Raw genomic sequence first — 72089 nt, forward strand, 5'->3', positions numbered from 1 at the left:
TTTGGCGAACTCGTGTTCCCAGTAGTGATTTGCTTTTGTGCTGCCTGAAGTCTATGTGTGGCTATTGTTATTCTTCATCATCATTTGAGGTCTGGACTGGCAATCAGAATAGGCCCTGGCATTTCAGGTACACAGAGGCCCAAATAGCCCCCACCAGCCTAATCAATACTGAAATACTTTTCTGGAAAAAAATACTAGCCTTCCTATATATTTATCTTTTATACCTATTAATAACATTGGGATCAACCATCTTTTTTACCAGCCAGGCTGGTAAAATACCGGCCAGGTGGCAACCCTAATGGCAACTTACAGGTGCTAGGGTTGCCACCTGGCCGGTGTTTTACACTGGCTGGTAAAAATGTTGGTTGATCCCAATGTTATTAATAGGGAAAAAAGATAAATATATAGGAAGGCCGGTATTTTTTTCCAGAAAAGGTGGCAACCCTAACAGCAGCCCCTCTGGCATTTGCCAGAACCCACAGATTGCCACAGGCAGGCCTGGACTGACAATCTGTCAGTTCGGCAATTTCCCGAAGGGCCGCTCCATTTACCTTTGAAATGGGCCGCTTCTGATTTGCGGCGTCTGGGCAGGGGGAGAGAGACTTACAGCATGCACGCTGTGCTTCTCCTTCACACACACCAAGCAGCTGCCTGTTCCTCCTCCCTCCTCCTAAGATCAGTCAGGGAAAGGCAAAGGTGATTGCATACCTCCCAACTGTCCCTTTTTCAGAGGGAGACAGCTCAACTTGAGGTTCCTCATTTGTACTGGAAAGTCCCTCTTTTCTCTGCACTGAACAGCCAGAAAAAGAAACAAAATTTCTAACTTACAAGAAGTCATCTGTAGTATGGGTACTTCAATGTGGTAAACAAATTACTCACCACGTAAGGTAAGTAGACCAGGTGCACTGCCCTGAGCCCTCAGCATAGGGGGTGGACGAACCGAAATGTAAAAAGGAGCAGGCACTCAATGAACGCAGACTTCCAGCAGGCACCAATTCAAAGTGTAAAGATCTTTATTGTGTCCAAAATTTCTAACTTAATTGGCTTTTGGCAGAGAGGCCAGTACAGCTAACAGGTGCAACTAAGATACTTTGTAACAATTTTGAGATAAGAAGATAAGTAATTTTAACAGTTTAGCTAAGGAGAAATATTTTCAAACTTTTATAACCTGCCAAACTTTGTAAAATGAACATGGTAATTACGGGGTGTGGCCACAAAAATGGGTGTGGTCAAAAAAAAATTGCCGCGCTACATGACAAAAAAAATCTTGTCCCTCTTTTTACTTCCAAAATGTTGGGAGGTATGGTGATTGGCCAGCAGACGGGTTGGGAGCTGTCAGAGTTCCGGTGCTGTTTCACAAAGCTCCTAGGAGAGGTAGGGGGGAGGTAGGGGTGTCTGTGTGTGTTTGTGTCTCTCTGTGTCTGTGTGTCTCTGTGTTTGTTTTTCTCTGTGTGTGTGTGTGTGTGTTTGTGTCTCTCTGTGTTTGTGTATCTCTGTGTTTGTGTCTTTTTGTGTGTGTGTGTCTCTGTGTTTGTGTGTCTCTGTGTCTCTCTGTGTTTGTGTGTGTCTCTGTCTGTGTGTTTGTCTCTCTGTCTCTGTTTGTCTCTGTGTCTCTCTGTCTCTGTTTGTCTCTGTGTGTGTGTCTCTCTGTGTGTCTTTTTGTGTATCTCTCTGTGTTTGTGTGTCTCTCTGTGTTTGTGTGTGTCTCTCTGTGTTTGTGTCTTTTTGTGTGTTTGTTGTTGTGTGTGTGTGTCTCTGTGTGTGTGTGTCTCTTCGTGTGTGTGTTTACATGTGGGCTGCTTTGTTTGTTTTTTGCCCGGGCTGCTTTATGCTCCCAGTCCAGCTCTGGCCACAGGTATTGGACATGGGCACAAGGGTGTATCATCTATTAGCTACTGGGCCCAAAGGAAGTATAAACAATTTATATTCTTAAATAGGGAATGAATCTGCCTTTGATTTGATGGGCAGTTGGGTGTGCTATACCTATAGGCCCTTCTCCAAATATCTGTTGGATGAACTAAAAGTGTAGTTACTGAGTTGCTCACATATAGATAATCACAATCATGTTACATAAGAGGTTTTGCAAGGTTTACTGAAAAATAGTTCCAGAATTGTGCCAAGTAAAGACAAAATGATCACTGTTTTATATCACCTCCCAGAGATTGACAAAAGCAGTTGTTTTTACTTGTGAAACAAGTAAGTCCATCAGGCAAAAATACATTGTATACATGATCATTCACAGAAAATTTTTCAGGGTGGGGGGGCAAGGAAGAAAACATTACACAAATTACTTGTACTCATATTTTGGAATCCAAACAAACCTAACAACAGCTTTTCTATAAATAAATAAAGTAGTAACTGTTACACATGTATAGCATTGCCATTCTATAACTGACACACTCCTTGTTTGCCAGGACAGCACTTGGTATTTTGTGCTTTCTTAGCACAATTACTACCCAGCAGTTTATAGAATGTTATTCCCTCTAGAGTCCTAGTTACAGCTGGATACATACAGTGAAGCCTCAATTTTACACCCCCTAATTTTAAATTCTTCTATATTTTATAACATTTTTGTGATCCCACCAAGATATAATGCATAATATATTTCACTGACTCCATTTTCTGGTCCCCTGAAAATGTAAAATGGGGGTTCTACTGTACATAAAGTAGAGTAACAACAGCAGGGAGAGGTTGTGCACAACAACATGTCACTAGCATAGAATCTGTTTATACATTCTATTTCAATCTAGGGGAAAGCAACTTTGTTCCCAAAGTGTCAGATGGGTAAGATGAGATTCATCCAAAAACAAACAATGAGGTGAATACAGGACAGTAGAGGGAAGTGAGGTGCAAAAATATAAATTATAATATTATAGATATAGATCTATACAAATATATAGTGAGGCAGTGGGTTATTAACGATGGAGAGGTGAGTGTTGGGGTTACTCAGCTGAATGAAAACGGAAAGGGTAAAAGGGGACAGTAAATAGAGTGAGGCAAAGGGTTATTAGCGACGGAGAGTGAGTGTGGGGGTAACTCAGCAGAATGAGAAGATAAAGGGTAAAAGAGGGCAGTGAATACTGTGAGGCCATGGATAGGTGGGGGAGCAGCGGGGCAGCGGGACAAGAAAAGTTGCTTTGTCAGGAGGAGATTCTCTACTCTGATTCTCTCATTCCTCACACAGATGAGAAGCAGGAAGCTTATCAAAGAGGGAAGGGGCGAAGCTAAATCCAGACTGCTGCTCTGAGCAGTAGACTAGGCATTGGGATGGTCCATTATTTAAAGGGGTGCTGACCATAAGCCTTTCACAACTTATTGCAGGTTCTTAATGGTAACTTTAAGAAATGCATTAATAAAAAAAAAAGAACAAAACAATATATATATATATATATATATATATATATATATATATATATATACATACATACACACACACACACACACACACACACACACACACACACACACACATATGGAAATATACTTTATTATGAAGTACAAGTCCAGGGGGGCAAGTGCCCCCCCCCCTTGCCCTATCTGTGGGCGCCCATGATTTGTATAAATGTATTATTGGTGAATTCATTTCTAATATTATAATGTGAAAATAACGTTACTAATTGCAATTAAAAACTATTATAATATATAAACAAATCTATAGTTCACTGTCCCAAATGTACCTAATGTTTAGCCATTGTAAAGTACATAATTACATACACTGAAACAAGGTGTCCATAAATCCACATTTTAGATAATCCTTTTTTTGTTAGTCCATTCCATAGGTGTGTAAAGTTAATTTTCAATGTGCTAAACCCACAGCATGATAATCCCTTTTAAGTGTTTAGATCATATACAAAATAATGTGACAAGCATATAGTCTATATATCACCACAAGGTATTTAATAAGTGTTAACCTAATTGTGAATACTCTAGTACTAACTGGCTAGATAATGTACAATAATAGTATGCAAATTTGATGGTATGATGGTCCTTAATACACTCAGAAAATTGTAGTAGTCAAAGGGCCCCTCTAAACAAACAATATGTTATGCACAAGCCTATATATATATATATATATATATATATATATATATATATATATATATATATATATATATATATATATATATATATATATATATATATATATATAGTAGTCTGAAAGCCGGCACTACACGTATACAGGTTAACGTTGCCTGGGTGCAAAAAGCCCAAAAATTGGGTAAAGGAATGAAGAAGCTCGCACTCACAGGGCTTATCAAGTCAAAAAAAGGTGTTTATTTTGGATCAAAAATCAACTGACGTTTCGGCTTGCACTCAAGCCTTTCTCAAAGTGAATATACAAACACTCACCAACCATTTAAACCCAAAAGTGGCGGGAATCTATGTGGGGTGACGTCACAATGACGTTAATGGGGAATTTCCATTGAACATAATCTCATTAATCGATTCCTTCAACGGGGATACCCCCTACATGAACTTCTGGACAGTCGCCGGAGAGCCACGAGCTACACACAGGTTGAACTGCTGGATCCAACTCACAACAATGTCAAAAGACCCAAAGATGAGAGACTCACCTTTCTCACCACATACTCGCCGGCCACCAAATCGTTCACAAAAACGATTCACGATCATTGGTCCATTGTACAGAAAGACCGTACACTCCCACCACTTTTCAAACAACCACCACGGATTGCCTACAAAAGGGGCAGAAATTTAAGGGACCAACTAGTGCACACGGATCCAACACACTGCTACCAACTCCCTACATCCAACACGTGGCTTTCGAATTCCAAACCTGGGTGCTTTAAATGCACGGACTGCACCACCTGCAGACAACTACTGACTGGATCGACGTTCTCCCACCCACATTCAGGGAAGCAGATTGCCATTCGACACAGACTAACTTGTACTTCTAAATACATTATTTACATCATAAAATGCCCCTGTGGGTTGATGTATGTGGGGAAAACAATCACCAACTTTAGGGATAGGATGGCAAACCATAGATCCACTATCAGGGCAGCAATCGGAAAAGGAAGTGGAGACAACCCAGTGGCACAACATTTTGTGGAATGTAAACACACACTGGCTTCCCTAAGAAGTATGATCATTGATTGTGTCCCCATTCCCCCTCGAGGGGGCGATCGTGATAAATTATTATTGCAGACCGAACTCAAATGGATTCACCGTTTGGACACATTGAGCCCCCGCGGGCTCAACGAACTGATCTCTTATGCCCCTTTTTTCTAAAGCTCTGAGTTCAATATGAGGAACTCCGGACAGACATTGGACACATGAAGATTTGATATAGGGATTTCTATCCTCCAGAACTTTACTGGGATACTATACTTTAATTGTATCACACAACTCAGTAGTTACCTGAATTTCCCCCCTCCCAGTTGTTGTTTTAAGCCCCTTACTCCTTGACTCAGGCCGAATACAATTGGTGTTCAATATATGTTTCATGGTTAAATACATTAACTCTGTGCTTTTATCCATAGATCGGTGAGGAGGGGTGTTGCTATGCACCGAAACCTTGGCAACCCCTTACTCCTGCTGCGGAACACAGCGCCACCTACAGCCACTCAATTGAAGCTGCGGTTTAGCTGTGATGTGAATGTGGATATGACCTTAAAGGCACCCCACAACGAACTTCCTGACCCCATACAACCCCAATGAGGACACAGATGTAGCCACACTGCACCCCAGACTAATAGTGCAGACAAATACAAGCATCAGCTATACAATTTGTGAAACCTGGTGTCACCCTGTACATATAGGAGGAGGGTTGCTATGCACTGACTCCATGGCAACCGCATACTCCTGCTATGGAATTTAGAGCCATCTACAGTCGCATCAAGGCGCCTGCGGCATAACTACGATGTAGATGTGGATATGACCCCTAAGGCACCCCATGATGAACCCTTTGACCCGTAGACACAGAGGTTGCCACGCTGCACCTCGGACCAAGAATGCTGACACACGCATGCGGGTCGCTAGGAGAGGATCTCCCAGCAACCCCACTGGCCCTGTGTGAGATCAACAACTGGTGAGCGACCACACACACTGCCACTACAGCCATTGGCTATGGGAGACGAAGCGCAGTAACAAGCGCAGTCTTAACAATAGAGCAGGAGATCGTGGTGAACTCGGACATTGGCTGCACAACTTGAGGTACATGGAGCTGCCAGCGAGATGACCCTCCAGCAGGCGGGTAACCATTAATTTCTTTTTAAGCACCACTGCTAAAATGTTTATTTTACTTGGACTGCTGCTATAAGACTGTACAGTGTAAACGCATATCCGGATGTAAACTGACAACGCACCCGGTTTAATGATTTTTCTATGTAAACTGTTATACATTGTTGCAGACCGGTTACTAATGTTATGCTGCTATTGCAACTAAGTTTATTTTTCCATATCCTTCTTTATAAGTATTTTTTACACTTTGGCTTTGACTTTTTGATATGTTTACCCGTTTTGTTCAATGGAAATTCCCCATTAACGTCATTGTGACGTCACCCCACATAGATTCCCGCCACTTTTGGGTTTAAATGGTTGGTGAGTGTTTGTATATTCACTTTGAGAAAGGCTTGAGTGCAAGCCGAAAAGTCAGTTGATTTTTGATCCAAAATAAACACCTTTTTTTGACTTGATAAGCCCTGTGAGTGCGAGCTTCTTCATTCCTTTATATATATATATATATATATATATTCTACCTATATATATGCTGGAAAAAAATAGTATTCTGCAATAAGCCTTTTCATCTAGATTATACATGAAGATGTTAGTATAGCTGGGTGCCATTCAATTGTAAAAAAAAATAGGGTGTACATATTTTTCCTTTGAATAATAAGTATACAACAGCTCTAATTATATTGAGCAGCTGATAAGTTTCATAAGTAGGGAAAGGCTAGATAACATTATACACCTTATGCACACTTCATACTTACCACTGGGTATAATGGCCTGTGCTACCTGATGGAGCAATCTCAATGCTGTTCCCTTTTCTGTGCTCAGACTGGGGCTGCAAAGCTTATGTAGATAGCGCAATAACTACCACAGCACAAAAACTGCTTAATTTCAGGTACATTTGCAGCATAAGCACACCCTAAAGTGATAATTTACATCCTACTTGCAGCAGGGGTAGTGCTTGCACCTGCTAAAAATATTCCTCCATATCGTCCTCCATGGCATTCCCAATTTGCACCTCATTAAGTTAGATTAACATGGAGGGGGGAATTCCAAAGTGACTCCCCCTGCCTAGCTATCATAAACACAGCAGTGTCGTGAATGCAGGCATTGCTGTATTCATGGATGAAGACGCAGGTCTCTAGAAACGTTACACAATGCATTTCTGAAGTAAATTACCCTTATAATACACAAAAGCCATGAATATCTTGTAAATTATATCCTAATACTACACAAAAGCCATGAATATCTTGTAAATTACATCCTTATAAACGGTGACTATTGATGTCATCAGTTATAAACGGTGAGTAGTGATGTCATTTTTGTCACATGACTCACTAAAACTTGTGTATTATAATAAATAAAATACTCCTTTTTGGAAAATATGAGGATATTAGAAGTAACCTCGGAGTTCCATGACCTGTATAAAAGCACTCGGCATTTGGCCTCATGCTTTTATATGGTCATGGAACTCCTCTGTGAGTTATAATATCCTTTTATTTTACAATAGGGGGTACTTTATTCACTATATAATGAGTGTTCATTCATTTCCATAATAGTAAAGGATATTGTTCATTGCATAGCACTGAACATAGAAATGTGCAAGGTGCATCTAATTGTATGTAGTATGTAGATAGAAAGTAATTGTATATTGCCATAGCATGGCTAGATTTCATGGGGTGTTTACTTTTTAATGTAATTGTTACTTTGATTTTCTTTCTTTTCCATGTTGTTTATGAGACTATATACAGTCAGTGAAAGTAGATACATTGCTGCATAATTGAAGAACACATGAGTAGAAAGAGAAAGCAATATATTCAGTGTGACTGTGTGGTTTCAGGTTTATTAGTAATAGAAAGCCATTAACAATTAGCATGATAGTGGGTGGATTAACTAGTTTTATTCAAGGTATATAATGTCTAGCAACATTTCTCTACCTAATTAATGAGTGCTACTTTTAGTAGATTGAATTTTATTTTTTTTTTAATGACACTTAATTATGGAATGGATGGTGATGTTCCATACACTTGGGATTATCTAAACACTCTCTCTATGGTCATTAATACAAGTTTTAAGTACTAAAGCTTAAAATGATTTACCTTGCAATACCATATTTTACTGAACTTAGTGCACCAGCCTATGTAGCTGTAATGCAGGTAATTCAGGCATTTAAAGTTCTAATCTTATGTAACTGAAGAAGCACAGAGCATGTGCAGTGTACCAGCAAAAAAGGAAGATAGGGAGGTACTAGATCTTTAGAAGCAAAGATCTTAATTGCTAAAGGGTTCTGGTGGCTTTCGGCTTTTTATTTTGCTTCTGGTTCTTTGCAGACTACTGGATCAACTCTCAGAATCCAGTCAGCCAACCTTTAACCAGGGTGAATGTTTTTTTTTCTTATTTATAATTTTGCACTTAGTACAGAAAAAAAAAGAATAAGAAAAGATACAATAATATAATAACTTAACTATGTACTAAAAAGGAAGAAAACTAGGTCATGTAAAATGCAGACCATTGCAATCTAGATAGAAGTCACATATTACAGGATCTAACCATGATTCCTGAATAAACTAAAATGAATAAAGCACCATTGCCTAGAGTGGTGTGACTGGTGAATCAGTGGTGTAACAATAAAAGGGGCAGCCTGGTGAACATGGGGTCCATGAGGGTGTGACCTGCATATTGAAGTCTGTTATTGCAGAGTGAGGGGGATATCAATAGGGTTTACATTAACTTACAGACATCAGTGCTTAATCTTAATGCTGCCTTCTCTGTCAAGAAGCCAGATAACCAAGAAAAATACTCCCACAGAGTCACCCCCTGCTTACTTTAGTGTATATTGAGGAGTAAACAGAGAGTAGGTTTCTAACCAATTGAACACTGACACCAGTCAAACCAACAGGTTGCACTATGTCTCAAGTTAAAAGCAGTGTATTTGTTCATTAAAAACACGAGTGGCTGCGGAGTCAAATGCCTGATGTGTTTTGGGTATAAACCCTTCTTAGTCAAGAAGCTCAGCACATTAGCAACCCAGTCCTCCTAGTCGCCTTCAAAAACACACACTGTGAGAAGATTATAGTTTAGTCCACTTTTGTGGTCAAGGCTCTTGGGCACTTAGCACAAAATAACTGTTATAGGAAAATGTATTTAGAAAGGCAACATATACAAATCAATTAATATTTCCCTCAAACCACCATTTGGCAAGACTTTCTCAGAGATGACCTGGCAGGAAAAAATGCAGGTTCTAACTAACAGGAACTATAAGAATAAGCTCAATTTCAACCTGTAATTCTTATAAGACATTAGTATACTTAAATATTCTTTCTGGGGGATTTCTCAATCCCACCATTATATATTTTTTTTTTTTAGAAACAACTAAAAACCTCCTTCTAGCCAATAACGTGCTCACCCTTTTTAGCCAATGACCTGGGTGTATATACCCCAGGTCCCACGCTCCTGGTTTTGCAACACTCTTCATTCAATACATAAAGGTTTAGGAAAAGCCGCACTCACCAAGGTAGACGAGTGGCCCAGGTGCATCGCCCCGAAGCCGTAGCTGATCTGCATTCGAAACCATAAATGTTGGAAAGCACTCCGCAGTCCCCCCCAGATTAAAAACATTTCAATCCTAATGCGTTTTGTATCAAAGATACGTACCTATGACTACGTATCTTTGATATGAACACGTCAGGATTGAAATGTTTTTAATCTGCTGAAATAAACTTGAATGATTTTACCCTATGAGTGGACTGCGGAGTGCTTGCCAACATTTATGGTTTCTAACAAACAGTAAGCAGTGTGGGAGTAAAACAATTTTTCAGAAAAATATGTTTAACCCTTTATTAGCCAATGTGGCACAACAGTGGCAGCAGGAAAATTGACACTCCCATTGACGTGGTGCCTATGTTTTCACATTCAATTTTACACTAGGGGGAAAATGCTTTGTTTACCCAAGTCTTTCACAAACTCACCAGACTGCTGGCAAGAAAAAGGTTTTTGTTCCACCAATTTACCTTCATCTGATACAGGTTTTTTTTCTCTTGCTCACAAGGGGAATCTACTGACCAGAGTATTTGTCAAGTAGTTGAAAGACATTTCCGTTTCCATCTGTTAAATCCTGTAAAACGTCCTTCCCAGTAAATATATTGCAGAGATGCCCTTATACTCCCAAGGTGAGAGGTGTGTGATAGGAATCTCATTTGCACCTATGAAAACTATAAATAGTAATTAAATAATTTTCAGTATGCATTACTCTGTTTTGAGTATATTGTCCATTTATTAAATGCTCCTCATTCATCCAAACTTTTTTCCCCTTTGGGTCTGTGACATTTATAGTTTAAATGTGCATGGACCTTTAAGTTAATACTGCTGTATTCATTCCTAAATGTGTACAAGTAATTTTATGTGATGGATACATATTGAGGACCATAAAGAGGGCCATATTTCAAAACCCAGCATGTCAATTCTTGAAGTCGAATTTTGGGGGATCACGTGAAATCTGACAGTTCTCAGTTTTGGGGGATCAATAAGATTCTGTGGATTTTGGGGGTGTCAGTTAAGGGTCAAATTAAAAAGGCAGATGTTGATACATTTTGTAAAAATTGTAAAACAGATGAAATGGATAAGAATTACCAGTTAAATCTACCCCTTGGTGTTTTAACTATAGGTGCACAGATTCCCCACAGTAGTTTGTAGCTATGTAATTATTTTACATACTAAATATATCATTTTGGAGTACTTCGTATATCTCAATTTAATTAGAAATGTTACCTACCACCCTGGCAATATTCTATTATTGCACATATGTAGGGGCAGGCTTACAAAAATTCAGACAGGGATTACTAAAATAATAATAATAATAATTGATAGCAATATTCTTTAAAGGAGACATATAGCATAACTGAAAATCCCCCTGTATGCAATAATGAATAATATATTGTGCTGGTTTACTTTGGGCTAAATAAAAATCTTTCAAAAATGGCCCTTTATTGGAGCTCCCTATAAATCTGCAATGGTCCCTGTCAGTTTCATATAAGGGTGGGAGTGTTCTAACCTTTCCTGGCAGAAGCACAGAATGAACTGGATAGTCAATCATAGCCCTGCATTCATACAAGCAAAGACAGGCTTCCGTTCCCTATTAAGTCCAGATAGCTGCAGATTTGTTGGAAAGTATAATACACTGGCACACTTTTTTTTTTTTTTTAAACACAATAGATTTCCTTTAACATGTAACTGCATTTGTTTCTTTTTTTGTTCCATTAGATAGTGATGAATATAACTAATCATTAGGATTTTAATTTAGACTGTCACTTTTATGGATCCCTTTATAGCTCATTATTAAAGGGGTTGTTCACCTTTGTAACAAATTGACAAATCTAACAGTTCACATGAATAGAACAAACTTTTCCATAGAAATAGTTAACAGAAAAAGTACAGTTCAAGAGATATTCACCTGAGAACACACAGACCCTGTGCTGGGAGGGGGTCACTGACCCCCAAAAACACTACAGTGTTCACTTCCTCTTCCTTATATGACATCACACATTGTACTGGCAGCTAACTTAACTCCTATTGGCTATGTCTGCTGTCAATCTGCCACTGCTTCCTGTGCTGGCGTATTTGAGCAGCATTCGGGTACTGAAGAGAAACGGTTACAAGTTTGTGAGAGGGAGGGGGAGTGTGGGCTGTGTGCTGCAGAGACTTCAACTGTGCAGATGGGGGGGGGATCGAGGTGCTTGGGACCTGGAGTTTTACGGATAATGGATCTTTCCATAATTTGGATCTTCATACCTTAAGTCTACTAGAAAATCATGTAAACATTAAATAAACCCAATAGGCTGGTTTTGCTTCCAATAAGGATTAATTATATATAAGTTGGGATCAAGTACAAGGTACTATTTTATTATTACACAGAAAAAATAAATTTTTAAAAATTTTAATTATTGGATTATAATGGATACTATGGGAGATGACACTTGTACTTTCCAGAAATATATTATTTTGGGGGTCCATGTATTTTGTGTATTTACCTCATAAAAAATCATTATTCAGCAGCTGACGTGACTTCCGGGACTATTTGTATGAGCTTGAGGCTTTCCAAATGAGTTGAATTTTTGTGCATAAAGTAAAATATTTTTCTGGTATAAATCCCTAGATCATGAAAAATATAACTTTTTAATGTTTTGGTATATAGAGCTCTAAATCTTGTTCCAGAAGTGGAACACTTAAACAGAGCACAAGAGAGAGAGCACAACATCTTCAAAAAAACCGAACTGCCCTCAACACTGCTCTGCCTGTCACTTAGGGTTGCCAAACACATATAAAAACCACAGCCTTTATGGCTAATTAGCAATACATTTAGATGCATGATACATGGCTGCACAGAAATCAGTTCAGTCTGCAGCATCTAAATGAGTCAGCCATGCAGGCTGTGGATTTCATATGTGTTTGGTTTTAAAAGGGTGCGGTGGCAACCCTACTGTCCCTGCTAGATGTGTAAGTTACATACGTTTCTAAGCAAGTCAGTGCTGGCTTTGTTGCAATTTTGTACAATTATGCTTAATGCCAAAGGTATTAAAAGATAAAAATATAGAAAAGCCAGTATTTATTCCCAGAAAAGGTTGCACCCTTTGGCACTCCATTCAGTTTTAGTCTAGGCAGAAGGAGAGTGCCAGAATTGGGAGAACAATGTTGCTCCTTCCTTTTCTGCAGTATTTGTCTGCATGGTTGTGTGATTGTTTGTTGCAAGGCAGGTATTTTATATGCTGCGTCTGTTAACCTCTGCCATTACAATTGAGTAATCAACCAGTGACCATTCAAATTATGTGACTGGTTACAGTTCACAAGCAACCAATAAATTACTAGGAGGAGGGCAGTATCAACATCCAATAGGAAACAAGTAAGGGCAAAGCCTGGGCATGATGATGTCATCATATAGGAAGTTCTTGGTGTGTCAGGTTCAAAATAGGCCACTCCCATCACTTCAGAAAACTGGTCAGAGAGACAGGAGAAGGACTGAGTTAATAGGTATAAAAATTAGCTTTTACAATGGCATTTCTACTTTTTGTTATGGAAAATGTTTTTTCTAACACAATGAGAGCATTGTTAGTGGTTTCATAAGATTTGTACATTGAAGGTGAACAACCCCTTTAACATTTTATTAGAAAGTTCACCTTTAAATTGACATTTATTGTATGCATAACTTAGATATGTGGGGGGGGGGGGTTGAGATGTGGGCAGTGATGAGTACGTGCCCCCCATATTGCTCTGAACTCACCTGAAGACAAAACACTGTCCATACAGCAGGTCATTTGCATGTGATGTTTTCAGTAATGGTTTCTTTTGTGCCACCATACTTTACAGGTCATTCTTTTGATAAGGTTTGGTTAAGGTTATCCCATACTTACAGACAAGTAAAGTGGTGGTAGCATCATGCTGCTTTTCATCAGCAGGGTCTTGGCATCGCATTAGATCGAAATAGAAAAAATATTACAAAAGAATTTAAAGGACAAGAAAAGTGTGGAAGTCTATTTCTCAATGTTATAGAGCATCCCCACCTGTACTTGATCAGCAAGTTTATTGAGCAAAATTACTCTTGCATCTCCCATAGTGCCCTTTGCAGGTAAGCACTAGAAGTCCTTGGTTGCAGCTAATGACTAACCTAAATATCCTGAAGAGTATATGCAATGCAACAAAATCACTCCCAAACAATGTACAAAGCTGGTATGAAGTTACCCCAAAATACATTAAGCAGTTATATGCTTTAAATATATTAAAATATTGGTAAATATAAAACATCATATAAAAATATCATATAACAATGTCATAAAAAAATAAAAGTTCAAGTCCTTTGAAACAAAAAGATCAGAACACAATTTCCAAATGGGATATGTATTTCAGTAGAGATGATGAATACAATGTACACAAAGTTTATTTCAGTTTCAAGTTAACATCAATATAAAAATAGATTTTAATTGAAACCATTTGTCTATTAAACAATTAGAAAAAATATTAAAAATAAGGTTTGTTCAGATAATGAAGCCCTAGAAAGTTGTACCTAAGAACACTATAAGTTTATGTAGTTCATGTTTTTTATTTATTAAACTCTAAACTCACATTTTGATAAATCTGCCACTTAATTTAATGGCATAGGTTAACTGTTAATCATGTGTAATTTAGTCAGTATTTTTAATCTAAGTAATTAAAGTTCTCAGTGCATTTCTCCAAGAAATTGCAGGTTTAAGATCTGTACTCCAGTGTTAGTGATTAGTGTCATGCAGTATTTAAATAAGCATGGCTAAATACAAGTTTACCTTTTACTTGTCTTGAGCCCCCACCAAGACACCAGCATATGGTCTTTAGAGACCCTATGTAAGTAAAGCATTCAGACTCGTGTTACTTAGTTAAAAATGAGTGAAACAGACTGCCCCCAGTTCAACTAATTACCCTGCCTGGCTTTCGGCAAGTAGCAGATGTTTAATATCGGCCCTGCACATATTAGCTATCTGATCAATTCCTGCAGGTTCTCCAGGGAAACTGTGGGCAGAGTATTGTCTGTGGGGTGCCAATTTGCATAATTTAGTACAGAAGTATGCTGGCATCCATTGTGCATGCATGAAATATGGCATGCAATTCTTAAAAAAACAAACAAAAATTAACAAATTAATAACAGGAAAATATGTGTTTCCAGAGAACTCTCTCTGTTAATCTAATGGATGGGAGAGGAGCTTGAGAGAAAAGACAGAACTATAAAACATGTCATTCCTGTTGTGTTCATATACAGGTATATGTACTATAAATGTTCACTTGCATTGGTAATGAAAAGGCACAGATATAATATTGTGTGTAATACTGAATAATTATTTGTTTAAGCAGCAAAACAAATGCAGATTCAAGGTCCAGTCATACCAAAAAAACACATTTACCACCAAATTACTTCAAGGATCCGATGATGAGACCGTAATTGGCTGCCTTCTGCATTTTTTCTGTACATGGTAAAGTCCACTCATAAAAAAGATTAATGATATGGCAGTAAAGTATCCAGCATAAATTTTAAACTGTAAGAAAGAAAAGTTTTGAATTAATACAGTTCAAGCAATGCAACAGTTTGACAATACCTGTTTTTAAGTGGGGGGTGGCGTTGACAAGGTACATTCTATTGAACACATAAGTATAATCTTGAGCAATTTTGCAATATGTATACAAGCCATTGTTACAAGCTCACGTGTTGCCTGCAAGAAAGAATGCAGAATAGCAATGCAGGGTGCATTTATACTCCCTGCCTTTAATAGGGCACTGCTTAAATTCATGATGCTGTAACCACAATGACTTTTGGTCAGTAGGAGGCAAATGATTGCCGAGTTACATTGCCCACACAATTTGATCAGTACAATCATACTGAGAAAAATCCTTGTGAGAAATCCCTGCACATTGTTCAATATTAAGGTCAGTAACAACCACTGAGCTCTGGGTTCAATAACAACCACTGAGCTCTGGGTTCAATAACAACCACTGAGCTCTGGGTTCAATAACAACCACTGAGCTCTGGGTTCAATAACAACCACTGAGCTCTGGGTTCAATAACAACCACTGAGCTCTGGGTTCAATAACAACCACTGAGCTCTGGGTTCAATAACAACCACTGAGCTCTGGGTTCAATAACAACCACTGAGCTCTGGGTTCAATAACAACCACTGAGCTCTGGGTTCAATAACAACCACTGAGCTCTGGGTTCAATAACAACCACTGAGCTCTGGGTTCAATAACAACCACTGAGCTCTGGGTTCAATAACAACCACTGAGCTCTGGGTTCAATAACAACCACTGAGCTCTGGGTTCAATAACAACCACTGAGCTCTGGGTTCAATAACAACCACTGAGCTCTGGGTTCAATAACAACCACTGAGCTCTGGGTTCAATAACAACCACTGAGCTCTGGGTTCAATAACAACCACTGAGCTCTGGGTTCAATAACAACCACTGAGCTCTGGGTTCAATACAACCACTGAGCAATGGGTTCAATAACAACCACTGAGCTCTGGGTTCAATACAACCACTGAGCAATGGGTTCAATAACAACCACTGAGCAATGGGTTCAATAACAACCACTGAACAATGGGTTCAATAACAACCACTGAGCTTTGGGTTCACATGACCAACTATGTGATTTCATTTAATAAAGAGGTGGTTCACCTTTAAGGTAACTTTTATTATATTATAGAACGGCCAATTTGTGTCGCCGACTCCCTTCTAAAAAAACAAATGCTCTATAAGGCTACAAATGTATTATTATTTTTAATTTTTAATTACTGGTTCAGGCCCTCTCCTATTCATATTCCAGTCTCTTATTTAAATCAATGCATGATTGCTAGGGTTATTTGGACCCTAATTACCAGATTGATTAAGAGGCAAATTTATAAGATGCAAAATAAAAAGCAAAATAACTCAAAAACCTTCAATAATAAAAAAAGAAACAAATTGCCTCACGCTCTACATCATACTAAAAGTTATCTCAAAGGTGAACAATCCCACGTGTAAACTGCAAAAATGCAGTTCCAAATTTTTACCCAATATGCAACGTTGTTATCCAGCATAATTTAAAGCACCACAAAAACTGCCCACAACTACTTACATATGGTGTGTTAAGCTTCTCCAAACTTTGCCTATTTCAAAATTAGAGTTGATGTGGGCATTATAGAGCAAAATATTGTTTGCGCATAATTGAACTAGTGCACCTGGAAGCACAAACACTCAAAGAGTGCCTCTACCGGGGAATGTGGCATGGACAGCAACTATAACTGACTGCATATAGATTAGTGTACGACAAATTAATAGTGTTTGGCAGTCATAGATGAGCACTATTGTCATAAATGCAGAAATATGCATTCTCTTGCATAAATATATTTTGTGAGATTCAAGCAGATATCTTGCAATTAACTATATGCAATATGCAGACTATGGCATTAATATACAAAACTGTAATACTCACTTGTGTAAATATATCCAAGCCAAGGCCAACCGAGTCCACCACTATTAAGGTCAAAAAGGTTTGCAAAAGCAGGGCAATAAATGTATTTACGCCAAAAACAAGTGCATAACACTCCATACTTAGATTTGCGGCAATCTGAAACCTTCACAAATGTTAAAAGGAAAAAACAGGAATATTAACGTAGAAATTAGTAGTTATAAAAGACATCCTAAAACAGTGCTGGTAAACTGTGAATACCTGAGAACTTAGTGTATAAAAAATTAAAAGGGAAAAAGCCCCCTTTGACAGTTATATTAATTTTATTTCACAGCACTTAGACATCATTCACATCAGTCCCTGGCCCAGTGACACTTACAGTAAAGGTCCCTAATCACATTCACACATACTATGGTCAGTTTTATGTTATGAGCTGGATTCACACATGAGACCCAAGGAGCACACTTTTATAAACTGAATGTCAGATATCCTTAAGAGTGTAGTAGTTGTTTACCTTTTTGCTTTACCAGGCAAAGTAAACTATAACTTCAAAATGAATACTTCAACGGGACCTAAACTATGCTGAGCTGCACTGATCAATATTAATAGTCAGTACACAACCTCTTGGTCAGCGACCTGAAGGAGGGCCACATGGGACATAACTTTTGATCTTGATCTGTGTGATAACGATCAAAAGCAAACTTTTACATTAGGCAATAATGTACGCTACATAGCAGATAACAGATAAGCTCTGTCAAAGACAATGGTTTTAGCTTTTACACAGGAAGAGGAGCAGAAGTCGAATACTGCCCATGGCTCTCTACAGAACTGCAGAATTAAAGCCTATATTATAAAATAGGACATAAGTGTTGGATGAATAATTACAAACTTTAAGGGCCATGACAGTCAGGGTGCTTCATCGCTCAGTGGGAAATCTCCTCTCCCAACATTACCTGCCCCAACGCATTTGTTTAAATCTTGGGATGTAAAGCACATCAAATGCAACATTCACACGTAACCTGAAAATGTGGAAGGAGATATTTTTGAGTGATTATTTGGGATCCCCACATGCAGGAGGGGAGATGAAGCACCCTGTCTGTCAGGGTCCTTAATCTACAAAAAAAAAAAAGTATCACTTGATAAACTTTACTGCGGAATGCCATGTTAACGACTGACTACAGCTTGGCAAGCAATTACATAGGATTTAGTTAAATGGACTTGAAAGATAACATCACTTATTTCTTTACTTACGTTGCTATTGTGATTAGAAGCATATAGATACTTCTAAAGAAAACATATGACACATAACAGACCCATATATTTCTAATGGTGTCCATAATGTATACAGTAATAGTAAGGATTACTGAAAAAAAAGCAAGAAGTAATTCTCCCCATGTAGACCATGATGTGTTTATGTATCCAACAGCAAACACTGCAACAGCTCCTGAAATGAAAAAGCACCAATATTAGATTAAATTAGAAAAAGAAGGATATGAAACTATGGTTTTCAAAATTTGGATATAAACTTTAATCCTGAACTTGTCCAACTACAAGGACAGGGGGCAGCACCATATAGTACAGGCTTCCCTGAAATCAACACAATGAGCAGTCAATATATGTTTGATGTATACAGTGTTATACTGGATTCCCTAACCCTGCAGCTATGATCTCTTTTAACTGAAGCAGTTTGTTCAGCAATACCTTCTTATGACAAATCGTCATCTGGGAATTCTCTGCATATTGCATGTTTTTGGTTTTTTTTTAATAATTCTAATACTTGTGAAAAATACAAACTTTCACATAATTGACTAGGTATAAAAGATACGTTGTTGGACTATATATATAATACATGACATGGTTGTGTAACTCTGACCAGTGAGTCTTCTATATACCAGGCAGTGGGCCTGCTCCTGTAACTTTAGATATACCCCCAAAATGTAATAAAAGGCACTAAGTTTGCCCAAGAGCAGTAACTCGTAGCAACCAATAAGATGCATGCTTTTAAACAGGTGACCAGTAAATGCTACCCGCTGATTGGTTGCTATGGGTTACTGCTCCTGGGCAAACAGTGTAATTTATTACATAACCCCCATAGTTAATAAAGTACCCCCTATTGTAAAATATAAGTCACCAAGGAGTTCCACGACCATATAAAAGAATGAGGCCAAAATCCCAGTGCTTTTATACGTGTCATGGAACTCGGAGGTTACTTCTAATATACTCGTTTTTCCCCCCAACATATTTTTCAACAAGGGGTACTTCACAAGTTATCATGTGACAAAATGACATCACTAAACTCAGTTTATAACGGATTACATCACTAAGAGCCGTTTTATAAGGATATCATTTACAGGATATTCATGGCTTTTGTGTATTATATATTGAAAAATGTACCCCCTACTGTACTTAATAAAGATATTAGTCACCGAGGAGTTGTGACCATATAAAAGCAAAGGCCAAGTGCTTTTATATAGGTCACATCCAAGGCAACTACTAATACCTATATAAATTTAGGTAGGGGGTACATTATGCATTATAATCTACATTTTCTCTGTCCAGTGTCTTACGTCCTTTGCTATGTATCTACAGTGTTTTGGCTTTGCTCTATCTGCTACAAAAGGCTGTTTTGCTTTTACCACTCTTGCGGATAAAATTTTTTATCCTGTAGTTATTTTTTTGAGGCAAGTGCTCTCTCTAGTTAATAAACGGTGCATAGCGATGTATGAACTCTCCATTTTTTAAGGATATCATTAACAGTTTGGTCCCTTAGGAAAATTACCAAACTGTAGATTATAAAAGGATAACTGACAAAGAGGTAGTGATTTTTTTCCACTATTCAAGTTTTTTTTGCACCTAAACTCACACAAATTTAAAAATTTGCCATCTATCAGCTGGTGAGGTCATATAGAAGTCAATGGGAGTTGTCCTAGGGTTTTTATCATAAATTCAATTGATTCAAGTTTTTTTGGGATGAACTCGAGCATTCATTTTTTTTCCTCGTCGTTTTTCATTAAATTTTTTGACATTCTGATATTTCCACTATGCTAAAGATTCAAAAGAATATAGCACACATTTTACATATTACACACATTTTCACAATTTGAGTTGACATTCTGTATTGTACAGTATATATCATTAAGGACCTAAAAGTTAAAAGAGAATGAAAACAGATGAGGCATATTGTTCTAGTAACTCTGGGCTTGTGCAACATTCTGCTAAAGGAGCACCTCATGTTATATCGGGTGTGGTTACTGCCACTAACATTTGGTAGCACCAGGGTAACAGATTTCCTTCTCCTATATACTCCAATTTAGAATAAGCTCAATCAACTAAGTTTATGATAAACAATTGGGGAAAAAAAATAACACACATTTCTTGTAAATGTATAAAAAAAAATTTTTAGCCTTTGTACAGAAGGTGTAGCCACATTTTATAAAAGTATTTAGGTTTTGGTTAATTTCTGCTGAGACAGCTTACACAAAGAAAAAAAATGAATACTCACAAAAACCTACCTAGGAGGGTAGAAGCGGCTTCCACACTGCCATTATATATATCAGAATGGGAGGATGGAGCAACTTGTTCCCAGAGACCCTGAGCGTAATTTACCACTTGACAGTATCCACAAGTCGATAAAGCCCACCATGCCGACCAGCACACGAGTGTGCGTGATGAGTAACAGTGTAAGAAATACTTCCGAAATGTCTTCAGGACACTTTGCAAATCATTACTATTCTTTGGAGAACACTAAAAAATTAGAAATGTTATTTTGTTTTGAGCTAATAGTGTTAGACACTATTACTGTTAACAAAAAAAAAACTACATTTAGATTTTTCTTGCATTAAGACGGAATGAAAGTAAATGCATCCTAGCAACTAATCCTATTAAAACATTCCTTAAACTTCTGTAATTGCAGGTTTGCTAAAAAGAAAAAAGTCATTTTCTAGCCACCACAAAGATCTAAAGTTAAGTAGGAGCAATTAAATAGCTGGTTACTGATTTGGAAATCTGCACTTTCTGACAGTGTGCGCTGCCATTTTGCAATATGCTATGCAAGCAACACATTGTGGGTTATTTTGTTCTGTGCAATGTTCATGAAGCATCCGGATTGTTAAATGCCATGAACTAATTTAGGAAATCTACATGAAGCTCACATTTTATCACTGGATGTCTACAAAGACCAGCCTTTCTTTATGCTCAATAAATTAAGGCAGTAGGTCTGGGTCCCTGAATATTATTAAGGGCAATAGCACATTGTATGATTTGTAACCCTGCCTAACCTCCTCTGACGCAGGCTACAAAACATGAAAATAACTTCTCAATGGTGTGAGTGTGAATGGACTGTGGTAAACCATTTGAATTGTATAAGCCATGGAAAATACCATAAAAAATTAAGCACTTGAGACAACACTTTCAGTGTGCCATTGCCCTTGGTGTGAGGTTTGGGGATAAAACCTCTTTACTTTCTAAATAATCCTGGGATCTTAGCATGACAGTCAAAAACAGAGCAATATGGGTGTTGGCACTTATTTGCTGTTCTGCTTATTGTTAGAACTATAACTGATTTGCTGATAGTTATACTAAACGTATATTCGAAATGTATGTGTTTGTTAAAAACAGAAAAGTCTGTTTGCATAGTTAGGATTTCTCAGTTAAGCATGGGCACAAGAAAGAACATAAAATAAATCATTACAATTGAAGGATGTAAAAAATTGTATCAGCACCACAGAACACCATGAGCTGATCAGCAACTTGCCCAAATCTTCACTGTGTACATGAAAAACGTAAAATAGGGGGGGGTCAACTGTATTTGCAGCCCCCCCTTAATTGGTGATTAAACCACTCCCTAGACACCTTTTCTACCCGTGAACAACATTCACATGTAAAAAGGAGTTTGAGGGTAACGCAATCATGAAAAATGTTCCAAGTGGTTCCAAAAAGTGCTGTGATTAGCCATTTGGTGGACTGTCAACCTACCAGGGGCTCTGTTTGGCAGTACACCTGGCTCTTATGCAACTATAACTTGTCGCCAAGCCAATAATTAAAATTGGCACCTGCTTTGAGGCCAGTGGGAGCAACATGTTGCTCACGAGCTACTGGTTGGGATCACTGGTTTAGTCAAAAGACAAATGCCTTGGATGGATATAATAAGTTCAATGTTTAGGTGGGGAAAATGCAACCCTTCATAAATGGTTCATGAGTGCTTCTTTCTAGTCTTTATATGAATTCAGTTTTAGGGAAGTATAAATTAGACACCATTGCACCCAAGATTTATGGAGTATACAAGAAAGTCTAGAATGAATATAGAAAAAATAACAAAGAGAACATATACACCCACCTACCAGATGGCCTACTTGAAGTTCAGGCTGTAGTACTCTAAGACTAATGGGGGTACTAGTCACTGCAGCACAGACAGACTATCATGAATATTTTCAGAATGTAACATGAAAAGTGCTGAATCAAAAGAAATTTATGACAATCAATTTGGTTTATAGGGGTTAGGTGTTCACTACCCCCTTTCCCATAACAAAAACTAAATCATCCTAAAAGAAACAGGAGAATGCTAGTCTTAAGGCAATGTCAGAAAGAGCTATTTTATGACACAAAAAAGGGAAAGTACCTGAATCAGCACTCACAGACCAATGGAATCACCTGAAAAGTCACTGTGCCAACTCGACAGGTCACAGCTTCTTAAAAAGCATATGGGGACTCTTTCAGGCAACTCATTGGAGGTCATTTATCAACAGTGTGCACATTTGCCCATGGGCACTAACCCATGGCAACCAATCAAATTGCTGCATTCATTGTTCTTACAGCTGGCTTCAAAAAGCTAATCACTGATTGGTTGCTATAGGTAACTGCCCATGGGCCAATTTGCCCAGTGTTAATAAATGAGCCCCAGAGTTTGCTAGTATATAGTGGGACATTTTTGGCTACTTAAAAACTTATCACCTAAAGTGCCTTAAAAAATAAATGAAAGCCCCTTTATGAGCCATAAGACGAATGAGTAAAAGTGAGCTGATATAAAGATTGCAAACAAAAATACTATTTACAGGGCATCAATATAGAGACAGTTAAACCCTGATAATACGAGATGTATGAAGGGATGATGTACAAATAAAAACTAGGAGTCAAGAGATAGTTTAAGCAGATAAGAGATAATCAACAGATAAGAAAACCCTTAAGTAGCAATCAGAAATGTATCCAGTTTTAATAATTATATTTAAAGGGTTATGCTGAGTTATGATGTAGAAGGTAATATTCTAAGACAATTTGCAGTTGGTCTTCATTTTTTTATTACTTGTGGTTTTTAATTATTGTACTTTTTGTTCAATAACTGTTTGTTGGCATTTCAGCAGTTATCAGGTTGTTTGGGTTCAAATTATCTTAGCAGCCAGGGAGTAGTTTGAATGAGTGACTGGTATATGAACAGGAAAGGACCTGAATAGAAAAATAAGTAAGGTATTTATTTAGTATACTACTATTTTTTTTTAGTTTAGTATACTAGTAGTATGTACAGTAACATTAATAAAAAATATAGCCTCACCAAGCAATAATATTTAAATCATAGGGTCAGTGATCCTTATCTGAAAGATGAAGATAGTCAGAAGAAGATGGTAATTAACTAAAAAAAACTATAAACATAAAAAAAGAAGACTAACTGAAAATAACATACTAAAAGTTGACTTAAAAGTGAACCACCCCTTTAAAATAATGAGGTTACCGCTCTTAGTACCAAAAAAAAAAAAAAAATCCTCCAAAAGCAAACCACTACAGTATTTACTTTTTTACTTACGTTTTTTACATCTGATTCAGATCTGATTTCAGAATTTAATGCAATTCGAGATTCAATCTCTTCAGCCTCAGTGGTATTTGCCAAAGCATAATCATTACTGTCCACTTGTATTTTGTCTGAAATATACATTTCCTTATCTCCAGGATAAAGCAAGTTTTGGTGAAAGAAAAGACTTTTAGTTGGCATTGGTAAAAAACAAGCAGTTGCAAAAGCAACAGAAACACATGTTAAAGAAATTACATTTAACGAGAACAATGACCAGTTAGCCAACGAAACTAGAAGTTGGCCAACGATGGAACCAACAGTGAAACCAGTTAACGTGGCTGTACGGCAGTAACTGGTAACTTTTTGGTACAAGCTAGGCTCCACCATACTGTAGATGTAAGAGTAGTAAGCCACTTCTGTTGCAGTTGCAATTCCATAGAAGAATTCAAGGAACTGAAGAGCCAGGGTACCTTGAGCATACAGTAGCATGAACCATGAGATTATCAGACTTGCACCTTGCAAAACAATAACTGGCTTGTATCGGAGATAGTCTGTTGCAAGGAATACAGGAAACAGCAATGCCAGGTAAGAATATGTCCAAACAGGGTATATTTCGTTAAACACCTAGAGAGGATGAGAAAAAGTAGAAATGTAAATCTTTACGAATTCTTATTTGATATGGAACATGGAGGAGCATGCCTGGGTGCAGGTAAAACGTGTACAAAATAATACCGCACTCAACAGGCTCAGTTAGAGTAACTGATTTTAATAGACAAACAAAAGAAATTCCAACGTTTTTATCAGATCATAGTGATCTTCCTCAGGGAAAAAACTGAGGAAGATCACCATGATCCAAACTCTGGAATTTCTTTTGCTTATCTATTAAAATCAGTTACTCTAACTGAGCCTGGTGGGGGGGGGCCCAACTAAGATATAATTAATCTTTATTGAAATCAGAACCAGCCTATTGGGTTTTTGATGTTTACATGATTTTCTAATAGACAAGGTATGAAGATCCAAATTACGGAAAGATCCATTACCCGGACAACCCCAGGTCCCGAACATTCAGGATAACAGGTCCCATACATGTATATATATTATATCTATAATTCTTTTTTGAGAATGTTTAAGCAGTAAGCCTTTAAAAATGATTTGCTTAACCAAACTAAAAAGGAAGGAAGTAGCTGTTAAGGCAAAAATTATGGTGAAAGAGAGGATGTGAAAATCACTAAAACAAAAATAAAGTATATTATGTGCACACATAACACAAGATAAGAGTAGAATGCATAATGTTGTTTGACTGGATTCATGGCCTTTTCGTTAATGAATCTGCTCCACTAGGAATCTACAAACCTCTTAGTGAAATATGGATTGCGAGGTCCTTGCACATAGGAGTACCAGTTTTCCAGTAATTAAAATAAATAAAAAATAGAAATGATCTGCAATAGACTGGTGCCACTGTGTACACTACCCCATTGGTGAATGTAATGATAATTCTAGGCTGCACAGTACAGCTGTAAGGCAACAGTATGGCTTGCTTCTTTTGATTAGATATATTAAGATTTAGTCCCCTGTACACACTTGCAACAGTCACTCCCTACTGCATTGAACATTTGATCCAATTACTAATATTTTCTTATATTGTTTTGTCCAATTTCCTATTGGGGGGGGGCATACTTATAGAGAGCAGCAAGTGCCACAATTCTTGCATGTGAATATTAAGGAACAGCTTCTCATGACATTAGTAGCTATATGTTTTCCCTCACCTGGAGACAAGCCTGTGTAAGAAAACGATTAGGACACATGTGCCCTTTAAAGGAATAGTTCAGTGTGAAAATAAAAACTGGGTAAATAGATAGGCTGTGCAAAATAAAAAGTGTTTCTAATATAGTTAGTTAGCCAAAAATGTAATGTATAAAGGCTGGAGTGAACAGATGTCTAATAAAACAGCCAGAATCCAACTTCCTGCTTTTCAGCTCTATAACTCTGAGTTAGTCAGCGACTTGAAGGGGGGGCCACATGGTACATTTCTGTTCAGTGAGTTTGCAATTGATTCTCAGCATTCAGCTCAGATTCAAAAGCAACAGATATGACCCATGTGGCCCCCCCTCAAGTCTTCTTGTGCACCGAGGAGTAAGTTAAATAGTTGGGGGCATTTACCAGGGGTAACAGCTAGGCTGGGCGGGGGGAGCAGGGAGCGGGGGGGGTCTATGTAGGGTATGGGTTTTTTTAATTAAGGGTTTATTTCTCCTTTAAAGAGTCGGCGAACCCCCCCCCCCCAAGCTGTCTGAACTATCTGAAACCAATGGAACAGAAAAAAAGGGTCTGAAGGTGAACAACTCTTTTAAAGGCCTGTTGGGCACCTAAAGTCACACTTATTTTGGTTTCCGAGATAATATATTCAATTATTCAATTTGATATTTGTTTCTCTTCAGTTCCTGAATAACTTCTCAACCATAGATGCATGTAAAATATTGTGAACCAACACAGAGGGGGGTCTATGTAGGGTAGGGTTTTTTTAATTAAGGGTTAAGTTCTCCTTTCACCGAGTGATACATTTAGTTGATACATTTGTTATCTTTAGCCCAGCTGAGCAGAATATACAACTGTTAGAATTGATACAATAGTTGCCAATATTCCACAGATGCTGCTGAAAAATGTACAACTAAATGTAGCAAATTGTAACAGTTCAGAATTCTCCAGGATCACTGAACTGCCTTACTGAAACACCAGCGACAAGAACATTAAACTTACATTATGGAAAAACAATAAAAAATGGAAAGCAACTGAAAAAAAGCCTTTGTTTATAGTGAACAATCTGAAAACAACTAAACTGAAGAAAGTTTGGAAGATGAACACAAGTACATGTCCAGATCTGCTCAGATCAATGCCCAGTTGTTACAAGGCCAAATCCTCAAACAATCTGAACAGATCTGCATATTCTCAGGATTGTTAAGTTTTAGCATGTTATAGAATGGCCAATTTAAGCAAGTTTTCAATTGGTCTTCAATATGTTTTTTGTTTAGTTTTTTTTTTTTTGCCCTGTGATATTTTCCATCTTGTCTGTAAGGCTACAAATGAACAAATCTATTGTTATTGCTACTTTTTATTACTCATTTTTCTATTCAGGCCTCTCCTATTCATATTCCAGTATATTAATCAAATTCATGCATGGTTGCTAGGGTAATTTGGACCCTAGCAACCAGCATTCTGAAATGTCAACTGGAAAACTACTGAATAAAAAGTTAAATAACTCAAAACCACAGATAATAATGAATTAAAACCATTTGCAAATTGAGTAAGAATATCACTACATCAGTGATCCCCAACCAGTGGTTCGTGAGCAACATGTTGTTCTCCAACCCCTTGGCTGTTGCTCCCAGTGGCCTCAAAGCATGTGCTTATTTTTTTGAATTCCAGGCTTCAAGGCAAGTGTTGGTTGCATAAAACTAGTTGTACTACCAAACAGAGTCTCCTCCAGAACTTTTTTCATGCTTGTGTTCCCCCCCCCAACTCTTTTTACAGTTGAATGTGGCTCATTGGTAAAACAGGTTGGGGACCCCTGCTCTGCATCATACTAAGTTAACCCTTTAGTAAAGAAGGAAAGGACTTGTCTTGTGCTTAATTATCACACTGAGGGGCCTATCCATTATGTTGTGTAAAATGAAACTTGCGGAAAAATAAAAACAGTGTTTAAAAAGCTGTGTAAAATAAATGGTGTATTTTATTTTACACCATGGAAAAGCCAGATTTGCCATCGCTATTTTACACTGCTTCAGACCTTTCTGGTGGAAGTTGCTCAAAGAAAACTCGTGGAAAAAATGACATCGTTGTTACACAGCGATGCCTGTCGAATTATTCCACCATTTTTTTCACCACATAATAAATCTGCCCCAAGTCTCCTACTGACGCTTCACTGAACGCTTTCCTAAATGGATTGATAAACTGTCTAAGCACTCTCCTAACTGTTGTTTTATTAGCAGATCCAGAGAAGTGAAACAATTTGCTTCAAATTAATCAAACGTTATGACAAATTGCCATCTGTTTCTGTATAAACACAGTTAGTATGAACTGAAGTGACTGCCTGACCAGGCTTGGACTGGTAATCTGTGGGTTCTGGCAAATGCCAGACGGGCTGCTATAAGGTCCCATAGAAAGTCAGTATGTAGTGGGCTGGTGGGGGCTGTTTGGGCCTCTCTGTACCTGAAATGCCAGGGCCTATTTTAATTCTCAGTCCGGACCTGCGCATGACATCTGAAATGATAGCATGATACACATGCCCAGAGTTGTCAGGTTTCCAGCCAAATTGGGCTACTAATTTAAAGCCCAGGTGGGTTTTGAAAGTACAAACTAGTCAAGGTACGGATTTGGGCTAATTTTTGGGGGTTTGGCTGGTTTGTACTTTGGAAACCAGCCAAATTGTTTTCTTCCCCTAATGTGCCAAGCCTGTATCCCAATGCATGTTGGATAATGCCGTTTTTGTTTAACAATTAGCCAAGCTTAACGTAAGACTACAAAACCCAGCATGCAATGGGACTGACTTGTGTCCCATTTTCCTCAATTTTAGGGCAAAAATCTGTTGGCCACCAAAATGTCCAGAGGTTGACTGGTTTTACCAGTATTTATTAAAATTGTATATGTATTAGGGCCTTACGGGGCTTCTATACCTCCTGGGCTCCCCTTCTGTAGTTACATCTATGATCACAGGCAAATCTATCCCATTTTGATTGATGGAACAATTTGCAAAACAGTGAAAATTTCAAAAAGGTGTATTTTCACATATACTCAGGGCCGGATTTGTGGAGAGGCCACCATGGTCTGGGCCTAGGGCGGCAGGATTTTAGGGGGCAGCCACACCCACATTAGTTCAGAAACACTGGGGCGGTGCAGGGGATATGACAGTTTTTAAAATCTCCTGTGCACCAATCCCCATTGCTCTAGTCCCGATAATGAAAATTTGACGTTGAACGACAGTGGGCCTAGTGTCGCCTGCTGTGTAAATCCGGCCCTGCATATATTCATTTATTTTTTAGACTTTTTTTTCAGGGCATATATTGTGCTATTTTTGGGTTACTTTTGAAGTGCCTCTTGCCTAGTTTTGGGCTGGTTTTATAGCCGAGTTTTGCTGGTTTTGAAAATGAGACCTGGCAACCCTGCACATGCCTACGGCTGCAATACAGAACAGCTCATAATGGTACAATCTGTAGCCTCCAAAACTCCCTGCCTGCACATTGTAAGGAAAGAGGTAAACAGAGTAAAAGTTCTCTTCATTGCAATTACCATCTCTGTGATAGTGGGGGCTTCTGGAATGTACAGCCCAGCACTTTCAGATTACAACGGGGTCCCATTCAGGCAGCTGAAAGGATGAAGCCTAACTACAGATGTGACGTAAGTGGCTGAATAAGTGCTGTATAGGTAGTATGTAGGAGTGTGCACTGGGTGAAGCAATGTAAAGTCGGACAAGTTTTACCCACCTGTCTCTCCGTAAGGTTCTTGTCAGGCCCCAGCAGATAAGGGGTGAGGAAAGGCTCAGACGGTCTGAGATTAGCGAAGAACCCGTATGCACACAGGAGACATGTGGGAAGGAGCCAGGTACCCACTGGTACAAGCCGGCTTTTGCTCTTAGTAGGAGCCCCATTCATCTCCATGGCCACAAAAGCCACTTACAGCAATAAAATATTGATAGACACGCTATACAAGTATTTGTAGAAGAGCCATTTCAGTGCATTTAGTTGTTGCCCGGGTACCAGTGCGCTACACAGAAGCACAACAAAGAGCTGTCTCCTCAGCAAAGTCACACGCACTGAAGTGCTCGTGGTCCATGCTGCTAGGAAGCAGGGGGCGTGTCAACAATCAAATATGAGATCTTTATTAGAAAGGGCAGGTGCAAGGTCAGTCCACACCCCCTCTAAACTCTGCTCGAATTAACCACTTCAGTGGTGCAGAGGAGTGGGCACAGTGCAGGAGAACAGAGACAATTAATAATAATGACTACATTTTCTAATATTTGTCCTTTGTAGTAATAATAATATAAATAAACATGGCCGCATGGGAAGCCATAAATATGATGGTCAGTGAACAGATTTCTGTATCAGCCCTGCAGGCTGGGGGCCACATGTGAATATCATGAAATGCTGGGGACACATATGAATAACGTGAAATGCTGGGGAGCCACACTAGGGTTGCCACCTGTCCGGATTTCAGAAGGGCTGCCTGGGTCAAGAAAATCTGCCCGGTTTTCCAAATATGAAAAACTGGGCTGCATCTCCCTTGATTGACATCTCTCACACCAGCCACAAGATCACTGACCCGCCCCTCTGACATCATGGCTCCATCCCCTGCCTGGATTGTGGACCACGGAAAGGTGGCAACACTAGAACACACATTTTGAAATCATGAAATGCTGGGGGACCACACACCGTGCCTGTCATGAAATGCTGAGGGGGGCACACATTGTAAATATTATGAAATTCGGGGGGGGGGGGGGCACGTGAATATCATATAATGCTGAGGGCCAAATTTGAATATCATAAAATGCTCGGGTCCACATAAAATGCTCATGAAATTTTGGGAGTCAGCACATTGCTAGAAGACAGCAGTATCTTTAAAATTCTGCAAAAGAACAGCCCATGAAAGTGGAAAAGGCCACAGAACAACATATGCTGTCAGATTCACATAATTATAACTGTTGGCCTGTCATGGTATAGGTATTTTCTATGTAGTTAAGGTAACCTAAAGGCAATGACACACAATGAGATTCGTTGCTACCTTAAAATTTGCTACCGTGGATGGCAAATCTTCCTGAGAATTCAATTTTTTTTTTTTGAGGCAATAAATTTTCATTTTCTGTCATTATCCTAAATGGCAAACATGGATTTAGTTTGTTTGTCAGTTTGAATATATAAATAAATGTCCTATATACATCTGATTATCTTTGTTAGTATTTTTTAAGCAGCAGTGCTTGTTCATGTTGTGGCGTGTATAGGGTTGCAAACTATACACGGAATGATAGGTAGTGGATTGGGGTGTATCAACTAGGGGCAAAATGTACAGGGTTATCACACAAAAAAGCAGGGGCATTGTGGCTTAGATCATGCTAAAGCTAAAAAAAACTGGTGAGTTTGGAGGGGAAGATAGGTAGCAGGAAGGACAGAGCCGACGAGCGAGCAGGCATTGGTGGTGGAACAAAACATGATTTCAAATTTACTTGGCGTCCTTTTAACCTTAACTTTTAAAGATTTAAAGTCAATTGGGTTTTCGAAGTAGTAGAGGGGGTGGGGAGGTTCCAAACCTCAACCAGTGCTTGGTTCATCGCTATTCTCTCTGATACTAAAGCTCACAAGAGCCCGTGGATTTGTGGTTTTTTAGGCCTATATAGCTCTTTTCAAAGTCTAGGACTAGATTAACAATCGAGACCACAGTCCCGGGTACTCTGCCTTCTTTGTCTTTGTGGTGTCCTAGGGATAGAAAAAAACTAGGTAGTAGATTTGGGACAACTCCACCTCCTCTTCTTTTCCAATTTGACTTAATTCCTGAACCTGAGCATTGTGTGTTTTTTAATATTTATCCTATTTATTGCGGTCTCTATTTAATTAATTACCTCAACTATAATTTATTGCAAAGCACTATCAAGCACTTTAAATTCTATGAATTATTGTTAAGTCCGGATGAATTTATGTTGATTACTAGTCTTCATTAGTTGTTTAAGCACTTGCACTTTAAAGTTTTTGTAACTCAAAGTGATTGGAGGGGGTTATTATTAATTTTTAGACTAATACACCTTGTTGCAAAAGGATATAAATTAGTGTGAAATAGAATTGATTGTAGCTAAGGTTATATTAGTAGAATTTTTTAACCCCATTATATATAACAGAATGAATTGTATCACATTTATTTAATTAATTTATAATCAATTGGGATTTTAACCAGTTAAATTATAGCACAAGCACTTTCTTTAACTCATACGATTACCACAAAGTAATCAGCAATTTTACACGCAATTGAGATTATAATAATTAGGTAGCTGGAAACTAACTAGAGACTGCTGAGCGAGTTTGAAGCAAGTGGGGTACTTTTTTCTTTCTTTTCAATTCAATTTTTCTTGCAAATTTGTTTGCCAATAGGTATTCGTAGAGAGGAATTTTTTCCTGGTACTGGTCTCTCCGGATAGGAACAAAGCAGTGTCCTGCAAGTCAATGGCTACCTCATTAATCTCAAAGGCTCATGAAGAGAGTAGCGAGATATTAATCATAGCAGAGCAAACAGAAGCAATTGAAATCTATTAAGGTAGTATTTTTTACCTTCTGGGCAGGGCACAAAGTTAGAAGCAAAACATCATATTTTTAGCCAGGTCCCCATACAAGTTATTTGTCTAGGGCCCCCCATGAACACAGGCTTATAGTACCAAAGTTTTTGTACCACACCATTTCTGTGCAGTACACAAATTATCAAATAGTAAGTAGGTAGGCTATGCTAGGAAAAAGTTTGAACTGTATGGATGTGGGTTTTTTGCCCAGTAACAAGTCAGTTGTAGTTCATATAAAAATAAAAATTATTAATGAATGTGCTAAGTCAGTTCATTGGGGGCCAGTGTCATTTACCTTAAGTTTTTTTTTTAGTTCTTTGGGGTCAGTGGAGTTTGCCTTAAAAGGGGACCTGTCTCCCTAAGAAATAATTCCAGATCCTATTTTATGATGTTAGTCAAGCAAAAAAAACGTAACTTACATTATATAAATTATTTAATTTTTGTTTCTGTAGTTTTGGAATTCATAATCAAATCAAGCAGGCCGCTGCCATTTTGCATTTTTGCATTATGTCAAAATCTTGTTTTGGTGCCAAAATGGGGCACCTGATACCCTTGCCCATGTACTGGCTACACAATTGGATGGTGAGGAGGGAGGGGGAATGTGTGGAGTGTAGTGATTTCTAGGGAGTGAAGAATAGAAAGTTAAGTCCAACGCCTTTACTACTCGCCCATCCTGGTCAGTTGTGTGCTTCATCTGACTAGTTAGCAAGCAAGTTTGGAGTCGTGTGCATGGAACTTTAAAACTAGTACCATGAGTGGGGGTTGAACCCACGTGGAAATACATCCAATGGAACTTAAGACCAACGACATCGGCCATCCCGGCGAGTTACGAGCTGTCTTTGGTAACTTAAAAAATTTGGATTCATCTCCCTCAGTTATCAGTACTGGTGGCCGATGATTTGATATTATATTATAGAAAGCAGTTTAACACTAGTCTGTATCCAGCATGGTGAATTTCTCTTATGGGAGGGGGTTCATGAAAAAGCTTTTCTGCAGACTTTGTGCTAAAGTGGGTAATGATGTAAAATTTCCACAGTTGGCATATATGAGCCTTTCAAATTTTTACGAGGAGTGGGGTTTGAACCCAGGTGGACATACATCCATTGGAACTTGAGTCCAATGCCTTAACCACTCAGCAATCCTGGTTGGTCATGTACTTTTGGAGACTAGTTAGCAAGCAATTTTCGAATCGTGTATATGAGACTTTAAAACACGTACCAGGAGTGGGATTCGAACCCACGTGGATATACATCCTTCGGAACTCATGTATAGGAGACTTTAGAACTTACACAAGGAGTGAAGTTCTAACCCAGGAGTATATACATCCATTGGAACTTAAGTCAAATGCTTTAACCACTCGGCCATCCTGGTTGGTTGCAAGCATCATCTGACTAGTTAGCAAGCAAGTTTCGAATCGTGCAGATGAGAATTTAAAACTTGTACCAGGAGTGGGGTTCAAAACCACATGGATATACATCCATTGGATCTTAAAGGAAAACTATACCCCCAAAATGAACACTTAAGCAACAGATAGTTCATATCATATTAAGTGGCATATTAAAGAATCTTACCAAACTGGAATATATATTTAAGTAAATATTGCCCTTTTACATCTCTTGCCTTGAGCCACCATTTCGTAATGGTCTATGTGCTGTCTCAGAGATCACCTGACCAGAAATACTTCAACTCTAACTGTAACAGGAAGAGTTAATTGGCTCATGTGACCTTACATGTATGGTTTGTTGGTATGTTTGTGAGTACAGTGAATCCTAACATGTATGGTTTGTTGGTATGTTTGTGAGTACAGTGAATCCTACGATCCCAGCGGCCCTTATTTTTTAAAATGGCAATTTTCTATTTATGATTACCCAATGGCACATACTACTAGAAAAGTATATTATTATGAAAATGGTTTATTTACATGAAGCAGGATTTTACATATGAGCTGTTTTATGCAATATCTTTTTATAGAGACCTACATTGTTTGGGGGGTATAGTTTTCCTTTAAGTCCAACGCCTTAACCACTCGGCCATCCTGGTGGATTGGCATCATCATCTGACTAGTTAGCAAGCAAGTTTCAAATCGTGTATATGAGACTTTAAAACTAGTACCAGGAGTGGGTTTCAAACCCATGTGGACATACATCCATTGAATCTTAAGTCCAACGCCTTAATGACTCGGCCATCCTGGTGGGTTGTCAGAGTTACCTAACTGGTTAGCAAGCAATTTTCGGAGTCATATATATGAGCCTTTAAGATGTGTATTAGGAGTGGTGGTTCAAACCCACGTGGATATACATCCATTGGAACTTAAGTCCAATGCCTTAACCACTCGGCCATCCTGGTGGATTGTCAGCATCATCTGACTAGTTAGCAGGAAAGTTTTGAATCGTGTATATGAGACTATAAAACTAGTACCAGGAGTGGGGTTCGAACCCACGTGGATATACATCCATAGGAACTTAAGTCCAATGCCTTAACCACTCAGCCATACTGGTGGGTTGTCAGCATCATCTGACTAGTTACAAAGCAAGTTTCGAATCGTGTATATGAGACTTTAAAACTACTACTACCAGGAGTGGGGTTTGAACCCATGTGGATATACATCCATTGAATCTTAAGTCCAACGCCTTAACCACTCGGCCATCCTGGTGGGTTGTCAGCATTACCTGACTGTTAGCAAGCAATTTCAGAGTCATGTATATGAGACTTTAAGATGTGTATCAGGAGGGGGGTTCGAACCCTAGTGGATATACATCGATTGGATCTTAAGTCCTACGCCTTAACAACTCGGCCATCCTTGTGGATCATAAGCATCATCTGACTAGATAGCAAGGAAGTTTCGAATCGTGTATATAAGACTTTAAAATAGTACCAGGAGTTGGGTTCGAACCCACGTGGATATACATCCATACGAACTTAAGTCTAACGCCTTAAACACTCGGCCATACCGGTGGATTGTCGGCATCATCAGACTAATTAGCAAACAAGTTTCGAATTGTGTATATAAGACTTTAAAACTTGTACCAGGAGAGGGGGTTCGTACACATGTGGATATATATCCATTGAATCTTAAGTCCAACCCCTTGGCCATCCTGGTCCGTTGTCGGCGTTACATGACTAGTTAGCAAGTAATTTTGGAGTCATGTATATGAGATTTTAAGATGTGTTCCAGGAGAGCAGGCTCAAACCCACATGGATATACATCGATTGGATTTTAAGGCCAACGCCTTAAACACTCGGCCATTCTGGTCGGTTGTCGGCATCATCTGACTAGTTAGCAAGCAAGTTTCGAATTGTGTATATGAGATTTTAAAACTTGTACAAGGAGTGGGGTTCGATGCCACATGGATATACATCCAATGGAACTTAAGTTAAACGCTTTAACCACTCGGCCATGCTAGTGGGTTGCAAGCATCATCTGACTAGTTAGCAAGCAAGTTTCGAATCGTGTAGATGAGACTTTAAAACTTGTACCAGGAGTGGGGTTCGAACCCACATAGATATACATCCATTGGAAGTTAAGTCCAACACCTTAACCACTCGGCCATCCTGGTCGGTTGCCAGCATCATCTGATTAGTTAGCATACAAGTTTCGAATCATGTATATGAGACTTTAAAACTTGTACCAGGAGTGGATGTACATACATTACAACTTAAGTCCAATGCCTTAACCACACGGCCATCTTGGTCGGTTGCCAGCATCCTATGACTAGATAGCAAGCAAGTTTCGAATCGTGTATATGAGACTTTAAAACTTGTCAGGTTCGAAACCACGTGGAAATACATCCATTGGAACGTAAGTCTAATGCCTTAACCCCTCGGCCATCCTGGTCGGTTACCAGCATCATCTGACTAGTTAGCAAGCAAGTTTCGAATCATGTATATTAGACTTTAAAACTAGTACCAGGAGAGGGGTTCAACCCATGTGGACATACATCCATTGAATCTTAAGTCCAATGCCTTAACGACTCTGCCATCCTGGTCGGTTGTCAGCATCATCTGACTAGTTAACGAGCAAGTTTCGAATCGTGTATATGAGTCTTTAAAACTTATACCAGGAATGGGGTTCGAACCCACGTGGAAATACATCCATTGGAACTTAAGTCCAACGCCTTAACCACTCGGCCATCCTGGTCGGTTGCCAGCGTCATCTGACTAGTTAGCAAGCAAGTTTTGAATCGTGTATTTAAGACTTTAAAACTTGAACTAGGAGTGGGGTTCGAAACCACGTGGATCTACATCCATTGGAAATTAAGTCCAACGCCTGAACCCATCGACAATACTGGTGGGTTGTCAGCATCATCTGACTAGTTAACAAGCAAGTTTCAAAACGTGTATATGAAACTTTAAAAGATGCATCAGGAATGGGGTTCGAACCCACATAGATATACATCCATAAGAACTTAAATCCAACGCCTTAACCACTAGGCCATCCTGGTCAGTTCTCACGTTCATTGGACTAGTCATCTGACTAATTAGCAAGCAAGTTTCGAAACATGTACAGTTTATTAGACTTTACAACTAGTACCAGGAGAGGGGTTCAACCCATGTGGATATACATCCATTGAATCTTAAGTCCAACGCCTTAATGACTCGGCCATCCTGGTGGGTTGTCAGAGTTACCTAACTGGTTAGCAAGCAATTTTTGGAGTCATATATATGAGCCTTTAAGATGTGTATTAGGAGTGGTGGTTCAAACCCACGTGGATATACATCCATTGGAACTTAAGTCCAATGCCTTAACCACTCGGCCATCCTGGTGGATTGCCAGCATCATCTGACTAGTTAGCAAGAAAGTTTTGAATCGTGTATATGAGACTATAAAACTAGTACCAGGAGTGGGGTTCGAACCCACGTGGATATACATCCATAGGAACTTAAGTCCAATGCCTTAACCACTCAGCCATACTGGTGGGTTGTCAGCATCATCTGACTAGTTACAAAGCAAGTTTCGAATCGTGTATATGAGACTTTAAAACTACTACTACCAGGAGTGGGGTTCGAACCCATGTGGATATACATCCATTGAATCTTAAGTCCAACGCCTTAACCACTCGGCCATCCTGGTGGGTTGTCAGCATTACCTGACTGTTAGCAAGCAATTTCAGAGTCATGTATATGAGACTTTAAGATGTGTATCAGGAGTGGGGGTTCGAACCCTAGTGGATATACATCGATTGGATCTTAAGTCCTACGCCTTAACAACTCGGCCATCCTTGTGGATCCTAAGCATCATCTGACTAGATAGCAAGGAAGTTTCGAATCGTGTATATAAGACTTTAAAATAGTACCAGGAGTTGGGTTCGAACCCACGTGGATATACATCCATAGGAACTTAAGTCTAATGCCTTAAACACTCGGCCATACTGGTGGATTGTCGGCATCATCAGACTAATTAGCAAACAAGTTTCGAATTGTGTATATAAGACTTTAAAACTTGTACCAGGAGAGGGGGTTCGTACACATGTGGATATATATCCATTGAATCTTAAGCCCAACCCCTTGGCCATCCTGGTCCGTTGTCAGCGTTACATGACTAGTTAGCAAGTAATTTTGGAGTCATGTATATGAGACTTTAAGATGTGTTCCAGGAGAGCAGGCTCAAACCCACATGGATATACATCGATTGGATTTTAAGGCCAACGCCTTAAACACTCGGCCATTCTGGTCGGTTGTCGGCATCATCTGACTAGTTAGCAAGCAAGTTTCGAATTGTGTATATGAGATTTTAAAACTTGTACAAGGAGTGGGGTTCGATGCCACATGGATATACATCCAATGGAACTTAAGTTAAACGCTTTAACCACTCGGCCATACTAGTGGGTTGTAAGCATCATCTGACTAGTTAGCAAGCAAGTTTCGAATCGTGTAGATGAGACTTTAAAACTTGTACCAGGAGTGGGGTTCGAACCCACATGGATATACATCCATTGGAAGTTAAGTCCAACACCTTAACCACTCGGCCATCCTGGTCGGTTGCCAGCATCATCTGATTAGTTAGCATACAAGTTTCGAATCGTGTATATGAGACTTTAAAACTTGTACCAGGAGTGGATGTACATACATTACAACTTAAGTCCAATGCCTTAACCACACGGCCATCTTGGTCGGTTGCCAGCATCCTATGACTAGATAGCAAGCAAGTTTCGAATCGTGTATATGAGACTTTAAAACTTGTCAGGTTCGAAACCACGTGGAAATACATCCATTGGAACGTAAGTCTAATGCCTTAACCCCTCGGCCATCCTGGTCGGTTACCAGCATCATCTGACTAGTTAGCAAGCAAGTTTCGAATCATGTATATTAGACTTTAAAACTAGTACCGGGAGAGGGGTTCAACCCATGTGGACATACATCCATTGAATCTTAAGTCCAATGCCTTAACGACTCTGCCATCCTGGTCGGTTGTCCGCATCATCTGACTAGTTAACGAGCAAGTTTCGAATCGTGTATATGAGTCTTTAAAACTTATACCAGGAGTGGGGTTCGAACCCACGTGGAAATACATCCATTGGAACTTAAGTCCAACGCCTTAACCACTCGGCCATCCTGGTCGGTTGCCAGCGTCATCTGACTAGTTAGCAAGCAAGTTTTGAATCGTGTATTTAAGACTTTAAAACTTGAACTAGGAGTGGGGTTCGAAACCACGTGGATCTACATCCATTGGAAATTAAGTCCAACGCCTGAACCCATCGGCCATACTGGTGGGTTGTCAGCATCATCTGACTAGTTAACAAGCAAGTTTCAAAACGTGTATATGAAACTTTAAAAGATGCATCAGGAGTGGGGTTCGAACCCACATAGATATACATCCATAAGAACTTAAATCCAACGCCTTAACCACTAGGCCATCCTGGTCAGTTCTCGCGTTCTTTGGACTAGTCATCTGACTAATTAGCAAGCAAGTTTCGAAACATGTACAGTTTATTAGACTTTACAACTAGTACCAGGAGAGGGGTTCAACCCATGTGGACATACATCCATTGAATCTTAAATCCAATGCCTTAACGACGCCGCCATCCTTGTCGGTTGTCAGCATCATCTGACTAGTTAGCAAGCAAGTTTCGAATCGTGTATATGAGACGTTAAAGCTTGTACCAGGAGTGCGGTTCAACCCCACGTGGATGTATATACATTACAACTGAAGTCCAACGCCTTAACCACGCGGCCATCCTGGTCGGTTGCCAGCATCATCTGACTAGTTAGCAAGCAAGTTTTGAATCGTGTATATGAGTCTTTAAAACTTATACCAGGAGTGGGGTTCGAACCCACGTGGATATACATCCATTGGAACTTAAGACCAACGCCTTAACCACTCGGCCATCCTGGTGGGTTGTTTGCATCATCTGACTAGTTAGCAAACAAGTTTCTAATCGTGTATATGAGAGTTTAAAACTTGTACCAGGAGTGGGGTTCGAACCCAAGTGGATATACATCCATTGGAACTTAAGTCCAACGCCTTAAGCACTCGGCCATCCTGGTGGGTTGTCTGCGTCATCTGACTAGTTAGCAAACAAGTTTCCAATCGTGTATATGAGAGTTTAAAACTTGTACCAGGAGTGGGGTTCGAACCCACGTGGATATACATCCATTGGAACTTAAGTCCAATGCCTTAACCACTCGGCCATTCTGGTCGGCTGCCAGTGTCATCTGACTAGTTAGCAAGCATGTTTCGAATCGTGTATATGAGACTTTAAAACTTGAACTAGGAGTTGGGTTTGAAACCACGTGGATCTACATCCATTGGAAATTAAGTCCAACGCCTGAACCCATCGGCCATCCTGGTGGGTTGTCAGTTACCTGACTAGTTAGCAAGCAAGTTTCAAAACGTGTAGATGAAACTTTATAAGACGTAATAGGAGTGGGGTTCGAACCGACATAGATATACATCCATTAGAACTTAAGCCCAACACCTTAACCACTAGGCCATCCTGGTCGGTTCTCTGATTCATTGGGCTAGTCATCTGACTTATTAGCAAGCAAGTTTCAAATCTTGTATATTAGACTTTAAAACTAGCACCAGGAGAGGGGTTTGAACCCATGCGGACATACATCCATTGAATTTTAAGCCCAATTCCTTAACAACTTAGCCATCCTGGTGTATTGTCAGTGTTCCCTGACTAGGTAGCAAGCAATTTTGGAATCATGTATATAAACTTTAAGATGTGTACCAGGAGTTCGAACCCATGTGGATATGCATGGATTGGATTTTAAGCCCAATGCCTTAACCACTCTGCCATCCTGGTGGGTTGTCTGCATCAGCTGACTAGTTAGCAAGCAAGTTTCGAATTGTGTATATGAGACTTTAAAACTTGTACCAGGAGTGGGTTTCGAACTCATGTGGATATACAGCCATTAGAACTTAAGTTCAACGCCTTAACCACTGGGCCATCCTGGTAGATTCTCAGTAGCCTCGGACTAGTTAGCAAGCAAGTTTCGAATCGTGTTTATGAGACTTTAAAACTTGTAACAGGAGTGGGGTTCGAACCGATATAGATATACATCCATATGAACTTATATCCAACGCCTCAACCACTCGGCCATCTTCGTTGGTTCCCAGGATCGTTGGACTAGTAAGCAACCAAGTTTCGAATCGTGTACATGAGACTTTAAAACTTGTACCAGGAGTGGGGTCGAACCCACGGGAATATACATACATTACAACTTAAGCTCAACGCCTTAACCAAGCAGCCATCCTGGTCGGTTGCCAGCATCATCTGACTAGTTAGCAAACAAGTTTCTAATCGTGTATATGAGAGTTTAAAACTTGTACCAGGAGGGGGGTTCGAACCCAAGTGGATATACATCCATTGGAACTTAAGTCCAACGCCTTAAGCACTCGGCCATCCTGGTGGGTTGTCTGCATCATCTGACTAGTTAGCAAACAAGTTTCCAATCGTGTATATGAGAGTTTAAAACTTGTACCAGGAGTGGGGTTCGAACCTACGTGGATATACATCCATTGGAACTTAAGTCCAACGCCTTAACCACTCGGCCATTCTGGTCGGCTGCCAGCGTCATCTGACTAGTTAGCAAGCATGTTTCGAATCGTGTATATGAGACTTTAAAACTTGAACTAGGAGTTGGGTTTGAAACCACGTGGATCTACATCCATTGGAAATTAAGTCCAACGCCTGAACCCATCGGCCATCCTGGTGGGTTGTCAGTTACCTGACTAGTTAGCAAGCAAGTTTCAAAACGTGTATATGAAACTTTATAAGACGTAATAGGAGTGGGGTTCGAACCAACATAGATATACATCCATTAGAACTTAAGCCCAACGCCTTAACCACTAGGCCATCCTGGTCGGTTCTCTGATTCTTTGGGCTAGTCATCTGACTTATTAGAAAGCAAGTTTCAAATCTTGTATATTAGACTTTAAAACTAGCACCAGGAGAGGGGTTTGAACCCATGCGGACATACATCCATTGAATTTTAAGCCCAATTCCTTAACAATTAGCCATCCTGGTGTATTGTCAGTGTTCCCTGACTAGGTAGCAAGCAATTTTGGAATCATGTATATAAACTTTAAGATGTGTACCAGGAGTTCGAACCCATGTGGATATGCATGGATTGGATTTTAAGCCCAATGCCTTAACCACTCTGCCATCCTGGTGGGTTGTCTGCTTCAGCTGACTAGTTAGCAAGCAAGTTTCGAATTGTGTATATGAGACTTTAAAACTTGTACCAGGAGTGGGTTTCGAACTCATGTGGATATACAGCCATTAGAACTTAAGTTCAACGCCTTAACCACGGGGCCATCCTGGTAGATTCTCAGTAGCCTCGGACTAGTTAGCAAGCAAGTTTCGAATCGTGTTTATGAGACTTTAAAACTTGTAACAGGAGTGGGGTTCGAACCGATATAGATATACATCCATATGAACTTATATCCAACGCCTCAACCACTCGGCCATCTTCGTTGGTTCCCAGGATCGTTGGACTAGTAAGCAACCAAGTTTCGAATCGTGTACATGAGACTTTAAAACTTGTACCAGGAGTGGGGTCGAACCCACGGGAATATACATACATTACAACTTAAGCTCAACGCCTTAACCAAGCAGCCATCCTGGTCGGTTGCCAGCATCATCTGACTAGTTAGCAAGCAAGTTTTGAATCGTGTATAGGAGACTTTAAAAATTGTACTAGGAGTGGGATTCGAACTCATGTGGATATACAGCCATTAAAACTTAAGTTCAACGCCTTAACCACGGGGCCATCCTCGGACTAGTTAGCAAGCAAGTTTCGAATCGTGTTTATGAGACTTTAAAACTTGTACCAGGAGTGGGGTTCGAACCGATGTGGATTTACATCCATTGGAATTTAAGTCCAATGCCTTAACCACTCGGCCATCGGCATTATCTGACTAGTTAGCAAGCAAGTTTCGAATCGTGTATAAAAGACTTTAAAACTTGTACCAGGAGTGGGGTGCAACCCACGTGGCTATAAATCCATTAGAACTTAAGTCCAACACCTTAACCACTCGGCCATCCTAACTAGATAGCAAGCAAGTTTCGAATCATGTATATGAGACTTTAAAACTTGAACCAGTAGTGGGGTTCAAACCAACGGGGGTTGTTAGACGTGTCTGACTAGTTAGCAAGCAAGTTAGGAGTCATGTATATGAGACTTTAGAACTTACACCAGGAGTGCTTTTCAAACCCACAGGAATATACATCCATTTTATCTTAAGTCAAACGCTTTAACCACTCGGCCTTCCTGGTGGGTTGCAAGCATCATCTCACTAGTTCATCAAGCAAGTTTCGAATCGTGTAGATGAGACTTTAAAACTTATACCAGGAGTGGGGTTCTAACCCACATGGATATACATCTATTGCAACTATAGCTTAAAGCCTTAACCACTCGGCCATCCTGGTGAGTTGCAAGGTGTCTGACTAGTTATCAAGTTCTAATTTGAATGTTCAGCGATTATGCTCAGTCTCTGTAAATTGAGCAAAATTCTGAAAAAAATTTTGCTTTCCACTATCCTGTACTTTAAATGTACATTTATTTATAGATTAATTTGTGTGTTTGCCTCAGCAATAAATGTTCAGCCCAATCAATGCATACAATTTTGTGCAAAATTTCCTTTAACCTACAAAATCTGAAAAAAGATTGTTGCCTTTACATATGCAGTGCTTTATAGTTATGTTACTTGTAGGATTCAGTTTTTGTTTTTTTTAGCACAAAGTATTTGAGCAGATCAATGATTGGAAGAGCACCTAAGATTCATCAAATGGCCAAGTGAATTTGCAGTGAGATGTTTAGAAAATATTAGCATTCTTTGCAAAATTTGAAAACCTAAAGTTGGAAAAGTTTGGCCAAGTCTTAACCGCTAAATATCATATCATTGTCAAATTTCCTCCATTAGAAGCCCAGCTCATTTTCACCAAGGAATGATTCTTTTGGAGTTTTAAAAACTAAAGTTGCATTGGACCATTGGTAACGTATAAATTTGTATTCATCTCCCCTCAGTTATCACTGGTGGCCAATGATTTGATAGTATATCATAGAAAGCAGTTTAAAGCTAGTCTGTATCCAGCATGGGAATTTATCTCATGGGACGGGTTCATGAAAAAGCTTTTCTGCAGACTTTGTGCTAAAGCGGGTAATGTACAATTTCCCCACTTATGAGCCTTTAAAATGGGTACCAGGAGTGGGGTGTGATCTCATGTGGACATACATCCTTCAGAACCGGTGTAATATTAACCCCAAGTACTCAATGAAGGAATGTCTCCAAATAAATGGGAAATTAAGTTCCAATAGTTTAATGACATGTTTAGGGGTGTTTAAAGGTAACGCCTGGGATTTAGAAATGTTCACAGTCAAACCTGATACGCAACAAAATTTGTCCAGTAATAGAAACAAGTTGGGTAGAGAAGTTTGGGGTTTGGTAATCGTAAGGCAAATATCATCTGCATAGAGGCTAACTTTAAATTCCACATTCTTTATTCTAACACCCCCAATATTTCGGTCCTGTCTAATCAACTGGGCTAGCGGCTCTACTGCTAGAGCAAATATCAATGGGGAAAGGGGACAACCCTGGCGCGTACCTCGCAAGATTGGAAAAGTAGAAGAAAGGAGACCCATGCACTTAATTTTCGCCGTGGGAGTGGAATAAAGGACCCTGATCATGTTAATAAAATTACCCTTAATGCCGAACAGTCAAAAGACATGATAGATGTGTGACCAATTTACCGAATCGAAAGCTTTTTTCAGGTCTAGTAGTAAGATTATACATTGTAAAGTCTGGGCATTAGCATAATCTATTGTGGTAATGAGTCTTCTAATGTTGTCTGAGGTCTGTCTCTGCAAGATAAAACCAGACTGGTCGGGGTGAACTAGTTTAGGCATGTAATTGTTCAGACGATTAGCCATCACCTTAGCCAATAATCGCATGTCGACATTGATTATGGAAATCGGCCTATAGTTTTGCGGGTCAGTATGGTCTTTATTAGGTTTAGGTAATAAACAAATCGTAGCTTCTAGCATATCAGATGGGATAGAGTGGCCCTCTAGTATTTCATTGAAGACTGCAGTCAGGTGGGGTACAAGCAATGTAGCAAATTGTTTATAATACAATAGAGGAAACCCATCAGGTCCCGGGCTTGATTTAAGTTTCATGTGTTTGATAGCCCACTCCACCTCATCTGATGTTATCTCCGCATTCAAAGCATCTAAGTCCTGTTGATTCAATTTAGGGAGATCTAAGTTGCTCAAAAAGACTTCCGAGTCAAGTTTATGCTGCCCGCCACCCTGTGTTTCACCATATAAATCACTATAAAAGTCACGGAACGTTTGCAAAATCTCCTGAGGGATAGAAGAAAGCCGACCCTGACTATTACGCAACGCCGTAATTCTCGGCAATTGCGAATAATTATTCAATTTTCTAGCCAGCAATGTGTCTGGTTTATCCCTATGAATGAAAAGTCTTTGTTTAGTCCATCTAATAGATTTGTCAGCCTCCTCCATCAGCTGTTTAGTAAGGACCGATTGGGTAGCTTGTAACTTTTTAGTGACATATGGGGTAGGGTTCCGTTTATTCAGATCTTCTAATCTACGTAACTCGGCCCTAAGTTCAGTAACAGTTTGTCGGTGTTTCTTTTTATTAATGGACCCAAGTTTTATAAATGAGCCTCTAATAGTTGCCTTATGGGCCGCCCAAATAACCCCCATTGATAGTGCTGGATCTAGGTTAGTGATAAAGTAATTTTCTAAGTCATTAGCTATGGTGTCTTTGATGGTAGGGTTAGATAACAGTGCTTCATTTAAGCGCCAATTGGTTCTGGGGCCTAACGGCGGTTTGTATATCAAAGACATCCCTATAGCTGCATGGTCCGACCATGTAATTGGATGTATATCCGCAGTTGTGACCTGTGAGAGTGTTTGAATTGGGGTGAAGAAGTAGTCTATACGGGAGTAAACCTGGTGCAGGTATGAAAAAAAAGTATAATCTCTAGAAGAAGGGTGTAAGGAGCGCCAGGTATCCACAAGAGCTAAAGATTTGAGGGATTTAGTGAAAGTTGCAGGGGGTTTGTGAGTATACAGTCGAGCGGAAGGAGTCTTGTCTAACGTGGAAGACATTACCATATTGAAATCTCCCATCAGGATGATGGTGCCTGGGGTGAGCTGGCCAATCCTAGTGAATAGGGAGTGGAAAAAAGCGCTTTGGCCTTCAGAAGGGGCGTATATATTAACCAAGGTATATAACTTACCCAACAAAGTGCCCTGTAATATAATATATTGGCTATTGGGGTCTGTAATGGTTTTAGTTGTCTGGAATCCCAAGGCAGATCTGACATAAAAGGCGACCCCTCTGCGTTTGGAATGGAATGTGGTATAGTAGACTTGAGAATATTGTTTATGCAAGTATGGAAATGGGGAACCCTCAGCAAGGTGTGTCTCCTGAAGTGCTATAATGTCGGCTTTAAGATTACGGTAATATTTAGCCGCTATAGATCTTTTTGTAGGAGAATTAAGTCCCTTAACATTATGAGAAATTATAGTCAGTTCCGCCATGTCATCGGGAAGAAGGGAGCTGTAGCAAGACGGGCAACACACCTTACATTAGGTCTCAGACTGTCACAGGTTGGGACCCAAAATAAGAAACACAGATGTATCCATCGAAATTGAGAACATGGAAACAGTGAAATAAGCCATACAACCACTGCGATCCTGGACCCCAGTGTAATAGTAGCTACACAAAGCATTCTAAAATAAAATACTGAAAAGAGAACAAATAGAAAACATACCAGATGAGCTGAGCAAAACATGGATATTCGTAGTACTGAAAGAACATCGTTAACAAAAGCAAAAAAGAACAAAGCAAAATATTCATTTATAAAAACAAATGAATTTTGAAACAAAATACGTCTGCCCAAATTCGGACAGATGGCCTCAATCGAGTGAGGCATGGGAAGACAGCCGTGAGTCACGAGCCTCCCGGGCTAACTAGCCCTGCAAAGTAGTAGTAGAAACAAAACAGGTAGAGAAATAGAGTCAGGTCTTAGGTGACTTCGAGGCATTGGAATTAGGTGTTGGTATCATAGACCATTGAGGTGTAAGTGATGGAGGGGGTCGGCTCGGGGACCTTTGTGTCTCATCAAAATTGTGGAGACCTAGCTTGGTTAGAAGCAGAGTCCCATCCGATGGTTTCGTTATGGAGCAAGTTTGTCCTTTATACTGTGCCGACAGTCCCGGCTTGGCGCAATATAGCCGTAACTTGGCGAAGTTCCCGTCGTTTTTGCAGAGTGATTGGAGCAAGATCTTGAAATATGGAGATCGTGGAACCTTCCATAGTAATAGCGCCATGGTCTCTAGCTGAGTGGAGGAGATCCTCTTTAGTTTCGAAATAATGTAGACAGGCCAAAACATCTCGCGGAGGTTCCCCCGGTGGAGGTTTGGGGCGTAATGCCCGATGTGCCCAATCAATGAGAAGAAGATCCGGATTGTACTCAGGTAGGAGCTTAGAAAATAAGATGGTAAAAATTTCGTGGACATCAGTATAAGATTCCGGAACATTACGTATGCGGACATTATTACGCCGAGATCGGTTCTCTAAATCCTCAATGTGTGATTCCATAGATTCAATAGTGTGATGTAGAGCAAGGACATCAGATTTTAAAGAGCCTTGTTCCATTATTAAGGCATCATGATCAGCTTCCAAATCGTTAACTCTCGTGCCAATAGTAGTAATTTCCTTAGTTAAATCAGTGACAGTCTTTTGCAGTTCGGTTTGTAGAAAAGATTGCATTTTCGAAAAAAGGGCATCAAGGCCATCAGATAAATCCGTCTTCGTAAGGCAAAGAGCATGGGTTGGTGCTGTCGAATGTGAGGCCTCACTGGACTGGGAGGATGCCATTGGAGAGGAAGTCGTGTCACTTTGATGTTTAGTTTCTTTTTTCACGTAGGAAGTTAAGTCTTTTTGGGTATGCTTTGCACGTCCTCCAGTCATTGTAATATAGGGGTTATGTCACACAAGGAGATACAGAATAGCTGTTGTACCTGTCTAAGTAAGAGCTGCAGGGCGTAGCCGAAGGAGTCACATGCCTCACATGCTATACCCCATCACTGAAATTCAAGGGGGGTGGCATAGCAAATCATTAGTGAATGGTGGTGACCCATAAAGTAAAGTGAGCACAAATAGGAGCGCCGGAAGAGGTGGATTTCCCCTTTAGGAATATAAGCCGTGCTTACACAGAGTCGCTTAATATGCGTGTAGCAATCTTCTGGGCACAAACAACAAAGTGCATGAAGGGGTGGAGTTCCCCTTTAATAGTATCGGCTGTATGTACGTAGAGCCTCTCAATATGGGTTCATCAAGTGCCTGGGCACAACAAAGTACATGGAGGGGAATGCCTCGTGCTTGTAAGGCCACAATGCGAGCCAAATGCTTCCTGGGTCCCAAAAATAGCAAAATATATGCTAGAGCAGCAAAATAGCAACCCCACCGTCGCTCCTGAAATATCAATGCAGGGCACTATGACAGCATAACAGTTGCTGCATCAGAGTTGGGAAGGAGCTGTGTAATGGCCGCCGTCTGGGAGAAGCAGATGCGTTCCAGCTTGAAACGCTGCCAGCAGGGGATTCCCGGGGCAGCTCGTGATACAAGGAGGAGAAGTCAGCTTACCGCACCTGCTGGTAAATCCCCTGGCGGTGTAGTGTCGGCTCCGACCCTGTTGTGCGCGGCTTGCAGGAAAGTCAGCAATGGCGCCTCGTGGCGGAGGCCTCACCATGCGCCTCACGGATCCAGCACCGCACAGTCCTTCCTCGTGGCGCCTTTCTCCCACCAGCCCGATCCCCACTAAAGCAGCGCTTCGGCAGGTGCGGAATAGGGGTGGTTGTGGTGCCCCAAATCGTGAGTATATGGCAATCAGGGATCACTCCAGCGAGGAGCAGCGCTATGTGCGACCTGCTCGATCCGTGGCTAGCCACGCCCCCAGTATGTATATTTTTTATTTCTATAGCTCTGTTTATGTACGCAGTCCCATATAGTAGAACAGACAATTAATAGAGAAAATGGGGGGCCATTAGGATAAAAATACAATGTAAAATAATAATTACAAATAAATACAAAGTAGCGTCAGAGACAAGAGGATGCCATGCAGAGCTTAGATTTGACTCATCTAGATAGGGGACTTCAACTAGATGTTTCCTGTTTCTCAGCTCTCCTGCATGTATATTTCCATGCCTGATATCATTATCCTACCTCTTTAAAAATTCCTCTCTCTAAAGGAATTTAAAAACACTATAGTTAGAAGCTATAGATTTACTGGGTATTTACTTTTGCCTAGTAAACAGGAAGCGGAAGCACTGGAGGCTGATTTACTAGATGATTATCGATTTGGAAAGCAGCAACTACTGGAGATCCTTGGACCTAGCTGTGCAATGGCAGTCACAAAGATAAGATAAGCCTACATTATTGATAACATTATGCTACATGAAGTCTTCTTACAGCTCTAGTTTTCTTTTTCAGTAAATAGCTCAGCTTGGCTAGCATTGGTGTTCTGTGCTACTGCATAATAAGCAATGCATATATAGTATGGTGGCAACATTTTACCATGACTAGGGGCAAAAAAGAATGAATGTTCCAGTTTTCATCTGCACATGCAAATCTAGGTGGAGCGAGCATGTGACCTCCTAAAGAATCTGTCTGGAAAATTCATGGTTATGACTATGTATCTTTCATTTGACTATAAACAGTTATCATCAATCTGATATCAGCTCAGAAACATGTACATAAATAGATGCGGCACTAGGTAGATGTATAGAAGAAAAGCTTTATAGATAGACATGAGCAGATTCAACAGCAGTGTCGGACTGGGGTGCCTAGGGCCCACCAGGAAACCTCATCTCAAGGGCCCACCCTCCCGTACAAAACAGCGCCCGCAAATATAAAAATTAACATTTTTATTTAAAACAAAACTGGAATGGCTGTGACAATATTAAATTAAAACATTAGTCATAAATACAAAAGCATAAGAGAATCCTTTTAAGTAAGTGCACATGCAATACAAACAAGGTAACCCTTTTATCACACTTTAGTGCTGTACTGCAAGTTGGAGTGATATCATCCCCCTCCCTTTCCCCCCCAGCAGCCAAACAAAAGAACAATGGGAAGGTAACCAGATAGCAGCTCCCTAACACAACAGCTGCCTGGTAGATCTAAGAACGACACTCAATAGTAAAATCCAGGTCCCACTGAGACTGATTCAGTTACATTGAGTAGGAGAAACATCAGTTTGCCAGAAAGCAGTTCCATCCTAAATTGCTGGCTCTTTCTGAAATCACATGACCAGACAAAATGAACTGAGATGCTCCTACACACCAATATTACAACTAAATACACTTGCTGGTTCAGGAATGAAAGTAAATTACCTGCAGTGTAAATAATGTAATTTAGAAATAAAAACTACACCATAAAAAGCATGACAACGAATAGTATGACCCAGAGAGTGATATTCTAAGACAATTTGCAATTGGTCTTCATTTTTTATGTTTTTTTTAATTACTTAGTATTTTTGGCATTTCAGCCATTGGTTTGAGTCAGAAGAATAAGGCATGCAATTTGAAAACTATACAAAATAAAAAAAGACCAATTGAAACCTTGCTAAGAATTGTCCATTCCATAACATAGTAAATGGTGCACTATCCCCTAAGAGGTTAAAAAAACTTGCAACTTTTTGTCTGCTGATCCCCACCCTAGTAACAGTGTGACAAAAAATAATTATACACATTTTTTAATAACTTATTTTTTTATATTTTGACCAAAGTAAGTACCTGTGCTGCAGCAGGGGGGGGGTCACAATTTGAGGCTTCAGTATAGCCAGTAATGTCCTCAAGTTAGTTATATGATGATGTGCCACCTGGGAGACAGGAGAGGGAGTTTTGCCACCACCAAGCTCTGCTTCTGAAGACAATGCACTCTTTATTCATTTGACTTACAGCCTACTCAATATGCAATACTCTTAACTGTTATGGATTCTACAGCCAGATATTTTACTAAGTCTTACTTTGTAACCGAACGCATAATGTTACTACTAGAATTCTGGCCTTGTATTTCAATCTTTTAAATTAAAGGGGTGGTTCACCTTTAAAGGACCAGTAACATAAAAAAAAAATGTTTAAAAATTCGTTAGTGCACAACGAAAAATAAACATTAAGACAAAAGAAACTTTTAAATAGCAAAGCCTTTATTAACAATTAACTTACAGAATGTCCACTTCCTGTCTGCTTCAGAAACGGCGAAAAGGCGACCATCCATCCTGCAACGATCAATTTCTTCTCCCTGGCTAGTCACTGACAGGCATCGCGTTCATCCACCTCCTGGTCTCCCGACGCACACTTCTTTCTGCTACTGTTGTGGGGAAGTGAGTTCTGCTGGAGGGGACTCCAGTTGGTGAGAACTTGGAGCCGGCTGGATCTATGTGCAAAGTCCTGGGGTAGGAGCTGTAGTCGTGTCCCCGCTTCATGGCTGCTGCTTCGTGTCTGTGGGCTGCTGCTCCCGCTGTGTGCCTGTGACTGGCTGCTGAGACTGTGCTCCCTGCGCTGCCTCTGCCAAGCCATCCCTTTCCCATGGTCCCAGCTCCTACTAAACTAACTAAAAGTTCATTTAAATGTGAGCAGACCCTTTAAGATGTGTACCATACAAATATATATGGTTTTGTGTGGCTCGCTTTGTCTTTTGGGCTTTTATGGTGAATTAACAGCAGGTAGTGTTGTTCTTTTGCAGTAGCCCAAGCGTCAAATGTTTCATTTTGGGTCTCTGTATGCTAAGTCCTTTGGTAAACCTAAGCATTTTCAGCATTAAACTGTTCAGAAGACCACAGGCATTTATATTTATCTTGTTTGATCCTAGTTCTTAATGCAGAAAAAGCTTTGCAGTTGGGTAATTTGGATTTAGAAGACATGTGCCAGTTTTACATATAAAGACAATTGTATTGCATGAATATGGTGAAAAATCTTGGTTGGTAAAGTTAGTAGAGGGTGCATCTAAAATATGCATTTCTTTACCTCTAACAAACCCACTACACCCACTATCATTTAACTAAAACTTAAATACTGGGTGCTGTAGTTGTACAAGAGAGGGAGAGAATAGCATTGCATATCACATCAAACATCATGCACTTCTTGTTTATTATAATAATAATAATAATACGTTTAAAAACCTAAAAACTAAAAGTATCTTGCAAACGCCTGTATATGTGTGGCTCTTTATTTATAAATAATGGAAACTTTGCCATGTTCCTAAGTGAAAATTTGCATTCAGGCTTTAGTCAATTGCCGTGGAACACAATGCATGGGACAATAAGGGGACATATGGACCTAACCCCCAAACTACCAAAAATCAAAATGCTGCTTTAAAATGTCTGCCTGGATTCATCCTGCATCTACAACCTTCTTTGAAGGAATCAAAATTACTGTGTATCCCATTGATTTAAATAATCAACTTGATCATGTAATATAGATGTGCCTTTTTAGAAATCCTCATTGTCAATTACATTTTGTTGTTGGGCCATGAAAACACAGATGTGTGTGGTTTTATACAAAAGTCCTATATATTCTCGGCATAGGGCAAGAAAAGTAGATATTTCTCGAAGCATCAACTGATATTTACTAGTTTTCAAGGACATTTTCAGTTTAAACTTCAGCTTCACTTTCAGTTGTGTCAGCAATCCTCAGTAAGCGTACGCTTTGTGACATAACAATGCAAGCTGCCTGCTTCATCCACAAACTGTTAAACAACTTCTCAGATACACTCCTGAAGGCGACAGGTGAAGTTGGAAGCAGGAATTATCTAACGATGGATTCAGATTCTTCTATCCAAAATTTTTCATCATTCCTTTAAACATCTAATTCGAAAAGTTCTGAGAAATTGACAGTGGATGATCCGTTATGGGAAACGTTGGACCCAAAGCCTGATATTCAGTCCTTATTTAATGAATTCAATCAGAAATTCTTTTGGGGACATATGCCGAAAATTGAAGTTAAATGGAGCAATAGGATGACTGAGTATGTATTGATTTTATATTATTATAAATGTATGTAGGTACTTTTCACTACTGATACAGCTAGTAATCGGATGGTATTACCTCTCACTAATTGAACCCCCTATTGTTGATGTTGAAATTAGCAACAGTTATTTGTAGTGATGGGCGTTGGGGCGAAAAATTCGCGAAACGGCGCCGGCGTCTCGTTTTTGACGCCGGCGCCCGTTTTTTTGACGCCTGCGGCCGTTTTTGACACCGGCGTCGGTTTTTTTCCCACGCCCGTGAATTTTTTTGCCGCGAATTCGCGCCTGGCGAATAAATTCGCCCATCACTAGTTATTTGCTGTTTTCAATGTACATGCAAAACAAGACAACTTGGGAAAAATTTATTCTTATAAGTGTTGGAGGCCTAAAGACCCGGCCTAGACAGACTGTCTGCATCTCTCCAACTTCAGCTTTCCCAGGATACTGGGAACTATATGTGTCCAGCAGAAATGTGGCCTATTACTGCCATACAAATATTTTGTAGATGCATGCACTCTGTGCAACAGAATTAGCTTTTTTATGTTGTATGTTTTTAGCTGTCTTCCTATTTTGCCAATTTAAAATTGCTAAATAGATTGCTAAGCACAGCAGCCCTGACAACAATAAAATGGAGCAGTAGTTAATCCAGATATGCAATCTTCTATTTTGTCTATTATCTTTCTTATAAGGAATTATCTTAAAATAAAATATCATAAAATAACATAAAATAATTATTCTATTCTACAGTACCCTGGGAATTACTAGGTGTTATCCATCCTCTGGAAAATGTAAAATCCTTTTGAGCAAGCCTAACCTGGACTTACGGCCGAGAAAAGACTGTAAGTGCTGGCTTTTATTCATTGAAAATGTTTATAGTAGCTCATAGAAACATGAGCTAAGGAAGAATTCCAAGATACAAATGGTGCTTAAAAGGTTTGGTAACAAAACAATAATACAGGTATAGGATCTGTTATCTGGAAACCAGTTATCCAGAAAGCTCCAAATTACAGAATTGCTGTCTCACATAGACTCCATTATATCCAAATAACCCACATTTTAAAAAATGATTTCCCTTTTCTCTGTAATAATAAAACAGCACCTTGTACTTGATCCACACTAAGATATAATAAATCCTAATTGGAAGCAAAGGATTTTATAGTAGACTTAAGGTATAAAGATCCAAATGATGGAAAGATCCATTATCTGGAAGACCCCAGGTCGCGAGTATTCTGGATAACGGGTCCCAGAACCTGTATTAGTCAATAGAAAATATAACTATAGCACATCTTAATGTAACATGAACGGGATAACACATCCTTTCCCCCTTTACTCTGAAAGTCATGGGGGTTGAATTGGTTTCTACTCCTTAAATGAGACCTGTCACTCAGACAGAAAAAAGATGTACAATAAAAAAGTTATTTAAAAAAAAAACACGAAACCCGAAAATCTTTTATTAATTAACATATCATACCTATCATAAAAGTAATCAAATATTGCCTGTCTCTCTTCTATGCCTTAGGCATAGAGGTGGGCAGACAATAACTTTTACTTTTTATTCAGCACTTCCTAGATGTCACTGCGCTCCCAACATTCTTTAAATATTTTTTAATCACATTTTCTATGTAGACCCTATGCTATTCAACTGCAATGTCAACTTGCCCTAAATATCACTGTCTATGTCCTAGTGAGTGTGAAAGAAAACTAACCCTTTACGTTACTTTTAAGAGAGTTGAAAATAAAAAAAAATGATTTTGGTGTTTTACTATTACTGTATAGATTGAGCACGAATTTGAAGATGAAGTGGAGGCACTCAAACGTCACTGGTGGTCATGTGATGGGCCCTGTGGGAAGCTAGAAAAGAGAGCAACAAACAGGTCACCAGATACTAAGGAACACAAGCGTAAATGTGGTGGAAAGTTTGTAAAGATTGCAGAACCAGATGAGCCACCCAAAAAAAAAAGAAGACGCTAAAGAATACAGCATTAGAATGGAATAACACCATGGATGCAAAACATCAGCATCCAAGCAGAATACCTCCCAGCCGTCCCTGTTTAGATGATACACTATGGATTCAGGGATTCAGAGACTGAAAGGGGCTTAATAAAAACTGTGTGCATCTTGGGAGGATTAGGCCTGTGGCTACTAATAACACTGTATGACCTTGCCACATAAGACTTTTGGCCTTCAGTTTAAAAGAAATGTTGAGAGTTACAGAACAGCCCCAGAATTCAGCACACTGTGTGTTACTTTCATTACTGTTTTTAAATAAAAAATAATATTATTAATAAATAAATATGTTTGAAACAACTTATAAGTTGTCAGTGTGATTTACATACATTATGGTACTGCAAACTAACATTCTATGGGTTAAAATAAATTAATAAAAATCAAGTAAATTAAAAGAATATACATATACAGGTATCGGATCAGTTATCCGGAAACCTATTATCCAGAAAGCTCTGAATTACAGAAAGGCCGTCTCCTATAGACTCCATTATAATCAAATAATCCAAAGCTTTAAAATTAGTTCCTTTTTCTCTGTAATAATAAAACAGTACCTTGTACTTGATCCTAACGAAGATATAATTAATCCTTATTGGAAGCAATATTGGGTTTATTTAATGTTTACATGACTTTCTAGTAGACTTAAGGTATGAAGATCCCAATTACGGAAAGATCCGTTATCTGGTAAGCCTCAGGTCCCGAGCATTCTGGATAGCAGGTCCCATACCTGTACAAATATTGCACTACTGATTCTAATTATTAATATTGTTTCTTATTGCTTATCTTTAAAATTGCCTAATGCTGGTTAAAAAAGCTTTCTTCACAAATATCACATTTTAAAATGTATAATGTTATGTTGTTTTTTGAAATAAGTTGTTATATTGCAAACTGGTGGCAAGGTATGCAGGCCGCAACAGGCCCAGTGCATACAGTACTGCTTACCTGTCATGACCGGCACCCAATACCAGAACAAGTGGCCAGTGTCGGACTGGGAGACCAGGGGCCCAGCAAAAAACCTTAGACCAGGGGCCCACCAAAAAACTTAAGACTAGGGGCCCACTCTCAGTGCTATTTTCTTCCTCTCTTCAATCATCCTCTATTCTCCTAGTCTCTTTTCTTAACATACTATAATTTATTATTCCATCTATTTAGCTTTTTTTCCTCATCGAAATAAGGAATGACCATAAGATAGTCCAAATGTTTAGCAGTATGAGGGCCCACTGACACCTGGGCCCACCGGGAGTTTTCCTGGTATCCCTGTGGGCCAGTCAACACTGCAAGTGCCAAGTACCCTGGTCTCGGCTCAGCTTCACCAGTAGTGTGACCACCATTGGGCTTCAGGGGGAGCCCTCAGCTTACTTGGGTGCCACCTGGACTTAACGAGCGGTACAAGGCGAGATGTTCTGGCTGGCAAAGGGGCACGGCTGTTAGCAGAGTCTTTTGGGCCAAAGGTCACGGTACAAAAGGATTAGGCAGGCGGATGGTCAGACAGGCTGGGTCGAGGCAGGCGGATATCAGAAACGTCAGGCAGGCAAGGGTCAACACCGGATCGTCAATCAAGGGGTTAAGCTAGAAGAGTTGTCGTAGGCAGGCAAGGGTCAGGATACAGAATGCAGAATAGTCAGGAAACAGACAGGAGTCAAAACCGGATAATCAGGACAAACAGATTTAGAATCAGATGCACAAGGCTCAGAAAACCACTAGAAACTAGGTTCTTTCACAGGCAATTTCAAACAGACAGATTGGGCTTTAAATAGTATTTGAATTTCACGCCTTTGCACGCTGACGTCATACGCCAGCGCCTTTAAATGACAAGGAGGTGCACCGCGCGTGCCCTAGAGAGGAGCCAGCGCCAGCGAAAACACGCTGGCGCGGCTAGAGGGAAGAACGGTGCGGTGGGCATCCCCGCCGTTGGCGCAGCGGACGACCCCGCTGCACAGGTATTCTTACATTACCCCCTCTCCACTGGACCCCCAGGCTTCCCAGGAAACTTTTGATGGAATTGCTTCCTGAGACGGTCAGCCTTGATGTCCTCAACTGAGACTCAAGAGTTCTCCTCGGGGCCATAGCCCTTCCATTTAATTAAGTACTGGAGCTTACCCCTTACCAGGTGAGAATCAAGGAACTCTTGGATCTCAAATTCGGTCTGACCCTCGACCAACACTGAGGGGAGAAACAGATGACTGCCGGATTTGTGAAGCTGGTTTGAGAAGGGAGACATGAAAGGAATCAGAAAATGGCTCATCTTGCTAAACCTATCCACCACCACACAGATCACACTTTTTTCCCTGAGAAGGGGGCAAATCAACAATGAAGTCCATCGAAAGATGGGACCAAGGTTTTACTGGAATGGGTAAGGGAATTAACAGACCCTGGGAAGAATTTCGAGAAGCCTTGGATCTTTGGCAGACTGGGCAGGAATTAACGAAGGCCTTAGCATCCTGTTTGAATGATGGCCAGCAAACATGACGGGATAACAGGGACACCGTCTTCGAAATGCCTGGATGCCCTGCCATCTTAGAATCATGAACCTCTCTCAATACTTGCTCCCTTAATTCCTGTGGTACAAATCATCTCCCCGAAGGGGTATCAGAAGGAACAGATGTTTGAAGAGGGAGCAATAGAGAGGAAAGGTCAGATTCAAGGGTTGCTATGATAATTTCCCTGGGAATAATGGAAGTACACTCACTAGAGTCAGAAGAAATGGATTCAAAACTCCTAGAGAGTGCATCCCCTTGGTGTTTTTAGTCCCAGGCCTGAAAGTCAGAGAAAAATTAAACCTTGTGAAAAATAGAGATCACCTAGCCACCCTAGGATTAAGGTGCTTAGCAGACTCTATGTATAGTAAATTCTTGTGGTCAGTATAGACCGTCACCAGATGTTTTGCACCCTCCAGGAGGTGCCGCCATTCCTCAAAGGCCCATTTGACTGCCAACAATTTCCTGTTACCTATATCATAATTTACCTCTGCGGGTGAAAACTTCCTGGAGAAGAAAGCCCAGGGATGCAACTTGTTGGTAGTCGGGTGCCTTTGAGAAAGGACTGCCCCAGCTCCCACCTCAGAGGCGTCAAACTCCACAATAAAAGTAAGCACAGTGTCGGGTCACAAAGGATTGGGGCAGAACTGAACTCCTTTTTGAGGAATTCAAATGCTTGAACAGCCTCAGGAGGCCACATGCTGGGGTCAGCGCCCTTCTTGGTTAAATTAGTGATGGGGGCCACAATGAGGGAAAAATTCTTAATAAACTGACGATAATAATTAGCAAAACCAAGAAACCTTTGGGTTGCACGTAACGAAAGGGGTTGGGTCCAATCCAGGACTGCTCTCACCTTGCCTGGATCCATTTCTAGACCCTTGCTGGAAATGTTAAACCCCACAAACCGAACAGAAGAAACCCCAAGTACATTTCTCTAGTTTCGCATAAAGATTATTTTCCCTTAGCCTTTGTAAGACTTCACAAACATGACTTTGATGTTCTTTCATGTTGGAGGAAAAAATAAGAATATTGTCTAGGTAGACCACTACGAAGATCCTCAGCAGGTCCCGGAAGATGTCATTGACAAACTCCTGGAACATTGCGGAGGCATTACAGAGACCAAAAGGCATTACAAGATACTCGTAGTGGCCATCCCTGGGGTTAAACGCTGTCTTCCACTTGTCACCCTCCCGTATACGTATCAGGTTATAAGCCCCCCTAAGATCAAGTTTGGTAAAGACCTTAGCTCTTTTAACCTGATCAAAAAGTTTGGAAATCAAAGGGAGAGGATAGCGGTTCTTTATGGTGATCTTATTGAGCCCCCTATAGTTGATACAGGGACGAAGACCACCATCTTTTTTCCCAACAAAAAAGAAACCCGCCCCTGCAGGGGAACTAGAAGGTCTGATAAAACCCCTCTCAAGATTTTCCTTTAAAGAAAGAGGGTAGGTTCTACCACGAGGAGGAGTGGACCCGGGGATCAAATCAATTGGGCAGTCATACTGCCGGTGTGGGGGTAGGGTTTCTGCTGCCTTTTTATAGAACACATCAGCATATTCTGCATATGCAGCAGGTAACCCCTCAAGGGATGTAGTTGCCACTACTGAGGGAAAGCATACCCCACCACACTTATAACCCCATTGAATTACCTCCCTCGAAACCCAGTCAATCAGAGGGTTATGCCTCTGGAGCCATGGTAACACCAAAATGAGAGGAGAGGTAGCACCTTCTATAAGGTACAACGCTATCTCCTCGCAATGCGCATTGTTTATACACATAGAAAGAGAAACGGTTTGTTTGGAAACCACACCTGACCCTATGGGTCTCTTATCCACTGCCCATGGGGGTAGTTAGGGAAACCAAAGGAATCTTGTATTTGGCTGCAGAAGCAGCATCCAGAAAGTTTCCCTCCACCCCAGAATCCACAAATGCGGACACACCTTGACAGAGGCCGTAGGCCAGGTTAGTTTAACCAGGATCAAAACCTTGGAGGCAGATTGGGGAGTGGAGACTTCTGCACCCAAATGGAGTTCCCCTTCTCGATTTAGGTTAGGGAGCCTCCCTTTCCTCCTAGGGTAAAGATTTAAGAAATTACCCTTTTCCCCACAGTATATACATAAACCTTGGAGACGCCTGCGTGCCTGCTCCTCAGGAGTGAGATGGGATATGCTTAACTGCATAGGCTCTTCCTGAGGCAGAGGCACAGAGGGATTAGAAAACTTAACATTGGTCACCATATTAGATTTCACATTAGTAACCCCAGAATAAGTAGAACCACCCTCTCACCCCTTCTCTCCCTCTGTCTCCTATCTACCTGGATGGCCAGAGACATAAGATCGTCCAGGTTGGAAGATAGGGGGTAATTCACAAGACTATCCTTTACTGAGTCAGATAACCCCAAACGGAACTGACTCCGTAGAGCCAAATCGTTCCACCCAGTTTCCACTGCCCACCGGCGGGAACTCGGTGCAGTACACCTCCGCATCCCTTTTCTCCTGGCGCAACTTATGAATCGCGGAATCGGCAGAAGATGCACGATCCGGATCATCGTAAAGAATTGCCATGCTGTCAAAAAATGTGTCTAGGGAATAACGAGCAGGGTCAGAAGAAGGCAGCCTGAGGGCCTAAATTTGGGGGTCACCCAATAACAGGGTCATTACAAACCTTACTTCCTCCTCACCAGATGAGAATGAGTGAGGATGGAAACTAAGGTACAATTTGCATGCCTCTTTAAAGACAAAAAATTTAGTTCTGTCCCCGCTAAATCTCTCGGGGAACACGATTTTGGGTTCATGGGGCCTGGTAGAGTTGCCCCACATAGCAGAAGAACCCACAGGAGGAGCAGGATCAAGGACTGGCAGCTGCTGCGGAGTTTGCGGAGTCTCCAGCTGATGGGTTGGATCGTGATAACCCTGCAGAAGGTAGTTCTGCTTCCGCTCGTGGTCCTCAAAGCACTGCATCAAGGTGGAAAGAAGCACTTCGGTGGTAGTTGGAGGAACTGAAGCGGTAGGAGAAGCAGCAGCAACATCGTCATGACTTTTGACCTCCATGGCCCGTGATAATGTCACGACCGGGACCCAATACCAGAACAAGTGCCAAGTACCCTGGTCTCGGCTCGGCTTCACCAGTAGTGTGACCACCGTTGGGCTTCGGGAGGAGCCCTCAGCTTACTTGGGTGCCACCTGGACTTAACGAGGGGTACAAGGCGAGATGTTCTGGCTGGCAAAGGGGCACGGCTGTTAGCAGAGTCTTTTGGGCCGAAGGTCACGGTACAAAAGGATTAGGCAGGCGGATGGTCAGACAGGCTGTGTCGAGGCAGGTGGATATCAGAAACGTCAGGCAGGCAAGGGTCAAAACCGGATGGTCAATCAAGGGGTTAAGCTAGAGGAGTTGTCGTAGGCTGGCAAGGGTCAGGATACAGAATGCAGAATAGTCAGGAAACAGGCAGGAGTCAAAACCGGATAATGAGGACAAACAGATTCAGGATCAGATGCACAAGGCTCTGAAAACCACTAGATAATAGGTTCCATCACGGGCAATTTCAAACAGACAGATTGGGCTTTAAATAGTATTTGAATTTGAAGCCTTTGCGTGCTGACGTCATACGCCAGCGCCTTTAAATGACAAGGAGACATGCCGCCGAGAGAGGAGCCGGCTGGCGCGGCTAGAGGGAAGAACGGTGTGGCGGACGACCCCGCCGCACAGGTATTCTTACATTACCCTATCTGCACCTTGCACAAGACTTTTTTTATTCAGCATGAGGTGCAGAGAACAGCCTACCCCAAGCGCAAATACTATATGGCCCTTCCCAGGGTCTATTTAAATTATGCCAAATTTGTCTTTGCTGGTACATAATAATTTGTGCATGACTTTGAGAGTACTGCAGTTATACCAGTTAATGCTCCAAGAGGTCCTTAACATAGTCGTGGATTTTGCTTTAATGATCCTAGAAATACTATAAGAATTAGACTAGAAATGCTGTAATTTATGACTTTTGTGGCAGCCTAAAATTATAGCACCCTGATATTTGAATGCCTCCTTCAAAAATTTGCATGAACAAAAAACATGAAGTTAGGAGGTAATAATACTGGTCCTGTTGCATTAAAGAGCCACTGGCTCTGGAGAGCTGAACAAAAGTTGTATCAAGCAATGTTGCTTGAAGAATTCTGTGGGGTACCATTTGTCCCAAATACATTCTGTATACAAAAATAGCCCTAGTACACAGAATGAAAGTCTCTCAATGTACAATGTACAAGTATTTGTGACCATATATACAATGTGGGGAATTGCTTGTAGCAGAGGGTAGGGGGTCAGGCAAAAAGTTTGAGAGACGAGACAGGAGGCTCAGGTTGGCAACACAAAGTTTTCACGCTCCTTTCACAGCATACAAACATAAACAGGCACAACTTCCATACTTGAGAAGAAATGGATAAAGCAAAGTCAAAACAAAGGTCCTTTCTGCCATCACAAGGCAGTCTTTCTCAGGAATCCCAAAATTAGAGGCAGTTTGTTACATAGGCAGCCTTTTCCCCAGCTTCTCCCACCTTACTCAACTCCCTCATCACACCCACACTATGGGGCACATTTACTTAGCTTAAGTGAAGGATTAGAATGAAAAATACTTCGAATTTCGAAGGTTTTTTGGCTACTTCGACCATCGAATTGGCTACTTCGACCTTCGACTACGACTTTGAATTGAACGATTCGAACTAAAAATCCTTCGACTATTCGATAATCAAAGTACTGTCTCTTTAAAAAAAACTTTGACTACATACTTCGCCACCTAAAACCTACCGATCACCAATGTTAGCCTATGGGGACCTTCCCCATAGGCTTTCTAAGTAATTTCTGATCGAAGGAAAATCGTTTGATTGATGGATTAATATCCTTCGAATCATTAGATTCGAAGGATTTAATCGGTGCGGTAAATACGGTAAATCCTTCGACTTCGATATTCAAAGTCGAAGGATTTTACTTCGATGGTCGAATATCGAGGGTTAAGTAACCCTCAATATTCGACCAATAGTAAATGTGCCCCTATGTGTACTGTATATTGTGAATCTGCCCTAGGCTCAGTAAGTGACAGCAGCACAGAGCATGTGCATTCAATCAGCAGAAAAGAAGAAGAGGAGCTACAGGGTGTCTTTGGAGGCACAGATCTTCCCTTATAAAGGGCTGTGGTTGCCTTGGGCTGGTACAGAAGCCAAAACATAATGCACAACATTTCTAGCCTACTTCTTTAGTTAAGCTTAAGTTCTCCCTTAAACAGTCCCGTCTGCAGACTACTCGGCCAGAGTACTTTACAACCATGCTCCAGCATCTTAGCCCTTCTTACCCTGGAGATTTAAAGGAGCCAGTACATCAGCTTAGGTTCTATATATATATCTGCCATCATACACACATTTCCTACTGGGATAAACTTTTTTTGTCACAACAAATAAAAACTATACAAAAGAGCTATTTCTATTAAAGAATGAGAACAAAATCTGGTTTGTGCACAAAAGGATATCATTATATTACAAACTCCGTTCTGCACATTTTAACAAGCAATCTGTCTCACAAATGTATATCACCCATGTAACAAACTGTTATGTATAGGACAGAATCTATATTATGGTGTAACTAACTAGTGCATGCCAAGTTAGATTTTAATGACAAAATATATGCTTGTGATAGAAAACAAAACAAAATAAAAACTCAGTTTTACAAAATTGATAAAATATCCATTCTGTCAAACAAAACAGTTAGTCACATATTGCCCTATAACAAACAAGATGAAAATTTGCCAGCTCTGCTCCACTCGGCTGCATCGTCCCTAATGCATAGGATACTTTCTGGCCTGCTATAGAGGGCGCCCTCTAATGTCAATTTCACACAGAATAATTAAAGAAGCCATCAGCAAACAAGTTTGGTGAGTATGTTCAAAACACTCATTAACCACCCCTTTTCTTTTTTTTTCTCTGGTAATTACCTGTAAGTGTGGGTGCACTTGCTTGGCAGGACATTGGTTCTTGCAAAACATGAAAAACCATCCATACTAAGAATACATGGATCTATTCTACAAATAAACAGCCAACATTTTAAAGTAATGAGATTATTCAGAAACTTGTGGCCATGTCTACATATTTTCGCTAGACCACAATGTAACTTTGCCAGCTTCTTGCCAAAAAATTGTGGTCTGATGCTTATTTCATAATCAATACCTCTACTATGTAATAAGTCATATTTATAGAAAATGTAATTTCACATGGTGAGGGGCACACCATTTGCATTTTTACAAGAACATTTTATAGGGTACAAGATGAAATCCAAATACAGTCCAAAATAAAATACAAGAGTCTACAGTTTCCCATTTTCTGGACAGCAGACAAGTTTTTTCAGCTGTCTTCTGACTTAATAGTTTATATTTATAATGGCAACTAGAGAATTTGAGTTTAACCCTTTGAAACCAGAATGGTTCTGTCATAAGAAATTATTTTAAAATGATCAGTTTTCCCACCTCAACCTCAACCTCACCTCAACCCCTAGACCAGAGTTGAGCTTTATATTACCTGGTTATAGTTCCAAAATGACCAGTTAAAGTTCTGCCTAATACTGTGTTCTATTAGAATAAACACCTGATTATACAATGAATGAAGAGACAAGTAAAGTAAGTTGTAAGGATGACGATCAGGGGCGCTGCTGCCACATAGCAAGTTGAGACTTGCTTCAAATGGCAATGCTGAATGAGATACCAGGGGTGGCAAAAAAGCCACATTTGGTAATATAAAGAGACAAATTTTCATTTTTTAAACTGGTAATTTAGCTTAACTAGTGCAGAGAGCACAATTGCATTCTCTGCACTAGCGATGTGACCCCCTCTGTACCGGTGCAGAAAGGTAAACACAGAGGGGCAAGTGGGCAGCATCACAGGAGCTAACTTAGGGTAGTTCATCGTAACAAATTGATCCTGATGGCAATGCAAAATCAGTGTGATATGGTGCAATTAATAGGGGCACTGATTGGACTTCAATACATTAGCAGGTAATCTGGTATTTTAGGTAGGATGTCAACTGGCCTAAGAAGATCTATCACTAGCAGAACTGTTTGCACCATTAATATTCTGCAGAAAGTGCATTTTTTTTGTAGACATATTCTTTCGATGTCTTTTATTCTTTGCTTTATAATCTCATTTCAAGACAATCTAAAACTATGGAAACCCCTTTCATTATCCATACTTTTAGTAAACTAATTACATGACACTTGAGTCATCAAATCTAATCTCAACTCATCATTGTTTAATAATCTCACCTTTAAATAAACTTTTGGCATGATGTAGAATATTATATGCTGTTCAGCAGCTCTCCAGTTTTAGCAATCTGGTTACTAGGGTCCAAATTACCCAGCAACCATGAATTGATATGAATAAGAGACTGGAAAATGAATAGGAGAGGTCTGAATATACAGATGAGTAATACAAAGTAGCAATAACAATGAATTTGTACCCTTACACAGGATTTAATTTTTATATGGGGTCGGTGACCCCCATTTGAAAGCTGGAAAGAGTCAGAAGAAGAAGGCAAATAATTCAAAAACTATAAAAAAAAAAGCAAAAATTAAGACCAACTAAAAAGTTACTTAGAATTAACCATTCTTTAACATACTAAAAGTCAATTAAAGGGTGAACCACCCCTTTAATAACAACAAAAAAATGTTACAATCTTTAAATCTATAAGGGCTGTTGCACACCGCATGGGAATGGAAGGATTAACAGACCCCATTCTTCACCATGGTAACTGTATCAAAGGGGGAGCACTGATACAGTATGTGTAATGGATATGGAGCTCTGCATATTGTATCTCATGTACATAAGTGGGCGTATTTATTGACATTGAAGGCAAACATCACTGATGATGATATCCATAGCAACCTTTGAGCTATTAGATTTCAACAGTCACAAAAAACAAAGCAAAGGTCTGATTGCTTGCTATATGCAACACCACCAGTGTTAAAGGTGTTGTTCAACTTAAGTGAACTATTAGTCTGATGTAGAGAATGATATTCTGAGACAATTTGCAATTGGTTTTCATATTTTATTATTTGCGGTTTTTGAGTTTTTAGCTTTTTATTCAGCAGCTCTCCAATTGCAATTTCAGCAATCTGGTTGCTAGAGCCCAAATTACCCTAGCAGCCATGCATTCAATTAATAAAAGACCGGAATATGAATAGGAGAGGACATGAATAAAAAGATGTGTAATTAAAAGTAACAATAGCAATACATTTATGTTACAGAACATTTGTTTTTTTAAGATGGGGTCATTAACCCCATTTCAGAGCTGGAAAGAGTCAGACCCTCCCCCCCATGCTTACCTTTTTTGGAGCCATAGGGGGTCCTAGGGAGGTCCACAGGCTAGCACAAAGAAGTGCAATTGTGCTCTCTGAGCTAGAATTTCTGCTCCCTTGGATATAACATCTTTTTTTTAAAAAAAATTGAATGTGGGATTATATACATGTATGGGATCCGTTATCTGGAAACCCGACATCTAGAATACTCTGAAAGGCAATGTCCCATAGACTCTAGTGGGCAGCACTCCACCTTTGGGACTTGACCAGCAATGATAAGCAAGTCAAAGAAATATATATATATATATATATATATATATATATATATATATATATATATATATATATATGTAGACAAATGACCAGCAACACCGAGATATTTCATGAATAGTTCAAGTGTATTCAAAAAAACATGCAAAGCCGACGTGACGTTTCGGTCCACTCAGGGACCTTTCTCAAGGCAACCATATCAAACATCCAAATCAGTTTATATACCCACAATCCCATTAAACCTATCAACAGGAAGTGACAAAACATCAGGTGTAGCAAATCCCTCAATGCTAAAAAGGGGCTGTGACAATCATAAAATAGTTTGAGTGCTAATATGTATAAGTGGTAGCTTAAAAATATAAAAGTGATGAAAGTGTTAAGAATCGCTCATTAGTGTTACTGGCAGAAATGTTATGAACATTAAAACTTACAAGAAGTAAAAAGTTGTACAAAGTGATAAAAGCTAGTAAGATTTCAGTAAAACACTGATACATCACTATATTAAGATTGTAACATTTTTAACATTTTTAACATATTGTATTGGTTACTCAAACAACCCCCTGGTGTTAAAAATCTATAGAATTATATCATAAACATTATAACTATAGTACACACAAGGTTAAGGCTGAACCAATTCTAATGTTTTATCTACAACATGTATTACACAACAAGATATGTATAAGGCCGTCTGTATATTATATATTTACTTCTGTGTTAGGCCAGGAATATATTCATGGAACCTGTATCCAATACTAAATGATCTCATAGAAAACAATTCAAAGTGAGAGAGCTATTTAGACCCTTCGGAGCTACACAATTAAGTTCATATGTCCAAAAAGCTTCCCTCTGAAGCAGCCTGCGGTCCGTGTCTCCGCCTCTTAATGAATCCTGTATGCAGTCAATGGGCATGCACTTAAAGGCAGATGCCGGGTGTTTAGCCGACAACCGATGTTGAGCCACCGGTTGTTTTGAGATATCCTGCTTGGTTTCCCTTCTTGGTTTTGGATCAAGCGCTGCTCTAATGGTGGAACGGTGCATGCTAATGCGTTCCCGTAGTTGTCTGCAGGTTTTACCACAGTATAAAAGCCCGCAAGGGCACTTTATAATGTATACCACGTTCTGAGATGTACACGTGAGCCTCTGCTTGATGGTATATGCTTTGCCAGTGTGTGGATGGAAGAATTTGTCGCCAACAATTAAAGAGTTGCACATTGTGCAATTACCACATTTGAATACACCCAATTTGTTCAATCGTGTGGGTATTTCATATTTGCTTACCGGGTCGGTGGGGGAAAGAAGTTCCTTCAGATTTCTGTTCCTTCTGTGTCCAAAACGTACTCCCTTGCGATTAAGTGCTGTCAGATCGTGGTCTGATTTCACAATCGGCCAATGCTGTAAGATTGAACTTTTTATTAAAGGAGTACGGGCATCAAACGTTGTCATATAATAAATGTCATTTGATCTATCCTCGACCTTCCTTGGGGGGCCTCTCAAGATCTCCTCCCGATCAAGTGTACCCGCCCATTCCTTAATGTCCTTGATTAGTTTACTCGGATATCCCCTTTCCAAGAATCTACAGGCCATGTTTTCCAGGGCCAACCCCCTCTCCTCTACATCACTAGTGATTCTTACCACCCGCATCATCTGTGACCTGGGTAGGGAATTAAGTAGGTGTCGTGGGTGACTGCTTGAGTAGTGTAATAGGGAGTTCCTATCCGTGGGTTTTTGGTAGATTTTGGTATGTAGCTGCTGGTGTTCCTCATCCTTATATACAGTTACATCCAGAAACTGGATGCTACTTGCATCGGAATGAACTGTGAACCTGATGGGCGAAGGTAAACTGTTAAGATCATTGACAAATATATTCAACTCTTCCTTTTTGCCATACCACAGAAAAAACAGGTCGTCAATGTAGCGTCTAAAATAGCCACCATACTTACGAAAAAGAGCATGCCCATAAATATTATTGGTTTCATATTTGTGCATAAAAATATTAGCATAAGTTGGTGCTACATTCGAACCCATCGCGGTCCCGGTTAATTGTAGAAAAAAATCACTCTCAAATTTAAAGTAATTATTGTACAATATAAACTCCAAGAGGGAAATCAGGAATTCCGATGGTGGACCAGAGTAGATTTGGTTAGAGCTCATGAACTCCCTCACAGCCTGGATGCCTGCCTCATGAGGGATACAGGTATATAAAGACTGAACGTCCATGGTTACAAATAAAAAATTCATGTTGCCCCTGTTTATACTTCTAATCATTTTTAGGAAATCTGTGGTATCCAATAGAAAAGATCCCAGTTCCCTTATAGAAGGTTGTAGTAGCATGTCCACATATTTGGCTATATTTTCAGTTAATGACCCTCTAGCCGATATAATGTGCCTTCCAGGGGGATTTGTCAAGGACTTGTGAATTTTTGGTAAGGAATAAATAACTGGTCTTACCGGATGTTTGACGTACAGTCCTTCTCGTTGAGTGTCCGTAATCCAGCCATGTGTGCATGCGATATCCAACAGGTTTTTGAGGCGTAGCTGAAATTTAGAAGTAGGGTCAAAACTCAATTTGCGATAACCCTTGTTATCAGATAATTGTGCCAGCAGTTCAGACCTATAATACACGTAATCCAAGATAACCACTGCCCCACCTTTATCAGCAGGCTTAATAATGATATTTTTATTATCACATAATGCCTTTAGCGCCATGGACGTTCAGTCTTTATATACCTGTATCCCTCATGAGGCAGGCATCCAGGCTGTGAGGGAGTTCATGAGCTCTTACCAAATCTACTCTGGTCCACCATCGGAATTCCTGATTTCCCTCTTGGAGTTTATATTGTACAATAATTACTTTAAATTTGAGAGTGATTTTTTTCTACAATTAACCGGGACCGCGATGGGTTCGAATGTAGCGCCAACTTATGCTAATATTTTTATTCACAAATATGAAACCAATAATATTTATGGGCATGCTCTTTTTCGTAAGTATGGTGGCTATTTTAGACGCTACATTGACGACCTGTTTTTTCTGTGGTATGGCACAAAGGAAGAGTTGAATATATTTGTCAATGATCTTAACAGTTTACCTTCGCCCATCAGGTTCACAGTTCATTCCGATGCAAGTAGCATCCAGTTTCTGGATGTAACTGTATATAAGGATGAGGAACACCAGCAGCTACATACCAAAATCTACCAAAAACCCACGGATAGGAACTCCCTATTACACTACTCAAGCAGTCACCCACGACACCTACTTAATTCCCTACCCAGGTCACAGATGATGCGGGTAGTAAGAATCACTAGTGATGTAGAGGAGAGGGGGTTGGCCCTGGAAAACATGGCCTGTAGATTCTTGGAAAGGGGATATCCGAGTAAACTAATCAAGGACATTAAGGAATGGGCGGGTACACTTGATCGGGAGGAGATCTTGAGAGGCCCCCAAGGAAGGTCGAGGATAGATCAAATGACATTTATTATATGACAACGTTTGATGCCCGTACTCCTTTAATAAAAAGTTCAATCTTACAGCATTGGCCGATTGTGAAATCAGACCACGATCTGACAGCACTTAATCGCAAGGGAGTACGTTTTGGACACAGAAGGAACAGAAATCTGAAGGAACTTCTTTCCCCCACCGACCCGGTAAGCAAATATGAAATACCCACACGATTGAACAAATTGGGTGTATTCAAATGTGGTAATTGCACAATGTGCAACTCTTTAATTGTAGGCGACAAATTCTTCCATCCACACACTGGCAAAGCATATACCATCAAGCAGAGGCTCACGTGTACATCTCAGAACGTGGTATACATTATAAAGTGCCCTTGCGGGCTTTTATACTGTGGTAAAACCTGCAGACAACTACGGGAACGCATTAGCATGCACCGTTCCACCATTAGAGCAGCGCTTGATCCAAAACCAAGAAGGGAAACCAAGCAGGATATCTCAAAACAACCGGTGGCTCAACATCGGTTGTCGGCTAAACACCCGGCATCTGCCTTTAAGTGCATGCCCATTGACTGCATACAGGATTCATTAAGAGGCGGAGACACGGACCGCAGGCTGCTTCAGAGGGAAGCTTTTTGGACATATGAACTTAATTGTGTAGCTCCGAAGGGTCTAAATAGCTCTCTCACTTTGAATTGTTTTCTATGAGATCATTTAGTATTGGATACAGGTTCCATGAATATATTCCTGGCCTAACACAGAAGTAAATATATAATATACAGACGGCCTTATACATATCTTGTTGTGTAATACATGTTGTAGATAACACATTAGAATTGGTTCAGCCTTAACCTTGTGTGTACTATAGTTATAATGTTTATGATATAATTCTATAGATTTTTAACACCAGGGGGTTGTTTGAGTAACCAATACAATATGTTAAAAATGTTAAAAATGTTACAATCTTAATATAGTGATGTATCAGTGTTTTACTGAAATCTTACTAGCTTTTATCACTTTGTACAACTTTTTACTTCTTGTAAGTTTTAATGTTCATAACATTTCTGCCAGTAACACTAATGAGCGATTCTTAACACTTTCATCACTTTTATATTTTTAAGCTACCACTTATACATATTAGCACTCAAACTATTTTATGATTGTCACAGCCCCTTTTTAGCATTGAGGGATTTGCTACACCTGATGTTTTGTCACTTCCTGTTGATAGGTTTAATGGGATTGTGGGTATATAAACTGATTTGGATGTTTGACATGGTTGCCTTGAGAAAGGTCCCTGAGTGGACCGAAACGTCACGTCGGCTTTGCATGTTTTTTTGAATACACTTGAACTATTCATGAAATATCTCGGTGTTGCTGGTCATTTGTCTACATAATTGATTTCTTTACCTTGCACCCGAGTCTAAACATCAAGAGCGGAGTGCTGCCCACATGGACTTATATATATATATATATATATATATATATATATATATATATATATATATATATATATAAAGTGAGTCTATGTATGTTTAACTTTAGTAAAAGTACACACAAGGAGGACAAGTAACATAATAAATACAATAAATACACTAGGGGGATTATTTATCAAGGTCCGAATTTATCTCAATATTGGCTGCTACAAATTCCAATCTAACCCTCTCAGGTTTTTAACTCTTATTTATTATTACATTTTCCAGAAAATTTGCTTTGCGGGAAAAGCTCAGATTTTCAAGTTTTTTCGTGAATTTTCACCCGAAAACTCCGAAAACATCGCGAAATTGCCCGAAACCCCCGACACAACCAAAATCAATGGGACTGTTCCCACTGACTTTTATGCAACCTCGACAGGGTTGTGATGTCGTGTTTTTATATTCTGGCTTTTTAGCCCTCTGGGTTTAATAAATTCCGAAAAAATCATGATATTTTTAAAAGTCAGATTTTATTAAAAAAAAATCACAAATTTTTTGGATTTCAGGGAATTTTGGGTATTCGGAGTTTAGTAAATAACCCCCTAGATTTGGGTGTGGACTAAAATTCCAAAAAGACTGCCTAAGGATGCTGGTAGTTTTAGTCTGGAGATCTGTGGGATTGTTATGATCAGGCTATAGTTTATGCTGTGCTGTTCTTAATAAATGATTTCCGTTCATACAGCTGTCATTAATTAACTCAATTTACTGGCAAAGTAACTCTTTCCATTGCATATAGGTCTTGTTAGACAAAAAAATCCAAGCCTTGAGTGATACAAACACATCATATACTGTAAACTGCACTGCAATGTATATATAGTGAATAAAGTACCCCCTCTTGTAAATTATATGGATATTATAAGTGAGTGAGTGAGTGTTTTTATACAGTCATGGAACTCTGAGGTTACTTCTAATATCCTCATATTTTGCAACTGGGGGTACTTTATTTATTATAATACACAAATGTCAGTGAGTCATGTGACAGAAATGACATCAGAACTCACCGTTTATAAGGATATAATTTACAAGATATTCCTAGTTTTTGTGTATTATAACAATATATACATTAACTTTTGTGCCAATGATATTGCAAATATTACACATAAAATACAGTAACACAATGTCCCAGCTCCCATACTGCAAGGCATGTCTCCAAAGCACATCCATAAGCAAAAGATGGGAATCAGTCTTAGCAATTATTTATTTTCTGTCCATATAAATACCAGTAAAATCTGGCAACTCTGTCACTCCAGATCAAGTTGGACACCACAGGCAACACGGTGGGGGGCTGTTGTCTCCTGACTCTCCATGCATTGATAACCCACCTTTGTTTTTGGGGGCAGTTAATGT

The 72089-nt window shown here is 39.8% G+C and overlaps 2 protein-coding genes and 12 non-coding genes across 14 annotated transcripts in view; all 14 read right to left on the reverse strand.

The window, feature by feature from the left end:
- Window positions 1-133, reverse strand: part of LOC108709410 (coiled-coil domain-containing protein 181) — a 15946-nt gene extending 15813 nt beyond the window's left edge. Inside the window, exon 1 of the mRNA XM_018249209.2 lies at window positions 1-133. This exon is cut by the window's left edge and continues 291 nt beyond it. The gene's annotated coding sequence lies outside the window, so the exon portion shown is untranslated.
- Window positions 134-14619: 14486 nt separating this feature from the next.
- slc19a2.S (solute carrier family 19 member 2 S homeolog) lies at window positions 14620-29759 on the reverse strand (the record flags this gene model as incomplete). Its single annotated transcript, NM_001091390.1, is given in 7 exon segments — window positions 14620-15197; window positions 15200-15245; window positions 17177-17318; window positions 18404-18596; window positions 20665-20896; window positions 23946-24554; window positions 29405-29759. Coding segments are annotated over 7 exon segments (1473 nt in total). The 5' UTR covers window positions 29579-29759.
- A 4891-nt stretch (window positions 29760-34650) lies between these two features.
- Window positions 34651-34733, reverse strand: trnal-uaa. Its single transcript has one exon. It is a non-coding gene; the product is annotated as a tRNA-Leu (tRNA).
- Window positions 34734-34805: 72 nt separating this feature from the next.
- Window positions 34806-34888, reverse strand: trnal-uaa. The gene has a single exon. It is a non-coding gene; the product is annotated as a tRNA-Leu (tRNA).
- An 821-nt stretch (window positions 34889-35709) lies between these two features.
- On the reverse strand, window positions 35710-35792 carry trnal-uaa. The gene has a single exon. It is a non-coding gene; the product is annotated as a tRNA-Leu (tRNA).
- A 498-nt stretch (window positions 35793-36290) lies between these two features.
- On the reverse strand, window positions 36291-36373 carry trnal-uaa. The gene has a single exon. It is a non-coding gene; the product is annotated as a tRNA-Leu (tRNA).
- Window positions 36374-37068: 695 nt separating this feature from the next.
- On the reverse strand, window positions 37069-37151 carry trnal-uaa. Its single transcript has one exon. It is a non-coding gene; the product is annotated as a tRNA-Leu (tRNA).
- A 72-nt stretch (window positions 37152-37223) lies between these two features.
- trnal-uaa lies at window positions 37224-37306 on the reverse strand. The gene has a single exon. It is a non-coding gene; the product is annotated as a tRNA-Leu (tRNA).
- An 822-nt stretch (window positions 37307-38128) lies between these two features.
- Window positions 38129-38211, reverse strand: trnal-uaa. The gene has a single exon. It is a non-coding gene; the product is annotated as a tRNA-Leu (tRNA).
- A 498-nt stretch (window positions 38212-38709) lies between these two features.
- On the reverse strand, window positions 38710-38792 carry trnal-uaa. Its single transcript has one exon. It is a non-coding gene; the product is annotated as a tRNA-Leu (tRNA).
- Window positions 38793-39485: 693 nt separating this feature from the next.
- trnal-uaa lies at window positions 39486-39568 on the reverse strand. Its single transcript has one exon. It is a non-coding gene; the product is annotated as a tRNA-Leu (tRNA).
- Window positions 39569-39637: 69 nt separating this feature from the next.
- On the reverse strand, window positions 39638-39720 carry trnal-uaa. The gene has a single exon. It is a non-coding gene; the product is annotated as a tRNA-Leu (tRNA).
- A 69-nt stretch (window positions 39721-39789) lies between these two features.
- Window positions 39790-39872, reverse strand: trnal-uaa. Its single transcript has one exon. It is a non-coding gene; the product is annotated as a tRNA-Leu (tRNA).
- Window positions 39873-41160: 1288 nt separating this feature from the next.
- On the reverse strand, window positions 41161-41243 carry trnal-uaa. The gene has a single exon. It is a non-coding gene; the product is annotated as a tRNA-Leu (tRNA).
- Window positions 41244-72089: the final 30846 nt, after the last annotated feature.

Source organism: Xenopus laevis, chromosome 2S (genome assembly GCF_017654675.1).
Source record: "Xenopus laevis strain J_2021 chromosome 2S, Xenopus_laevis_v10.1, whole genome shotgun sequence".
Classification (NCBI taxonomy): domain Eukaryota; kingdom Metazoa; phylum Chordata; class Amphibia; order Anura; family Pipidae; genus Xenopus; species Xenopus laevis.